Source organism: Marmota monax, unplaced genomic scaffold (assembly GCF_021218885.2).
Source record: "Marmota monax isolate L192 unplaced genomic scaffold, Marmota_monax_Labrador192_F-V1.1 WCK01_AAM20220418_F8-fsc00051, whole genome shotgun sequence".
Lineage (NCBI taxonomy): Eukaryota > Metazoa > Chordata > Mammalia > Rodentia > Sciuridae > Marmota > Marmota monax.
Window position 1 is genome coordinate 9,393,624 of NW_026695202.1, and position 67,263 is coordinate 9,460,886.

Sequence of the window (67,263 nt, forward strand, 5' to 3'; positions counted from 1 at the left end):
GGGTCTGAGAGGCACCTCCGTATGGGGCAGTTATCCCTTGTGTGAATTCCCTGTGTCCCCGACTCCAGGAGGAGAGGTGGCAGGGGACAGCAATCCAAAGAGCAGCCTCCGCTCCCTGGCTGTGGGTGTGGGCAGGTGCCTCGATTTCCTGTCTGTGCAGGAGGGCGATCTGTGGGGTGGCCAGGAAGACAGATGCTCTGCTACAGGCAGAAGGCTGGGTCAGAAACCGCACAGCAAGCTCCCGGTAAATCAAAGTCTGCATTAGCCTGTCGCCTACAAACACAGGCACATACGTGCACACCTTTCTCACGGGTGAGGAGTTAGGCTCCCAGGGCCGATGCCCTCGCCTGGCCAGGTGTGCACTCCCAGGTAGGGTTCCCGGGGACTCTGTGTGAAAGCTGCCATCCTTCTCTTCAAAGAATGCGAGGAGGGAGGCAGGCCCCACCAGGCTCCATAATCAGCCCAGCATGCCACAGACTGCAGAGTCGGGAGCCCCAGAATGAGGTGGGTGGGCCTTTGGGAGGCCCCAGGGGAGCTGGCACCAGGCCTCCTGGGGGGGCCTCCTGGAGTCCTCTTCTCAGCCTTCCTCCCCCACCAGCCTCCACTTCCAGCCCTTCCCTGTCTCTGAACCCTGAACGGCTGGAAATCCACCACAAGCCCATTGGAAAAGCAAGTCAGGTTGTGTGGCAGGCTCAGGGAACCTGGGGCTGTTTCCCGAGTGTGTGCAAGGGAGGGACTTTGGCTCTCAGAGACAGGTGCCTGCCCAAGCCTTGGGACCAAGGAACTTGTTACTAAAGGTGCTGCGATAACTGATTGGCTTCCAGAAAGAGGTTTGAATCCACATGTCACACTTTGTAGGACAGAATCCAAATAGAGCAGGAATCTAAATGTAAAAAAATGAACCCAACCAAGTACCAAAAGGAAACACGGGCGAGCCTCTCTGCGGGTGGAAGGCTTTATAACTGACTCCAAACCCAAATACAACAAAATAAACTATGCACCAACTGACACCACTGCAACACAAACAGTAAACAAAAACCCCTGTTATCCAAAGGAAAAAAAAAAGAACTAATGATACGGGAGAAAATACTTGCACCTGTATCACAGTCAAAGAAATAATGTCCCGACGAATCAAACACTCAAGAACTGAGGCAGTAGGGCTGCAGTTGGGGCTCAGTGGTGGAGCGCTCGCCTAGCACGTGTGAGGCACTGGATTTGATCTTCAGCACCACGTAAAAATAAATAAAAAACAAAGGTATTGTGTCCACCTACAACTAAAATGTCTTAAAAACTGAGATAATAAAAGATTTTAAAAATCTTATTGAATAATGGCTTCATTACCTGTGAACAAACATACACACACACACACACACACACACACAGATGCTTAAAGCAGCCAGCCCTTAAACAAACAAGAGGCTGTTCAGCACCAGAGAAAAGCATATTTAAATAGCATTCCTCACCTATCAGGATGGCGGAAATGAACACCTGGAAACACGCTCCGCGTTGCTGAGGTTTGGGGACACAGGCATGCTCCTATTTGCCGGTGAGCACACAGGTGGGTTCCATCTTTTGGAGGGAAATTTGGCCAGTATGGTGAAACCATGCATGTGCTCACCTTTTGAACCAGCAACGCCCTCTCCTAAGACTTTGCCTCCGTCAGTATGAGAATACTCATGCTTAATTGTTGGCAAGGATATGGGGGGAAAGGTTCAGTTTTACACTGCTGGTGGGACTGCAAATTGGTGCAACCACTCTGGAAAGCAGTCTGGAGATTCCTCAGAAAACTTGGGATGGATCCACCATTTGACCCAGCTATCTCACTCCTCAGTTTATACCCAAAGGACTTAAAAATCAGCATATTACAGTGACACAGCCACATCAATGTTCACAGCAGCTCAATTCCCAATAGACTATTGGAACCAACATAAGTGCCCTTCAACAGATGAATGGATAAAGAAAATGGGATATATAGACACAATGGAATAGCACTCAGCCATAAAGAAGAATGAAATTATGGCATTTGCCAGTAAATGGATGGAACTGGAGACTATTGTGCTAAGTGAAATAAGCCAGGCCCCCAAAAACCAAAGGCTGAATGTTCTCTCTGGTGTGTGGATGCTGACCCACAACAGCTGGGGCTGGGGGGCAGAGAAAGCATAGAAGTTCCTTAGATTAGACAAAGGGGAAGGAAGGGGGGAAGGGAATAGGAAAGACAGTGGAATGAATTGACGTCACTTTCCTGTGTTCATATGTGAATACATCACCAGCGTGACTCCATATCTACTGTCATGTGATCTAAAAGTTAAAAAAATTTTAAAAGAATCCATCAACACTGATGAAAGGGATGCAATCGAGTATAATATAAACAGAACCAAGTGAACTGACTTCTTGGGGTTGGATTGCAAACTCCTCTGAATAGAGGAGACGAATTCACCCTTAACCCCACCCCCACCATCTCCCCATCCAAGTCAGCCTTGAACGTGGAATTCTGATGTTTGGGGTGGTATCTTCAGGCCAAAGACAAAACAAACAAACAAACAAACCTCGGAAAATAAATCTGGAGCTCTGTGGAGAAGGTTTGCTGCAGCGATAGGGTCACCAATATATCAAGGCCACTGGGGCCAACGCTCCCTGGTGGAGACCATGCCTGCAAGGACTCGGTGCTGGGTGGGAGTCAGAGGGGTCAGGGAGCTCGGGATCTCTGGGGTAGATGGAGAAACAGGAGTGTGTGTGTGTGTGTGTGTCCCTTTCCTAACTCCACCCTGTTCCCCCGGAGTGCCCCGAAGCAACCACAACCCAGCCCAGTGCTGCCTGGAGCTCAGGTGTTCGTTTTAAGTCGTCATCCTCCAGGAGAAGCACAAGGTGAGCGTGGGGGTGTTCTGTTGGTGGTGCTTTTGATCTCTGTGTCTGTGTGTGTGTCTGTGTGTGTATCTGTGTATCTCTGTGTCTGTGTGTGTGTGTCTGTGTGTGTATCTGTGTATGTGTGTGTGTGTGTGTGTGGTGCCAGGGATGGAACCCAGGGCCCTGCAGGACCAGAACATGAGGAAGTGCCCGGGTGGGATGGGCCCCCCAGGGTTTCAGTCTGGGAGAGGACGTGGATGTCGCAGGTGACACTACTGAAACATTGGGAATGAACTTCAGGCTGCTAAAAGGACAGAGGTGGCAGTGCCATGTGGTGTGTATTTTATTTACCACAATTTTTTAAAAATATAAAGTATTTTATTTAATAATTTATTTTTAAAAAGGAAATCAGGGCTGGGGACATATCTCAGTGGTGGAGCACTTGCCCAGCAGGCACAAGCCCTGGGTTTGATTTCCCAGCAGGGCCATCAATCAACAGAAGCCACCTCGGAGCGCTTCCACTGACCAAATCTTAGGTGACTGAGTATCAAAATAAATAATAACAGATTGCAGCTCATAAAATTAATAAGAACCCAAGAGTCCATATTGATATAAATGAATGAGTGAATGAGAAAGGAAATGCCTTCCTTCCACAGCCTCCACCAGATAAATGCAGAAGGAATGGTGGAAACAGGAAATCACAGTTTGGCATTCTGCATAGTCATGGTTATTTCAGGCATGAATAGTCAACGAATACTGAAATTAACGAGGAGATAAATTAGTTTGATGAGAAACAGAATATTAACGTAGTCTCACTGCCCCTTTTCATAGGATACTGATTAATTCAAAGGGGAAAAGAATCATCGTACAGCTCAGAAGCCTGACAGACAGCACCTCACCTGGGCAATCCGCCTTCACCTCACAAATAATGGAACCAGCTGACATCAGGTTCTTCCCAATATGGTGCACTGAGAACACAGCACCACTTCTGTGGCATGTCAGGAATCTAGTTCTGAGGACATATCAGGCAATCCCATGTTGAGGGGATTGTCTACAAAACGAAACACGTGTACTCTTTGAAGATGAAAGAGAAAGAAAGAGAAGGTGTTCCAGATGAAGGACCGGACAGCTGAGTGCTTGGGTCCTGGTTGGATCCTCGCTGCTTCTAGTCTTTTCTTCTCTCGTTGCAAAGGACTTTAGCCAGACGAATGCGGATCTGAAGAAATCTATAGATGAGCTAAAGGAACTGTATTGACATTAATTTCTTGGCTTTTATCAATGCACTACAGAGTTATGGAAGAGAGTCCTTGTTTTTCAGAAACCAGGCTGAAGGGTTTGGGAACAAAAGGTCATTAATTCTGTGGTTTTACTAAAAACCAGTTCAGAAAAACAGGAAAGTTTCAGGGAGAGAGAATGAAAAAATAACATTTGGGGAATTTTTTGGATCATTTTTGCAACTTTTCTCTAAGCCTAAAATTACTTCCAAAATTAAAAAAAAGATTTTGTCATTGTTTTGAGGCAGATTTTTCTGGTTTCATTTCAGCCAGAAATGAAAATGCTCGCTGTGTCCACATTCTAAAATAAGGTGCTAGACCATCTAAAACAGTTCTTACAAATGAAGTAGTTAAGGAGTCCTCTCGGAACACTGAGGAAGCTTGTGCCTCCTGTTCTCGGCAGACACAAGAGAGGTGTCCCCAGAAGCAGCTGGGGGGCAGAGGGCTTTCCAGGGAGGCAGTTGTTGGAGGCTGCCCCCAGGGGAGACATGGTTGGAGAGCCTCCTCAACCCACAGGCTGATGACAGGGGCTTCAAGGAGCCATCTGCAGACAGGGACATGTGAGTCCTGGACTCTGGGGACTCAGAGGCTGGATGGGCCCCATGCCTGCAGGCCATCTGAGTGTGGTGGCACACACCTGTAATCCCAGGAGTTGGGGAGGCTGAGTTGGGAGGATCATAAGTTTAAGGCCAGCCTCAGCAATTTGGCAAGGCCCTAAGCAACTTAGCAAGACCCTATTTCAAAGTAGACAATAAAAAGGGCTGGGAATGTGGTTCAGTGGTTAAGCACCCCTGGGTTCCATCCCTGGTACAAAAAATTAAAAAGAGCCATCTTAAATCATCGGCAAAGTCACTCCAGAGAACCAAGGATGCCGGGCAGGGAAAAATTTTTCGGCCCTTCCCTTTTCTCCTACCCTCATCCCAAATCCTGCGAGGGGGGAGTTGAGGCTGTGGAAGGTGGAAGTGGAGAGCTAGGACACCCTGGGGAGTTAGGATTAAAGAAATCACCCTGGGAACTGCTTGGTGCAGCTCCGCCTGATGCAGAGCTAGTGAATGTCTGGCAGCAGGAGCTGGAATCCAGCTGGACAGACCTTAGATTCTGGGTGTCGTGCGATCAAGCTGTGGAATTGCGTTCACTGGAGCCAGAGAGACAGTGGGTGTCGGGAGAGGTTGATAAGAGGCCAGTTGTCACCGCCCCAGTCCTGAAAAGGGAATCAACAGGCGCAAGTAAGACCATCTGGGCTGGTGGATAGGCGGCTGCTGCCCCTCCAGCGTCTCCACTAGGCGAGGGACAGGCCGGTGCGCCCCCTGCTGGCCAAGCTCTGTGATTCCCACACTCGTGGCCCGGTGGAGACCGGTGGGGGAGCCCATTGAGCGCCCTCTGCTGGTTGAAGCGAGCAGCACCCGGGCTCCGGTGGTCCAGCCCGGCCCAGCAGACCCAGCACCACTGTGGCCTGGGCTGCTGTAGCTTACGCAGATGGGAAAAGGCACCATTTGGTGATGTGAACGCCACATCAGTGGAGTGTGCAGACGCTGTGGATCCTCTTTAAAAGAGCTCAAGAGGGCCTGGGTCTCATTCATATCCGAAACTCTAAAGCCCTGTACTCAAGACAGGCTTGGGAACGTCCCTTAACACTTGGAGGAAGTGCTAGGTAAGAGCATCGAAAGATCTTGTTACAAACACTCAAGTGAATAAACCAGAGTTTGTCCTCACTGCAAATGATGCTTCTAAGTCCAGAACCTGCACACAGTAGGTGCACAGTCCTAATAGGTTGCATTGACTACATGTAATGGCTCTAAGTATTGATGATCTAAGTACTGCAGATGCCGTACAGTGAGGTTCGACCAAGTTGAGTCCTAACTAACCCGGTGTTGCAGGAAGTTATGGAGCAGAGACTCAAACCCCGGCCCACGGAGCTCTGAAAGGCTGCTGTTAGGCAGCAATGTCTGAGGCAGGTCAAACGCATGCTCTTTGGATACACCGCTCTCCCCTCAGGTGACCCGAAGAGGTGCCTGTTCCAAACCAGCAACACCCACACCAGCCCCCAGGCAGGGACGAGGATGGATGTGACTTGAGGAGCAAAACAAGAAGTGGAGGGGAACCTGAATGTTCTGACATCCTGAACTCGGGCCAGAGAGCTGAGAGCAAAGCCAGCAGGGATGAGTGACATCTCAGCCAGGGAACTGCCAGCAGGTGTGACGCCAGCCACTTAGATGTGGCGATGCAGCCGAGAGGATCGGGAGGTTCAAACCAGGACGAGCAGCCGTGGGCTCGGGTGGCGTTCCCGATGCGCTGGATACATTCTGTGTTCTTTCGGCTCTATTTGGAAGCAGAGTGACTTGCAGATCATTTTAGGTCACGGGGGCTTAGCGTGAGGAAGTGGCAGTCATCCACCTTGGAGCCTGGGTCATTTGAGGGGACCTTTCTCCCTGCCCTCCCCTCCCATCCCAGGAAGGAGGAGGTGGTAGAGTTGGCTCACCCCTGGCCCGTGGGGCAGCCTCCAGCTCAGGCACTGGTCTTGACACCAGCAGTGTGGCAGGTCCCTGCCACATGCCCTCATATCTGAAACTCTAAAACCCTGTACTCGAGGCAGGCTTGGGTACGAACGGGTACTGTTATTGTTCCCAACTTACAGATGGGGAAACGGAGGTTCAGAGAGGGTAAGTGACTTTCCCAAGGCTACTCAGCTAGGAAGCCAGAAAGCTGGGCTGCTGGGTGGCATCCTAGTCTGGGAGCTGTACCCCTCACCCTAGAAAATGTGTGGTGGGGGGTGCATATGAAAAATGATGGAGCGTGACAGTGCATGGTCACAGACAGGGCTACCTGGAGACCATGTTCCACCCAGCCCTCTCAAACCATCTCCTGAACCAAACCCTCCTGGGGACAGTGACAGCCTCTGGCATCTCCAGCCCCAGGTTTCAGTGTCTGGCACCTATTTGGGGCTCAGCAAACACAGCAATGGCTGAAAGCAGAATCAGTAGGAGGGAAGGGAGGGGTCCTTTTCCACAGGGGGCTGCAGCCCCTCCCAACCTCCACACACACAACCTCCCCCAGGCAATGCCCCCACAGGAGCAGGGCTGTGGTGGCAGCTGCCAGCTCTGTTTAGGGCTCTGGTGTCTTGCACCTGGTTCTTGGCTATGAGGTCCTTTCAGAGGGGAGGCAGGTTTTCCTGTGCCTGCTGGGGCCAGGGAGAGGTGGGCCCCTGAGGGAAGGAGGGGAGTGGGAGGAGCCTTCAGTAGACAAGCCTGGCTTCCTATGGCCCTGGGACCCTGAACTTGACCTTCCCAACTTTCACGCCTCCAGTGGACTGTTTCACACTGACCCACCACTGGTCTCCTGGAGTGCTCTGGTTCCCCCTCCTCCAGACTTTGCTCTTTTTTCTTCCCCCACTGGACCCCCCTTCCCGACCCCTGAGCCCTTCCCTGGGCCCCTCTCTCTGGGACTTTTCACATGCTCTTTGGGGAAGGGGTCTCCTCCTCTCCCAAGGCTGCAGACAGTCCCCTGTTCTCAATAGCCCAAGCTGCTCTTCTGAGCATCAATCAGGAACAGTGGCCAGCACCTCCTCCTCCCCCTGCTGGCTCCCCAAACCTCTCTCTCCCCCTATCCTGCCTTCCTCCTTCCTGGAGTCACCTTGACCTGGCTCCAGACCAGAACGAGGGCACTCAGTTCAACTTCTCTTTATCCACCGCTGGGACCTCTCCCAAGGCAGCCTACAAAAGCCAGAATTCAAACTGGCTTTGATCTAGATAGAGCTCTACTCCTCCTCCCTGGGAATGTTTTCCAGAGATCACTGCCACTCACAGCAGACACACAGGAGAGGGGGTTCTCAGTGGTGGCCATGCACCTGGAACCCACCGGGCTGGGCTGGCCTGCCACTCACCAGCTGCGTGAGTCCACGGTCACTTCACCTCTGTGGCTCCATGTGTAAAATGAGCATAGTGATCAAGAGATTAATGAATGATACATATGTGCACCCAAAGCACCTGGCGAACAGAAGGCGCTCGACCAACCTCAAGTCCAACTACGCTGAGCTTGAAGAGCTTCTGCGGAGGGAAGAGCCCACCCTCCACTACTGGAATTGGGCTGGGGGGTGCGGCTCCGTTGAAGGGCCTTGCTTAGCACGTGGGGGACCCTGGGTCCCACCCCAGTATTCCCCCTACACACACATATTAGGAAATACGGTAAATGTCACAGGAATTCCAGGGAGAAGTTTCTTCTGTCAGCTCTTTGAGAGCCCGGACTGCACAAAGAAAAAGGCAATAAAAAGGGGAACAAATGGGAGGTTGTTTGCTTGGGGTGTCAATTTTTCCCCAGGGTCCAGGACCTGACATCCCTAAACAGAAATGTGGTCCAAGGACTTCCCGGGGCCTGAGGGCGGGGCGCGGCGGGCCTGTGGGCGGGGCGCGGCGGCCCCGCGGCGCGGACTACAACTCCCGGCAAGCTCTGCGCGGGGCCGCTGGCGCGGAGGCTGCAGACCGCGGCGAGCGATGAGGATGGAGGCCCGGGAGGCAGCGGCGGCGGGGGCGGGCGGTCGCGCCGCGGGCGGCTGGGGCAAGTGGGTGCGGCTCAACGTGGGGGGCACGGTGTTCCTGACCACCCGGCAGACGCTGTGCCGCGAGCAGAAGTCCTTCCTCAGCCGCCTGTGCCAGGGCGAAGAGCTGCAGTCGGACCGGGTGAGCCCGCGCGCGGGCGGGCTGGGTCCCCGCTCCCCGTCCCCGCTCCCCGCACCCGCACCCGCACCCGCTTTCCGACCTGACCCGGCCGCCAGCGTGGGGCCCGGATGGGCTGCTTTCCGCGGAGCTGGAGGCGGGAGGGACTGGCAGCCGTGGGGAGGAAGTGGAGCCGAGAGCGAGCGGTGTGCCCATTGCCGTGGCAACGGGACGACGCAGGCCGCGGCCATTTGGAGCCTGGAGCTCGGCCCTGGGTGGGGGCTGTCCCCTCGGGGGTGCGGGGAGGCGCCGGCAGGGAGGGCTGCTCTCCATGCAGGGCTCCCGCACTGGGCGCGGAGTTGCCCACACCTTCCTTCCCGGTGTGGGTGGCGCGGGGGGGGGGGGGTCCGGGAGCCCGGCACAGGAGTCCTGGGGTGCTTTCTCAGCTGGGAGGAGGCTGGCCCAGAGGGCACCATGCCTGGGCTCCCACTCAGCTCTGCTGCAAACCGCCAACGTGACCTTGGGCGAGACCCTTCCATGTTCTGGGCTCGGCCCCCTCCTCTGTAACCAGAGGTGCTGGTCTGGAGATGATCTCTCAGGTTCCCTGTCCCGGTTCTATGACACTCTGATGCTGTGACCTTGGGCCAGTCCCCTAACCTCTCTAGAGTTGTCCTGATGCCCGTCCTGCCTCCCTGCAGGCTGCAAGTGTCCAATGGGAGGGCCGCTCCTTTAGGAACTTGTAAACATCCCCTGAAAGACAAGGGACCTGGTGAACAGGGGGCCGGCCTCAGGGGGCCCTCTAAGAAAGACATTCACTGGGCCAGGTGCCACTCAGACCTCTCTCCCTGTGTGCTCATGGTGACCCATAGTTACGGGGTGGGGTAAAGAGGCTCAGAGAGGTCAAATTGTTGGTCCAAGGTCACACAGTCTGGAAAAGGCAGAGGCAGGATTTGAACCCAGGTCCGTCTGACCCTCAGGCTTTATTACACACCACGTCACTCTCTCTCCTGCTCCCCGCAGTCCTTTCCCTGGCCTTTAGTGAGAGCTGATGAGCAGGGGACAGCCCCACTCTTCTCACTGTGTGCCTTCTCCTCCACAGGATGAAACGGGGGCCTACCTCATTGACCGTGACCCCACCTACTTTGGGCCCATCCTGAACTTCCTCCGGCATGGCAAGCTGGTGCTGGACAAGGACATGGCTGAGGAGGGTGAGTTGGTCCAGGGGACTGGCCTGGGGCCCATGTCCTGGCCCTGCCCTCTGCAGCCTGCCTGCCATGGCCTCCGCAGAGGCCCAAAGCCCTGTTTTCCAGCTGCAGTGGGCACCTGCCTCCTGCTGTGTTTCCCAGGCAGGGCTGGTTCCCAGGGTCTCCCTCAGGCTGGTGGGCCCGGGCTTTCCCGGGTGACGCTTTCCTGGGTGACGCCAGGGAGTGATGGAGACACACTCAGGAGATAGAGGAGGCCCGTGAGGCCGGAGGCCTGTTTCCTGGCAGGGGTGCCCTTCCGCCCTGGCCTCCTGGGAAGCCAGGTGTGGGCAGAGTCTGGGGTGGGGGAAGGGTGGGGATGGCAATGGGAAGAGCTGCGCCTTCTTTGGCTGGGCATCGGGTGTCGCCATCGCCGGGTGGGCCTGGTGAGGACTGGAGCCGGCAGGTGGGTGGGGCAGGGACTGTTCCCCAAACCTGCAGCCTCTGCAGCACAGAGCCAGCTGTGGGCGGAGGCAGGGGTGGCTGCTGCTCCTTGGCAGGGCTTGGCCCCTCCCGGGCCTTGGCAGCAGGCCCCTATACAGGCCCACGTCGGGGCCTAACAGACAGTGGGGAAGCCGTGTCTGGAGAATGGTCACTTAGAAGGCGCTAGCCAGGAGCAGCAGCTGCGGTCGGTGCCAGGTCCACTTTCCTTGGGGCACAGGGTGTAGCTCTCGCCAGCTGGGCCCACTTCTCCATGGGTGTGTCTAAAATAAGGATGGTGACCTGTATTCTGGAGAGCGGTATTGGGCTTTGGTTGCCATGAGTCCTATACCTGTGGGCCCTGGGTCAGCCCGTCCCTCTCCACTTTGGGCCACCATCTCCCCTTGCTGACCCCTGTGGCATCCAGTGATCTGCAGGCTAATGGCTCCCACAGAGCAGGGCTTCAGCCTCAGAACTACTGCAGGGACCTGGCCCCAGCCCCAGCCCCGGGGAGCAGATACCCTGGGCGTGGCCTGTCCCCAGAGAGGGGAGGTGAGCGCTACAGCTGCGTCACAGCCAGCGCCTATTGACACGTTCCTGGGTTCTTTGAGCTGTGTGGTTCCAGCACCTTCAGACAGGGGCTGGGGACGGATCTGAGAGGACTGTCTAGCTTTGTGACCTTGGGAACCTCACTGAGCTCCCTGTGCCTCCGCGCCCCCACTGGTGAGAGGGGGCCACAGCCACATTGGCCTCTTTGGGCCGTGGTAGAGGGGGCGCAGCAGCTGGCCTTGAGGCTGCGCGATGCAGGGTCAGATGTCTGCCCCACCAGGACATGGCTGGGGGACTGTCACACAACAGTTACTGACCACGTCTCTGTTAGGACCTGGAGACAGCAGGGTGGGTTGGTCATTTGGAATTGTATGTTGAGTGCTGAGCCTGGGTGCTGAGGCCTGGTGCTCCTAAATCGCAGACACGCATTCCTCACAGTTCCAGAGGCTGGGATTTTTTAATCCGGGTGCCATCGTGTCGGGGTCTGTCGAGGGCCCTCTTCCAGGTTGCAGATAGCCGACTTCTTGTCTGTCCCCAGGGATCCCAGAGGCCAAAGAAAGGACCAGAGGTGACCTGCCCTGCAGGACCTTAGGGAGGTCCAGCCCCTGGGCGCTCCGTCAACTTCCCTGGGCCGGGTGGGGAGTGGCTTGCATAGTCCCTCCAAGTACCTTAACTGTAAAGTGGGGACAGTGGTGCCTGCTTTTCTCATGTCCCCAGCACTGCGAGGTGCACATGGGGGCTTTGCAGACTGTGAAGGATGGCAGTTGGGGGCACTTATAGAAGCACGCTCCCTTACAGTGTGGACAGAGCCCTCGGGGCTGAGCGCTGGAGGGACCGAGCTCACTGGCTGTGGCCTTGACAAGTCGCTCCTGTTTGGGAGCCTCAGTTTCCCCCGTGCTCAGTGGAGGCGATGAGTACTCACTTCTGGTCTGAGACTTCAGTGCCATGAAGGATGTCACCTGAGCACAGGGCCTGGCCCTAGCATGTGTGGCCCACCTAGCAGGGAGTGTGCCCAGAGCAGGAGGTGGGTTTGGGGCGGGGGGACGAGGGAGGACGGGGTGTGGGCAGCAGGAGTGACCGCTGCTCTTGCCAGGCGTGCTGGAGGAGGCGGAGTTCTACAACATCGGCCCACTCATCCGCATCATCAAGGACCGGATGGAGGAGAAGGACTACACCGTGACCCAGGTGGGAAGCAGGGCTGGGTGGAGGAGGGGCTGGGAGAGGCAGAGCAGCCTGGGTGGGGGACAGACACAGCCCCAGACCGGGTTCTCTCCCTGCCTTGCTTGGCTTTTTTTCTGTGTGACCTTAGGCCAGTCACATCCCTCTCTGGGCCTTAATTTCCTCCTGTGGAATTTAGCGCCAAGTGTTGTCCCCACAGGTAGAGGGGACTTGATGTGAAGGTCTGGGGCCTGCAGGGGGCCAGGCAGGTCAGCCCGTGCCACTTGGGTCAGGCGGTCCTCCGTGAACACATCCTGGCTGCTGGGGCTGGCATTTCTGAGCTTGGACCCCAGGCCCCAGTAACTGGTCTGCAGGAGTTGTGGCGAGGGGCCACCTCCCAGCCCCAGAGACTGAGGTGGGGAGGCTGTGTGTCCTAGGGGGTCTGGCTCATTTGATGACCCAGAATGTCCCCCATGCGCTGCCCGCCTTCCCTCTCGTGATCTCTGTGCTCAAGTGCTGGCTCTGCCACCCTCGAGTCGGGTGACCTGGGACGAGTAACTGAGCAGGGGGTGGCAGAAGAGTGGGCGAGATCACGCGTGTTGAGCCCCTGGCACACAGTAGGTGCTCAGGTGCGGCTCCCTCCACCTCTCCTCCCCCACCTGCCTTCAAGGGCACATGCCTGGGGGGCGTGGGGGTGCGTCTCCAGGTGCCGTCCATGGGGTCTCTGCCCACAGGTGCCGCCCAAGCACGTGTACCGCGTGCTGCAGTGCCAGGAGGAGGAGCTCACGCAGATGGTGTCCACCATGTCTGACGGCTGGCGCTTTGAGCAGGTGGGCAGGGTGCATGGGTGCCGGGTGGGGGCAGCAGGAGCCCCCGGCTGCCAGCGAGGGGCCCTCTCTTCCTACAGCCAGCCCTGTGTCCCCCGCCTCAGCCCCACCTGGGGATCTTCGAAGTCAACAAGACTAGGAAAAGCTGCCCAGGGCACAGAGTGGCCGAGGGGCCGGCGGGAGGCACTGCCTCAGCCCCCCTAGGTGTCCATATCAGTCCTGGGGCAGCAGGTGATGGCCGAGCCGCAGTGTGAGCAAGTCTGTGGCCCGAGCTGCAACTCCGGTGCAGGGAGCCTGGCCACACCTCCTGGGACAGATCCACAGGCACAGATTCCAGGGCCCTGTAGGGGACAGGCTGGGTCACAGGCGTCACTCCCTTCAGGGAAGCCCCACGGGGGGTCCCCAGGGATAGTCATGGTGCCTCTGATGCCTCCCATCCAGTGGGGAGATTTTGTCCCCAGCAGTGTGCTCTGGTAAGACGAGCGGCTGGCGTCTTCAGAGTCTCGGGTCTTCAGAGAACAGAGTCAGAAAGTGATTGCTCCAGGGGCTCCCTCCCTCCTGCTGCACTTCCATAACCCCATGGTCCGGCCCATGCCATCCATCCCATGCCCACACCCCCAGAGCAGCGCTGCCCGAGACCGAAGACCAGGAAGGCTGGACAGTGAGGAACGACCCCAGCCCAGGAGCCACGCTGGCTCCCCCTTGTCCTCCCACCACGACACTCTCTGACCCTGGCTACGCCTAGCTCCTCTCCTCAGTGTCCTCGGGGAGGTGGGCAAATGGCTCCTCCTTCTCAGAACTGTCGTGAAAATTAGGCCACCAGTAAGGTTCCTAGCCCTGGCCGGGACCTCCCATAGGCTCTGGTATCATGCCAGCTGCTAGAAGGATGCTACTTAGTTCTGTTGGGCCCCAAGACAGGATGCCAGGGGGCCCCAGGTCCTAACCCTGCCCCACCCCTTCCCAGCCGTGGGTGGGCTGATAAGTTTCTCTGCCTTCTGAATGGGGGTCCCCGAGAGCTGAAAGAGACCCGTCAGTGCAAGGACTTCGTCGGCCAGAAGGGGGTGTGTGGATTCTAGGGACCCTAAGCCAAGGCAGCCTCCAAGAGCCTGGCAGAGCCTGGCAGCTGCGCAGGTTCTCGGGACTTCCAAGAGGGAAGGGGCTGTTCTGTGGCGCTTGCTGTGCGGGTCCCACCCAGCCTCGTCCGGGGGCTGCTGCAGCCACTGTGGGATCAGGGGACAGCATGCTTCACAGGCCTCCACCTGCTTTTGGAACTGGATGCCTGGATGTGGGCTGGGCTGGGGGTGGGGTGACACCACCACCCTCCTCCAGGGTCAGGTTCAGCCAAGTCGGCAGGGGCACAGGTGGGAGAAGATCCCCAGCTTCCTGCCCAGGTGCCTCTGGAAAGCCAGGCTGGCAAGGAGGCTGAGGTGGGGCCTGGGGGTGCGACCCACACCGCTCTTCCCGGCAGCTGGTGAACATCGGCTCCTCCTACAACTACGGCAGTGAGGACCAGGCCGAGTTCCTGTGCGTGGTGTCCAAGGAGCTGCACAGCTCCCCGCATGGCCCGGGCTCCGAGGCCAGCCGTAAAGCGAAGGTGAGCCGCGGCCCTGCACCAAGGTGGCGCCTCCTGCCCCTGCCCTCCCGCCATCCCTGCTGCTCCCTCCCTCCTGCTGCACTTCCATAACCCCATGGTCCAGCCCATGCCATCCATCCCATGCCATGGACATGTCTGCTCACACCCGTTACCCAGGCCCAGGCTGGGAGTAGTGCAAAGGGACCGTCCAAGGGCACAGCCAGGGCGACACGATGCCACAGGTGTTGGGGCGTGAGGCAGAGTTGAACCAAGGCCCAGGGCATGGTATGCGTCCGTGCAACCTTGGAGAAGTGCCGCCCCCTCTCAGCACCTTTGCTGTGTTCTCTGTGAGGTGAGGGACAGGCCACTTGCTCTCGCTGCCTCATGCTTGGAACTCCTGGGAACCCAGATGGCCAGCTTATTGCCCAGGGCTGATGTCCAGCCAGCCTAGGCCAGGACAGGGGAGCCAAGTCCAACAGCCCTGCCCTCACCAAGGCCTCCTGCTGGGCGCTCTGCACCAGGGGCTCTGGGAGCCCCATGGGCACCAGCCCTGCTCCACCCTGGCAGGAGGTGGCCTTCCGCAGGCGCACCTGGCAGCCTGGTGCTGTGTGGGGAGGGCTGGAGTGGGGGTCCCGGGCCCGGAGCCAAGCTGGTGGGAAATCCCACGGGCCCTGGTGGGGCTGGCAGAGCCGACACAAGCCAGGCCAGGAAGGAGGAGGGAGCGTTCCTTCTGGGACCTGTCCTGTGCAGTGGAGACTGAGCTCTGGCTTCTTGTCTGTCTGTCTGCCGCCCTGTCCTGCTGTGACTCCTCTGCCCACCTCACCCACCCACAGGCTGGCGCCCCGGGCCTGGGGTGCCACCAGTAGTTGCTGGCCTCCCTGATCTGGTCGGTGCTGCCCAGGGGCCTCCCAGGCCTCCTACTCTGGTCCCCTCCTAAGCAAGGCTTTTCCGGGCACCCTGCAGACACCCCGCTCCCACCCACGGGTCCCCACTGCCCGCGTCCCAGCTGCACTCGGAGCCAGCAGCCAGGCCGACCCCACGCTTCCCGGGGGACTGGAGACGATGGCGCAGCCTCTGTGGCTGCAGCCCTCTCTCCTGAGATGCCCCTCGCTCTGCCCACCCTCCGCCCGAGGTAGGGGTCCACGGGGACAGCTGCAGCCCGCCTGGCCCCCTCGTTAGTGTCTACGCTCTTTCTTCCCTGGGTCACCGGCTGGTTCACAGAGCGCGGAGGAGCAGCTGGAGGAGCAGCGGCAGCAGGAGGAGGAGGTGGAGGAGGTGCAGGTGGCCCAGGTGCAGGTGGAGGCAGATACACAGGAGAAAGGTGCAGCCCGCCCCCAGGAGGATGGCCGCTAACCAGACCTGGGAGCCTCCGCCCTCCCTCCAGCCGCTGCCGGGCGGGCGGCCGGGCGCAGGGTTAGCTCAGCTGCTGGCCTGGCCGTGACGCCCTTCTCTCGCTCTCTCTGCAGCCCAGTCACCCCAGGATCCCGCTCACCTTCCCTCCCTCTCACCGCCGCCTCCTCCTCTGCTTCCCACTGGAGGTCCTGCCTCATCTCCATCCACCTCCTCCTCCTGGATCTCATCTGCTCCCTGCCTCCTCCCCCTCTGCCCCTGCGCGGGTCTCCTCTCCGCCTGCTCGCGCCTCCACCCTGGGGCCGACCTGGCCCCGGCCTCCCGTGCCCTCCCCCCGGGTCCCCTGGCCCTGCGTCCCAGAGCGTCCTGCCTGCCGTCCCCCTCGCCCCTCCTGGCACCTCCTGCCCCCCAGCCTGGGGAGGAGGGGCGCAGCGTGGCTGCCTCTGTGCCGGCCGGCCCCACTGGGCACCTCTGAGGCTGGCGCAGGCCTGGCCCTGCCCGGCCCTGCCCTGCCGCTTCCTCGCCCCTCACGTTTCCTCCTTGCAGGTTCCCGTCTGCGCCCCCTCAGACCCGAGGCTGAGCTGGCAGTGAGGGCTTCTCCTTGGCCCCTCGCCCGCCCCCAGAGCTGCCATCCCCTGGTTTGTAGCTTGGCGGAGCTGGAGGGAGGGGTGGAAGCAAGGAGGAGCCGAGCTTTCTGCTGACCTTCCCCACCCACCAGCTTCCCAGCCTGCCCCAGCCTTGGGTGAGGCTCTGAGAGCAGGAGGAGGTTAGGGTGTGGGGACCGCCCACCCTCCTGTGGGCAGCACCAGGCCAGGCTGCGGGGGGGAGGCCAGCTGAAGCCACAGGCCTGGGCCTCTCCCCCACATGGCCAGGAGCTCCCGTGTCACTGTGTAGCACAGTGTCCTGTTTCTGGGGTGGGGACAGAAGCCAGGCCGTATGCGGCACTTGGCCAATGAGGAGCCAGCAGAAGCAGCAGAGCCTGGCAGCCACACCCTGGTCAGGGGTCCGCGCCGTCCCCACGTAGTCTCATCTGTGTGCTTGTGACCTTGGGCAAGTTGCTGTCCCTCTCTGGGCTTATAAAATGGGGACAGGCAGCCGCTCCCTCCTACACTCCTTTCACCTGGGACAGCAGTGACCTGTGCCTCCCAGCCCCGCCCCGTCCCCGCCCTCAGCCTGGCCCCCCACAGCCACCACGCAGCCCCACCTGCTTCCTCCCGGGTTCTGACTCACTCTGGGCCTGGGCCTCCTCTCTTCCAGAAGCAGCCGCCACTCACTCGCCTCTCTCTCTCCCCCCTTCCCCACCCCGGCCTCCCTCTTGCCCTCTCCCTGTCTGCGCACCCCTCCTCGCACCCCCACCCCACCCTGGTTTTTGCCCCCACCTCCCATCCTCCTGCCCTCCCCGCTCTTATTTTCTAGCTATTACAAGCCAGAGACACCCGGATGTGAGGCCCCAGATCACCTGCAGGGACTTGGGGTTCCCATCTGAAATCCTTTATTTTTGTACCATGGGGTGGGCCCCGGGCCCGGGAAGGAAGACGCACTCTGTCCCCTGCCACTTCTGCCTGCACCTCCGGGGCTGTGACTTGCCTCTGCCTCCAGGGCCCAGGCAGGGACCCACTGGGACCTCCCAAGGCCTGAGGTGGGTCCTGGGACCCCTGGGTAGAGCCACCTGCCCGTGGCCTCGGTGTGGCCCTGCCCAGCTGTGTCTCCCAGCACCCTCTGTCCCCTCCTCCTCCAGGGGCCCCTGTGGCACAGTGACTGGGCTCCCTCCTGGCCCCATCACATCACCTCCTTGAGCCGCAGCCTCCTGGGGGTCCAGTGGGGAGCCTCCCACACAGGGTGGTTGTGGGGTGCAGAGAGGACAAGGTCCCCGGGGACCCTAAGAGCCAGGGCCGCTCTCCCTCACCCCCTTGGCTGGGAGGGCCTGGCCAGCCCCAAGCATGACATGCACCACGGAGATTCAGGTAGTGAGGGTGACAGGTGCGGGGTTGGCCCTGTCAGAAGGAAGGGGCAGGCAGTTTGGCCTTCTCCTGGGCCATGTCGCGCCCACCGTGTGCTGCTGCAGGGCCCTGTCCTGCATGGGGCCCAAGTGGCTACGCAGGGAGAAGGGAAGGGGGACGTTCCTCCCTCTGCCCAAGGCAGGGTCTGGGTGTAATGGGGCTGAGCGAGGGGCCCCTCTGCACTGTGACTGCCTGGGATGGGCACTGGCCTCAGCTGCGCCCGCCGCCGCCGTGGAATAAAACCTGAAGAAACAGCCCGGCCTGTGGCTCCCTTTCCCTCTGGGCCGCTTTTGGGGATGGGGCTGAACTCAGGAGCTGTGGACCAACTGAGAGGAAAAGGCTTTCCCGAAAGGCCAGGCCCACCCCTCTGTCACTCACTGTGTGGTGGAGGACCGGTGGGGGACGGCGAGGTCCTCTGCCCAGGGCCTTCAACACCTCCCATGCCCCACGAGCACACAGGTCCCCAGGCAGCCCCTCTGCCCCTGACTCCCCTGGCCTGCCACCTTTGGGCCCCCTCCTTGTTGCCACCAGCCCTGACCCCAAGGCCCTGGGAAACGTGGACACCGGGCCTGCTGCCCACCTCCTCGAGGCTCTGGCCCTCGGCTCTTCTCCTGCCCCACCAGCTTCTTCCACTCCCTCATCCTGCCAAGTCCCCGCCCCTTGTAGAGCAGTGACCCCTAGGCAGAGGCCATTCCAGGCCAGGGCTCCACAGGCTGGAGGATGTCAACATGTCCCCCAGGGACACACACTTCTGAAGGTGAGCTCCCTTTTTGTGTCCAGTTTTTGAGAGTCACATGGGGGCTTTTCAAAGAGCATCAGGCCCTCCTCGCACTGGGCTTTGGATTGAGACAGTGGCCAACCAGGAACTGGCCTTTTAGCAGAGCACCTGTGGAGAGTCCTGCTGTCCTGTTCACCCCAGAGCCGGAGAGGCTTGGCCCCTGCACACCCACCCAGCAGAGGCTCCGCACGACGACCCCCTCCCGTGGCCTCGCCCACCATGGACACCCCCCCCCCACTTCCCCTTCTAGTTCCAAGCTTCCGGAGAGTTCTCTGTGCTGACACAGCCCCAGCCGGCCTCTGGGCTCCTGACTACGGCCCCAGGGCACACCGGTGACCCGCACCCATCCCCACTGCCCTGCCCATCCCGGCCCCTGCTTTCCACCCTGGGTTCCTCTGGAGGTTCTGCCTTATGGTGTCTCCTGCCCTGGAGCCTCCGCGCCTCCCGCTGCTCTGCTGACCAGTTCTGAGGGGGCAGGTCAGGCTCCGGTCAGAGCTTCCTGGGCCAGCCCTTCGCTTCTGACCCCTTTGGGCTCCCCTCAGCCCGGCTGGCCCACAGCTTCCCTTCCCTGGCCACTCGGAGCCCCAGAGCCCCGCACCTCACCCCCTCAGGCCAGCTGCCTGGCCTCCAGAGTCCCAGCTTCCCCTGCCACACTACGTCCCCACTGTGAGGGGATCTGTGGTCTCAGAAGGAGCCTGACGCAGGAGGAGCACGTGACAGGCGTCCTCAGGGCCGCAGGGAGGGGCAGGCCGAGGACAGGCTCCAGGCTCCGCTCAGCCCTGTAGTGGGGACGTCCTCTCCCCCCTGGCCTTCTGGTTTTCCCCTCAGGTTCTAGAAGGAGCCCTTCTGTCCTTATCCGGCCTCCGATCGGCTTCCCTGGGGTTTCTCGCAGGGCTTGGGCAGGTGGCCTCCACTGTCCCCCCGGTGGCCCTCTGGACACCTGACAAGCAGGCTGCACAGGAAGCAGGACTCCGACAGTCGGGCGAGAGGCCAGCCAGTGCTTTATTTGCAGGGGGTTGGGTCTGGCTGGGAAGCCCCAGTGGCAGGCAGGTGGCTCGGGGCCCTGCAGCTGGGGCTGCCCCACCCTTTGGCTTACGGTGGCTGCTGTCCCACTTGGCAGTCTCCCAGTCTCTGAGGGTCCCCTCCAACCAGGCACTTTCTACCCTCACCCCCAAGGGACACCAGAAGCTTCTCAGCTGAATCTGTCCTGTGGAACCAGTGTCGCCCAGGTGGCCTCTGCCTGGGGTGGGGTGGGGTCTCATACTCCTACCAGGGACCCAGGAGCCAGATCTTGGCTGCTGAGCCCCTCCCCACCAAGTCCACAGTGAGGAGAGGACACGGATCAAAGTGAAGGGCCTGGGCCCTCCACAAGGGGGCAGGAGGCCATCTCTTCACCCCCAGAATACTCGTCACCTTGTCCAGGGGGCGCCCTGGGTTCTGTCCTGGGCAGGAGATGGCCCCCACTGGGCACACAGCAGCCCCTCAGGCCAGTGCCTGCTGGATCCAGCCAATCACTCCTGTGATCCGAGTGTAGACGCCGAAGTAGTTGGGCCGGCCACAGCCCAGGCCCCAGCTGACCAGTCCTGCCAGGAACCAGCGGCCACTGAGCTCCTTGCAAACCAGGGGACCACCAGAGTCACCCTGAGGGGGAGAGAGGAGGCAGGCTGCATCAGGGTAAGGATTTGCTAGGTGATAGGAAGTCACATTCCTTTGGAAACTGTTGGGGACAGTCCGGCCCTGCCTGGCCTCCGTGGGGTCCTGCCTGTCGTGGGAATATGGCTGAGTCCTCATCCCTCACCCCACCCTCCCAGCCTCCTAGTGTCCACTGTACCACCCGGGCCCCAGCCTTTTGGCGGGCAGGGGCAGCCTCCTGGGCCTCGGTCTCCTCATCTATGAGGTGGGGACAGCCATCTTTGCTGGGAGGCTCTGAGGCCCCAGCAGGCTGATGTGCGTGAAGGGCCATGACCTGGGTGGCAGGTGGCAAATGACGGGTGACATGAGCATCACCCTCCTGCCTCTTGCCCACGGGCCGGGAGTCACCTGGCAGGCGTCCTTCTGGCCTTTGCGGTAGCCGGCGCACAGCATGCGGGGTGTCACCTGGTAGTGGTAGGCCTCGCCGCACAGGTCCTGCGGGACCAGCTGCACGTCCACCTTCTGCAGGACGTTGCTGGTGGGGCCTGCCAAGGGGCCAAGGGTGGGGGAGAGACGTGAGTGCCCAGAAGCCCCATTCACCTTCGACCATCTCCTTGCACCCAGCTGCTCTGCCGTCCCCTCGTTCTAGCTCCTCTGCGGGGCTAAGCCCCCAAGCCTGTCTGGACTAGTGTCTTCCCCAGCTTCCCGTCCCCCCCACCCCCATCAAGTGCCTCCTGGCCCTGCTCTGTTGCACCCCCTGGTGGGGCTTCTAAGCACCCACCCAGGCGAGCCCTTCCCAGCCCAGAACCTCTCCAGGAGGGCTGTCCTGATCTCCTGGGATCCCTGACAAGCACTGGAGTCCTCAGCGACTTGGTCTCATTCGTCTAGGGCAGGGCCCAAGTGCTGGGGTTTTGACGCCCCCAGGTGGTTGTGAAATGCATTTGAGGAGCCAGTGGCCCAAGATTCCCACAGTGGCCTGCAAACCCCGGCTGTCCCCCCACGGCCCTTGCCCGGTCACACTGCCTGCCCCCCACCCCATCCCCCTGGCTGGTTACTGGTCTGTCCCACAGTCTTCCAGCCTGACACCTGCGCCTTCACTGAGAACACCTCCAGTTCCCCTGGACGCTGCTGACCACTCCTCCAGGCCCCAGCCCTCCCACCCTGCACCTCCACGTCCATGTCAGCCACACCACCCCTCCTCCAAGAACGTGCTTTCAGTTTCGACCCCTGTGCCCAGCTTGATGCCTGGTGTGTAGTAAGTAGGTGCTCATCTATGTCGTTGCTTGAACAAATCAGTGAACCAAGCCTAACTTTGCCACTGTTCTGTGAGCAGCTTGGACACGTGACTTTTCACCTGAGCCTCAGTTTCCTCATCTTTAAAATATTTCTAGGGACCCGGGGATGTGGCTTCGTGGTAGAACTCTTGCCTGGAATGTGTGAGGCCCTGGGTTCCATCCCTAGCACCGCGGGGGCGGGGGCGGGGGCGGGGGCACCCTCCCTCCCTCCTGCCTCCATGCCGTCAATCATTGTAGACATTTTGCAGCCAGCACCACCAAATGAGGGCAAGGCTGTGGCTATGCCCGCTGAGCCTCTGTGCACAAAACCGAGGGGCTCCAGAGAGGGCCAGCTCCCCTCACTGAGGTCGGGAGGGGAGAAGCCCACTTCCGAGAGCGGCAGGAAGAACCAGGGCCCTGGAGGCGGGCAGTCCTGGGTTCTAGTCTGCAATCCCCTCTGGCCAGGTGTTTTCGAGGAACTGCTAAGTGACTCTGGGCCTCAGTTTCCTCATTCCTAAAATGGAGCCATTGCACCCTCCCCTGAATGGGGTGGACTGTATGAAATCACACGCCCCCCAAATTCAGTCTACAAGTGGGAAATGCTTAACATTAAGAACCTCCCCGACATGCCCTGCCCCCCCAGGATTTGCGCAGGAGGGGTGCGCAGGAGGCGTGGCGTCCCGGCCTACTCCTTCGCCCACACAGACGCCCGTGACCTAGCTTTTCCTTAAAAGCCTTTCCAAAGGGAAGGGCAAGGCCCCGTCATATTAAATGATGAAAATCCAGCCTGGCTGAACCCCAGACCTGGAGGCCTGGGGGCGGGGCCCTGGGGCACCTGCTCCGCCCTCCTTCAGGCCCCAATGGGGCGGGAGACCTACCCTCACCCCGTGCCCCGCCCACCGCGGGTCCCTGCTCACCGCCCTCGCGCAGGGCGCCCCAGCCGGTGATCCAGCAGCGCAGGCCGGGCTCGAAGAAGTGGGAGCGCGCGGGCAGGCAGACGGGGCGCACGGTGGCGGAGCGCACCACCGGGTGGTCGAGCTGCAGCAGGGCCACGTCGTAGTCGTGGCTGTCCTCCTCGTGGTACGGATGCAGGACCAGGCGACTCACCTTGAAGGACACCTCGCCCGGCCAGCGCGAGTTCTGCCGCACCTTGCCCAGGAACACGGTCCACAGCGCCGGGGAGGCCATGCTTCAGGGCGGGTGGGGAAGGTGTGGCTCAGCGCTGCCTCGCATCAGAGAGCCCTGAGACAGCAGCTTCCCACCTGGGACGCCTGGCCCACGCCCGCCCTCCCTGCCCTCCCAGCCTGGTCGGTGGTGGTCGGAGCTGAGCGCTGGCCTGCGCTGCCCTGGCCTGGGCTCCAGCCCCAGCCTCTTCCCTCCCTGGACAAGTGCGCGCCTGTCCAGGCGTCACGCCCTCATCTGTGAGATGGGAATGGCTTTTTCCACTCTCATGTCCCCAGGAGAATGCAGGTAAAGTATTAGCTAAGCACTGGACAATATTTCCTTTTTTGCATGTGCCCACTTTGCAGAGGGGCCGCTGGGAACTCGGCCTGCTTGTGGGGAGGGGTGGATCTGTGCGAGGAATCAGCAAGGCAGTGCCAGGCCTCCTGAAGGGTAGGTCCACAGCCTTCCTTCACCCTGAGGGCAGTGAGGCGCCTGGGAGGGGCTCAAGGGAGCCTGGTGGTCAGAGTGCACCCAGAGAGGGTACCTCCATGCCCAGCAGAGGACAAGAGAGCAGGCCTCTGCAGCTCGAGGGGCCTGCGGGGCCTAGAGCCCGGACCTGGGGTGGAGGGTTCCACCTGCCACACAGACGGGAAAGAGGGCAGAGGGGCTGGGGAAAGTGATGCCGGGCTTCCTGCCCTGCCTACCACCCCCTTCCCAGCTCAGATTGTGGCCAGGGTGTCAAGGCTGATGCCCAGCTCAGGCCGCCCCATCCTCTGCTCAATCCCCAGCCTCCAGCTCAGTCCCTGGCACGTAGTAGGAGCACAGCAAACGTTGCTAAGTGAGTGAATGACTCACAGACCCAACTTAAAGACACCAAAGGGGAGCACGGGACTTGAGCCAGGTACCCAGCAACCAGGGGTTCCTGGTGGAGCCGGAGCCAGGTCGCAAGGGTCACAACAGCCTCTGTATCCAGCTCCCACTCGGCCTTCCCGCCCCACAGCTCTTGTGGTCTAGCCCGTGTGGCCTCCTCACCTGTCTTCCTGGAAGCAGTGCGCAGCTGTGACCACCCAGCGGTCAGCGATGAGGGCCCCCCCGCAGATGTGTCGACCCCGAACCTGGAGGCTGGCCTGCCACGGCCACTCACCCTCGGAGGACACGGCCCCACCCACAATGCGGCTGGAGGGGCCCTGGAGGCCACAGTCTGGAGGGGGTGGGGAGCCGGTGAGACGGGTTGGAGGAAGAGACACAAGGGCGGGAGTCCCTCCCAGCCTCCCCACGGGGCCTCCAGCCTCCCTGAGGCCCCGTCCCTGCGCAGGTGCTGGTGGGCAGCTCACCGCAGTGGCGCTCATCCGAGCCGTCCCTGCAGTCGGGCCGCCCGTCACACTGAGGGTTGGGCTTCTTCACGCAGCTCCCGTCCTCACACCGGAAGGTGAATGTCCCACATGGCACTCCTGGCGGGGGACAGGGGAGGCCAAGGAGGGTATGTCTTGGAGCCCCAAGGGACCTCCCAGAGTGGGTCCAGGAGGACGGTGTGGGGAGAGCCAGGAGGAGCTTGGGAGGTGGGTATGTGGACTGAGGGTCCCCTGCCTCTCCCTGAGGACTCCTCCAGAAGGCTGCACCCCCCAGCAGCCCCCCACCAACTCTGACTGGTCTGCCCAGAACAGGGCTGTGTCTCCCCTAGGAACGGAGCCCCTGGCCACAGCGTGGCGCCCCTCCTCCTGTGTGGACCCTGAAGGTGGAACTGGGCTCCACTTTTAGACTAGGGTCCCCAGAGCAGGGCCAGCCTTGGCCAACCCGTGAAGGCTCCCAGTCCCTGCCCTGTCCCTGCCCGGCGCCCACCTGCTCCTGGTTGCACTTCACCTCCGAGCCCGCGGCTCCCACTGCCTTCCCCGCCCCCCGCCGCCTCTCCCCGTTTAAACTCCAGCCCTCCCCAAGGCCCGGAGCCTGCCTGCCCTAGGGACCTGCCACGCCCCAGGCTTCCCACATCACTGGACGGACACCGTGTCCAGGTTCTGGTCAAAGGAGTCACCAGTCATGTCCTCCTACTAACAGGTGCCCCTGGAGGGCGGGGGCCATGTCCCCAGTGATTTTTATTCCCACTCCCCTAAGCGCCACCTTGTCTGTCACTGGGCAGGCTGTAAGGTTGATTGGCTGGTCAGTTACAAGGATGGGTGGATAAATGGGTGGGTGGACGGATTGGCAGATGGATAGGTGGGTAGGTGGGTGAGTGGATGGATGGGTGGATGATGGATGGATGGATGGATGGGTAAGTTGTGGATAGATGATGAATGGAAGGATGGATGGATGGGTGGGTGGGTAGGTGGAGGATGAATGGGTGGATGATGGATGGGTTTGTGGATGGATGGGGGATGATGGATGGGTAAGTTGGTGGATGGATGGATGGATGGGTGAATGGGTAGGTGGGTGGGTGGAGGATGAATGGGTGGATGATGGATGCGTGGGTGAGTGGGTGGGTGGGTGGATGGATGGATGGGTGGATGATGGATGGGTATGTTGGTGGATGGATGGGTGGGTGGGTGGGTGGGTGGATGGATGGGTGAGTGGATGGATGGATGGATGGGGTGGAGGATGAATGGGTGGATGGATGGGTGGGTGGATGGGTGGATGGATGGATGGGTAAGTTGGTGGATGGATGGGTGGGTGGGTGGATGATGGATGGATGAATGGGTGGATGATGGATGGGTGGGTAGGTGGGTGGGTAGATGGATGGATTCAACAGTGGACTCCCAGAACAGTCATTGGGAAAACCAATAAATGCGTAGTTCAGTGGATAGGGGGAGAGATGGTTGGATGACTCAGTGGATAAATGAATGATTTTATCAATCAATGGATAAACATGGTGATGTGGGAGACCAGAAAATGGATGGATGGATGGATGGGCGGACGGACGGACGGACGGATGGACAGTTGGACAGGATGGGCGGGTGAGTGCACAGACACACTGATGGATGAACTAGCACAGGTACAGAAAGTTGATTGATTGTTTGGTCCTGAGAACAGAAGCCCTTGCTGGGGACGTGTGCTGAGGGCTGGGAGCCTGGCTGCCCCTTGGTCTCCCTCCAGATCCCCGTGGGCCCCGCCTACCTTCTTGGCACTGCTCTTCATCACTGCCGTTGAGACAATCGGGCTGCCGATCACAGACCCTGGACAGTGAGACACATGTGCTGTCCTCTTGGCACTGGAATGTGGCTCTGCACACTGAGGGGACAGAGAAGGGCCAGTGGGAGGACACCCGAGGACCAGGCTGGGACTTGGCCATGGTGCCCAGGGAGCGTGTGTGTCCTGGGAGAGGTCACAGCTCTTTCCCAGCTTCTGTGCGCTTGAGTGTCACCATAACCCCGTGAGACACCCCATTTCGTTGGTACAAACAGAATGAAGTGACTTGCCCAGCGTCCCCTGGCTGAGCTAGAACTGGAACCTGGATGGTCAGTGTTCAGGGAGGAAGCCCCTCCCCAGCATCGCGGCCGGGTCAGCCTACAGGGGAGCTTCTCCGCCTCCTCCTGCTCCTCTCCCCCTCCGACTGGAAACTCTGATGGCAGTGGAGGGGGACATGGGCCTGGCTGCCTGGACCGCGGCTCTCGGGCCCAGCAGCAGGATTCAGGGCTCAGGTGTTTTTCCAAGAGAGCCCTGGCCTGGGGGACCACCAGGAGTCCTCCCCGGGCTGGGCACAGGAGTTGGCAGCCTGGGCCCTGGAGAAGAGGGACGAGGACTCCATCTGAGAGTGGTGAAGACTTGTCCCCAGGCTGCCCTGACAGTGCCTGCCCTTCCTGATGCCCCCCGCCCTCTCTGATCCTTCCTGGACATCTGGCCAGACCGACAGCTGGGTGTTGGCCTGGTGGTCAGAAGCCCTGAGTTGAGAATTGGGAGACCCGAGTCCCAAGTTGTCCCTGCCACGGCCCCACAGGGTGGCCCTGGTGAGGCTCCTGCCATCTCAGCTCAGTGAGAGCCCCGACTCAGATGCCAACAGGGGAACGGCAGGTGCCAGGTGTCGGGGCCTCAGCTGGCGCCACGCAGGGCGGGCAGGCGACCGAGGGCGGACGGAGGCTCACCACAGTTCCTCTCGTCCAGGCCGGTGGGGCAGTCCTTGATCCCGTCACAGGCCGGGACACAGAGGCCATTCACAGAGCAGAGGAACTCTCCAGGGCAGGCTGGGCCACAGGAGGCCACGGAAGCAAGGAGGGCACCGTTAGGACAAGGATGCGCCCACACGCGTGTGCATACACGTGCATGAACAGGTACAGGCCGGTGTCCGTACCCAGACACGCGCAGGCGCACACGTGTGGGTAGGCGTGAGCATGCATGTGCCTGAGGACGTGTAGCAGCCAAGCACGGGCACGCAAGCTACATGCACACGCACGCACAGTCGGCCAGCCTCGTAAGCAGCAGGGAGATGCACGGGGTCCCGGGTCCCCTGCTGCATGCTGCTGGCCGTACTCACGGTCTGACTGGTTGTACAGGCCGTAGTGTACCCGCACCCCGGGGCCCGTGAGCGAGATCTGGGAGGTGAAGTTGATGGTGATGCCAGCCGTGGTCACCACGGGGATCCTCTCGGCATAGGGCTGCAGGGTGCGCAAGCCACACAACCTGGGGGGACCAGACACAACTCAGGGACACACGGCTGGTTTCCCAGTTCAAGGGAAGGCACAGCCTGGGCCCCTGTGCACAGACAGGGCAAGGAGCTGCACCAGCCCCAGATCCTGTCTTGATTCCTTCTGGGGGTGTCTGTTCACCCTCAAGTCACCTCTAGAAAGCAGCCAGCTATGTTCCTCCCCTGCTCCAGAACGTTCAGTGGCTCCCTATTGCCTACGGAATAAAAGTCAAAGTCTAGATTCTCCCAGGCACCCAGGAGCTCTGAGACTCTGGCCAGTCAGGGTCCTTCCTGGAATCTCGCTTTCCTTCCTTATTATAAATGATTCCTGCTGACCTTGGATCTGACAAAAGGCTCCTGTGTGCCAGCAGGGGCAACGGTCTTGGCTGACCAGTCTCTGACAGGGGAGGTCACTCCCCTGGTGCCTGGAATGGCGTGGGAGGCAGCGTTCCCCATTCCACCTTGTCCGCCTGCTGGGGCTACTGGCAGGCTCCCCCGGGCCCTCTGGGCTTGATGGAAGGACGATCCTTCCACTAGGACTCCTAGTCTGGAGCTGATGGACATTTCTCCAGGCACAGCCACACTCAGGTGGGAACACACCTGCCCAGGTGCTCCCTCACGTCCTCCCGGAGGCCCTCCCCATCAGGAAGATGCTCGGTTGGAAGGCCAGGTGGGACAGCCACCATGGGAGGTGGAGCCGGCCCCAGAGAACAGGCCTCACACCTCCCCTCACAGAGCAGGTGCAAGCGCCCCTGGGAGACGGGGCCCTCCCCAGAGCAGTGGGGATCCCTCCATCCCCGGTGGGATACCCTCACAATACAAATGGGGACAGCTTGTCCGCTCACGGGATTCCCCAACAGGCACAGAGAGAAGAAATCTGTTTGCAGTGGGGGTCCCTCAAGGAACCCAGGCCAGAGACCTCCAGAGAAGGATGAAATGCTCCAGCCGGGAGAATAGTGGAGACCAGAGGCCAGGGACAGCCCCAAAGTATGGGGGGACACCCCACAACACACACGCCCCCGCCAGCTGGCCACCTCATGCCCAGGGCCAGAACTTCTGGAACACCGGACACTCAACAGCAATCAGTTAATCAACCACCAACGAGCCTCCAGGGCAGCAGGCCCCGGCCTCCCCGCACCCACCTGGCCGGGAGGACTGCTCTCAGCCCACTTTCCCACAGGGCGCTGTTGAGGTGGAGCAGAGCCCTGCTGCTCAGGACCCGGCGGACGCCCTGGCCTGCTGGGCATGGAGCCCCCTGGCTCATCCCCCACCATGAGCTCTAGGGACCGAGCCCCTCGAATGCCCCTCCAGGGGCCTGGCCTAGACTCAGGCCTCCTGAGAGTCGGTCTCCAGACCCACGGCCTTGTTCTTGACCTTGCACCCACGAGCAGTCCTCAGGGTGCCATACGGGGACCCCTGAGAATCCAAAGCCATTTTCATAGTGAGACCCTGTTGTTGGCTTCTGTCACAGTGATACGCCACGTGAGACATCATATCATTATCTAGTGGGTGCAGAAGCAGATGCCAGGGTCAGTGTGGGCTCTTAGGCCACTTATTAAAGAAAGTTGCAAAATGTGTAAATGACTCTTCTCCTGTCGCCAAAGGTCCCTTCCAGGACCCCACGGGTACCTAAAATCATAGATAGTACCAAGCCCTCGGTGCCCTTCCTCCCTGTTCCTACTTAGATGAAGTCAAATCTATAAATTAGGCACAGTGAAAGATTAACAATAACTAATAATAAACTAGAAAAGTCGCTTCAATATGCTAAAATTAAGTTACTTAAAGCTCAGGAATTATTTCTGGAATTTTCCACTTGATATTTTCAGACCTTGTGACAGTGGGTGGCTGAACCTACGAGCAAGAGGAAACAAATGTAATAACTATCTTAAATGATCTCGGGTGAATTTCTAGCATTGTAGATATAGCTGTATGACCTTCACATGCAAGACCTCTGCAGGGTGCTCCGTAATTTTAACTGGAGTAAAGGGGTCCCAAGATAGAAAACGCTGACCACCAAGGTCTTGCACCTAGATGCCCCCAGCCCCAGCTGCCCCTGAGGGCACCAGGCACCACCAGGGGGCGCCCAGGAGCAAGCCCAGCCCTTTTCATGCTAAGACACCAACGGGTCCGTGGTTTCTAGTGGGACCAGCGGGCTACCACGGGTTGTTACCCCTGAGGCTGCCCAGGAAGTGGACAGAGACACTAGGGGCTGGAATCAGGGCAGGGGAACAAGGAGTCAAATGGATCCCTAAGAAACAACGTACGCTGGGGGATGTCAGGTCATCGATCCCATGGAGAAGCTGTGCGACACAGGGAGAAAACAGAGCCCGATTGAAGGGAACGGAGCATTTCAACCTAGAGAAGCTGCGAGGTTGCCTGGGCCGTGGGCAGGGCCTGAAGCACCAGTGCCACAAGCAGGGTGTCCCCTCTGCTGGCCATGGGCCATGGCCGCGCTCCCTTCCCCCGGGGTCCTGCACCCCACAGGAACCTGTCCATCACGGCAGCCTTTGGTGCTGGCGGTGGAGCAGGGGCTGGGGTGGGGTCGTGGGGAAAGCCTCTCCTTACCGGGGGCCAGACAAGCATCCAAGAAGCCCTGTCCACGGCTCTGAGTGGTGCACCCTGGACACAGCCTAGCCCGCCTGTGCAGGGCTACAGTTAGTTTAAGTTAGCAGCTACTTCACATGATAACGGTAAGAGACCCTGAAACACTGGCTGGTGTGACCCCGTGAGCCTGGGCCCTCTTCTCCCCAAGCAGCCTGCCTCCCGGAGCCTGGTCCCCGCCTGGCCAGTTGCTCATCTGGCTCCTGCCGCGGAGGCTCCTGGGGGACGCCTGGCCTCTGGCTCGCCCCTTCCTCCCACCCACCAAGGCCGCCCAGGAGCACCCAGAGAGAGCTGCGGCTGCGCACCCTGTGCCCCCGGGGCTGGGCGCTGGGTGAGGGAGGTGCTGCTGTCCTGCCTCTCTGGCTTGGGGGATTCTGTCCTTGCCTCACCAGATGGTGAGCAGGGACCCTGTCAACCTTGCCTGCCGGCAACCGCAGGAATGGGAGACTCCTGGGTGGGTGGAGAGGAGGGGAGCACTGGTCCCGTCCTTCCTAAGGACAGGCTAAAGGGAAAGAGGGACAGGAAGACAGGCACTAACGCGGGGACGGCCGTGTCCCGCATGGTGGCCAGAGCCCTGGATCTGGCCTTGCAGAACTGAGTTCGAGGTTTGGCACCTGAATGGCCTGTGTGGCCTTGGGGACAGGATCCTGCCTCAGACAGCTTTAGGTCTCGTCAGTAAACCGGGCGACAGAACCCCACGTGCCATGGTTTAGGAGCACCTGGGAAATGACTCTGTGACAGCACAGGGCTGACAGGCAGGCTGTGGCCATCTGGGAACATGGGACCCAGCCTCCACCACCGCCAGCACCAGCACAGGGTGGCCACAGGCACACTGGCGGCCCAGGGCCTGGGTGGGGAGCCGAGAGGCGCCCAGAGCCAGGCTGGCCACAGGGGCCCCATAAGCTCAGCCGCCTGACCCCGGCCTGGCCTCCAGGGCTGGGAGCGAGTGGAAACGGCTTTGCAGGTCATAGGAGAAGTGACATCACAGGAGAGGAAGCCAGTGAGGGACAGGTTCCCGGAAAGGGGGAAGCCTGCACTGCGGTGGCACCCAGTGAGGTGGCTTCTGCGAAACCAAGCAGGCTGCGGCTGCACCTCAGGAGGAGGGGTCCCTCCACTGCCCCCAGGCCACCAACAGGATGGGGGCTCAGTGGATCACAGCACCAGAGACACTGGGTCTAGAGAGGTCACAGGTGACAGGACAGGCTCAGGGCAGCCGGTGATGGGCACCAGCGTGCCCAGCCTCTGGACATTTCCTGTCCACTTGCCCTGAGGGCTCAGGCACCCTCTCCCCTGACCACCCCTTGCCTCCTCATCAATAAGCCAAAGGCCTGGGCCTCCCCACCTACTCCCCCGCGCCCCAAGCCCGCCCGCCTCTCCACCCACGCCACGCCAGGTTTCCCAACAAACGCTCACGCAGAGAGTTTCCCAGCATCAGCCGAGAGCGAGCGAGAGCGATCGTTATCAGCACAGGGGCACAGCACTCCCCAGCACGCGGGGCCCATCCATCCCAGAGCCTCAGAACAAAACCAAGACCCAGGGAATACCAGGGCAGCTGCCAGTCTCCTGGGAAGCAGCGACCCCCTCTGCCCTCCCTTGCCCATGGGCATGCAGGAGCCGGGCGAGGGGACGAGGCTCCACTGGGAGACCCTGGCCCTGAGTAACGGTCTGGAAGACAGGGCTGTGGCACCCCAGGGTTGCTCTCAGAGGAAAGGACAAGAGGGACTCTGGCACTGCCACGGCTCCCACCAGCACAGAGCATGGGGGACAGCTCAGCCGAGGGGGAGGCAGGTGGCACGGGGCTACGCAGATACGCAGACCTGTGCCCACACGCTCTGCAGCAGGCTGCCTGGGCTCAACTCTGGCTTTACAAGCTGGGTGTTTTTGCACTAATGACTTTGCCTCTCTGTGGTTTGGGGTGTGTTCCTGGAATTCATGTGTTAATGGTATTTGGAGGTGGGACCTTCAGGAGGTGATTGGGTAAAGCGGGTTCCATTCTCATGAATGGATTCACAGATTAATTAATTAACGGTTTAATGGGTCACCTTGAGAGCAGTTGTCTCCATGTGACACCCTCCACCATGTTATGATGTCACACGAGGCCCTCACCAGGTGCTGGTGCCATGCTCTGGGACTTCCAGCATCCAGAACTGTGAGCCAAATAAACCATTTTTTCTTTAGGAATTATCCTGTCTCAGGTATTTTGTTACAGTCAGAGAAAACAGACTAGGACACTGGTATAAGCACCTACTTTTTCATTGGGTTGTTGGGACCGAAGAAGACAGTACCATGACCCTTATAAGCCTCAGTGCCCAACTCGTACAGTGAGAGCCAGGTATTAACGAATGGTTGGTGTCACACGATGATTCATTACCGAGACCTGTGTGTGCCAACATTCTCTATGCATTATCTCATTTAATCTTCAGCACAGGGGGATCTGTTTCACATCCCCACCCTTTTATAGGCAGTGCTGGGGATAGAATGTGAGCCTCATGCAAACCGGGCAAATGCTCTGCCACCCAGCCACACCCCCAGCTTGGGGCACATTTTTGAGCTGAGTTCTGAGTGCTGAGAGGAAAGACCTCACCCAAGCAGAAAGCAGAGGGCCCCTGCCGGCCGGCCTCCCGCTCCAGCCCCTTCCACCTCACGGCCCCGGCCGGAAGGAGGTTCCTTGGGGGCTCGAGCTCAGCTTGTGCAGGAGACGGCTTTCTGCTGGGCAAACACTTGTGCTTCCCAGGTGAGGACGGGAGATCCAGAGTTCCAGCACCTTCCACCCACAGGAGGCCCGGGAGCTGGGAGTGAGGGTGTGGGGACCTGCCAAGCTTCACCCTCCTAGCAGCCCCCACTTGGCCACACCCCAAAGTCCCTCCCAACACGGAGCAGCAGAGGACAGGCCGAGTCCTGAGCCTCCTGACCTCAGTGTCTCCACTGCACAGAGGGGAGGGTTGACTCAACCACCCGTCCAGCCCACACGTCCCCAGTTCAGTGGGTCTCCAGAACTCCGCAGGGCCCCTCCCATCCCACTGCGTCTGTCCTGCTGCCCACAGCTGGGCCATTAGAGCATCGTCCATTTCAAACCGACTTCCCCATCTCTGTTCCCACTCCACACCCCCGTTACCACGGAAGCTCGTGAGTTCTGGGCCCCCCAGCAGCCAGCCCTCTGCCTGCCTGCTCGGGCGCAGGAAGCAGGCCCCCACAGGGGCAGGGGTGCACCTCCATCCTGCATCCCACTGTTCGTGGCCTGGGCTGGGTGGGGAGAGGCCTGACTGGACCCCTCTGGGTGCCACCTAATCCTGCTGAGACTCCCCTGGCTCTGGGAGACAGAGCAGTGCCATCCCCCGGGTGTGGGGCCAAAGGACTCGCCCTGTGCTGAGCACCGAGCACCTGTGCTGGTCCTGGTGCCTGGCGGGTGGAGCTGCCCTGGGGTGGGGCTAGGGAGTGGAGCCGGGGAGTTGACCCAAGTCCATCCGCCCTCCTTCCCAGGCCTCCTGAGATACCAGAGTCAGCTCTAGTGGCAGGAAAACACGTCACCTTCATTCACAGAACTGTGAATCATAGGCCAATCTTACGGTTACTCTGGGGACACTGGTGGTGACCTCCCCCTTATCAGCTTGAGTGAGGAAGGAGGGCCCCTGAGGGAGCTCCGTGAAGGAGCCGGGCAGCCATGCCTAGGAACACCCCCGGTCCCCCTGCTAGGAGGTGCCTCTGCTCCCCAGACAGCCCTGGCCCTGCTCACACCACGGGCATTTCTTGCCCTGTCTTTTAGTCATGGTCCCTGATAAACTGCAAAAAGCCTGGACAGGAACGTCATGTCCCTTGAGCACTGTCAATCCCGTCACTTTTGTCAGGACGGTCCTGTCTGATGGGATCAACCAACAAGCAGAGTTGGCCATGGGGACACCAACTGCAGAACCCAAGAATCCTAGCATTCTAGAAACTTCCAAGTGGAATAGTGGAATATCAGGTGCTCAAATTCTGTAAAGCCCAGAAATCAAGAATTCTAGAATTGGGGCTGTGGCTCAGTGGCAGAGCACTTGCCTTGTGCATGTGAGGCACTGGGTTCGATCCTCAGTACCACATAAAAATAAATATAATATAAAATAAACGTATTATGTCCATTTACAACTAAAAATTTAAAAAAAAAAGAATTCTAGAATTGCATCCTAAAAAAATCCCAACCTGTTAGATCCCCAGAGTCCCAGAGTGGGATGGGAAGGCAGAGGCCCCCTGCTATTAGATGTAGAGTCTTCTCGTCAATGTCCCTGACACAGTGACCCTTCTCACAGGGAGGGGAAGCATCCAGGGCTCTGCAAAGGCTGCTTCAAGGTCCCTCCTTCCTCCCGGACCTTTTCTCTCCAACAGAGGAGCCGGGGAGGGCCTCCTTCCCTCCAGTGGGCTCCCTCCCCTCCTGGCCCTTCCCCCAGCCTGGACCTTGCTTCCCTCCCTGGACAGGATGTTCCCCATGGCCATGTTTAGACGCTGAGTCCCCACCCTCTGGATTGTCCCTTTGGAGTTCCTGTTCCCTCCTCTCCCAGATGAAGGGGAACGTTCTTGGGCTCCCTGCCTCCCATCGCCTGCCCCACCCACCCTCAGGACCAGCAGGGGCCCTGGGTGGCTACCCCAGGGAGCACTGACCTGTCATTCTGCTAAACCCCAGCCACTCTGACGCTGGTGTCACCCCTCTCTTAGCCAGATCCCTCTGTCAACTGTCACCTCCCCAGGGGGGCTGGCTGCTTCCTTACTAAAAGAGGGGCCGAGGGTGGAAGCAAAGAACAGGTGTCTTGCAGGGGACCCACGAGTTGAGGGCGTCCCTGAGTGACCCGGGTCTCTCTGGGAGCAGTCATACCAGAGATAGTGTCTGTCTTTGGCTGTGCATGAGGTGCCTCGCAGGCACTTGTGTGGGTCTAGGGGCCCCTGAGTGCCTGGGGTCCTGTCTCCCGCCTCATCCCAGCGATGAACTCAAGGTGCCTGACACAGGACTACAGCACCCGCGGAAATGCACCCTGCGGCTTCTGAGGACAAGTATGTGACTCAGACCCTGCAGCAGGAGAGGTGGGGGCCGGGGCGGGGCTGGGGCGGGGCGTGTCTGGGGCGGGGCCTGGTAGGGCCAGGGCGGGGCCGGGGCGGGGCCAGGGAGGGGCGGGGCGGGACAAGGTCCAGAAGCAGCTCTGGCCTGCACCAGCTGCAGCCTCCACTGGCTTCCCTCAACTGCCCCTTGAGGCTCGAACTTGGACTCCCAGAGGGGTACCTGGGGGGAGGGGGAGAGTCCTGGGAGGCGGTACCTCCGGTTCTGGATCGTCCACTGGCCCTGGGTACACGGCAGGTCGTACTTCTGCCTCCGAAGCGCGTAGGCATCAAACCAGAGGGCCAGGCCGTAGTCCAGAGAGGGCACCTGGGAGGAAGGAGTGGGTCATCACGCGACCCGTGGGAGGGACCACGCCGGAACCACTAGCTCCCCAGACAGCACTGGGAGAGGGCGGGCCACTGGCAGTCCCAGCCACAGACAGTCACTCAACAGATAGACATCCCGGTGACCATCAGGGAGACCCTGGCTATGCCACACCCCACCCTGGTAGGATTGGTACCCAGACTTCAACCTGTGGGCCTTCAGCAGGACCAGACACTGCCCCTTCCTGTCCTGTGTCCCAGAGGCCTGTGGAGTGCTCTGGACAGAGGGCGGGCGGCAGTGGGGGCAGGGCTCACCGTGATGTGCCAGGAGCAGTGGGTGCTGGGAGAGTAGTAGCTGGGGAAGTAGGGTGTGCTCAGCACGCCCTGCGTGTCCAGACGGCCCTCCAGCGTGACGTTGACCTGGCAGGCTGGGCAGGAAAACAGCTATTAGGCGGAATCCCTGGCCAGGAACCCCTGCACTTCCCATTGGGAGGGGGCAGCTTGCAACCCACACCTAGCCCCCACCCTTGTGCTTACATGAGCCTGAGCCTCAGACTCCTCGTCTGTAAAGCGAGGGCAATCATAGTTCATAGCTCATAGGGCAACTGGGCAGATCACATAGACAGGAAATGCCCAAACAGCCTGGCACGTAGTAAGTGCTCAGTAAACGTTAGTTACTGACATCGGTACCCAGCACTCAACAGTTCACAGAATGTGTTCACGACTGCGCCAGCCTCTCGGTTAGGATGTGAGGGGCACTTTCCCCTCTTCAGAAGTGAGGTCCAGAGGGGCTGGGTGTAGCTCAGTGAGAGATCCTTGCCTAGCAGGCAGGAAGCCCTGCGTTTCATTCCCAGCTTCTCAAAATATGAAGGAAGAGGTTCACAGGAGAGCAGCTACCTGTTGGAGCCCCTCTGTGAGAGGCTGAGGGCCAGGGCTCAGGAGCAGGGCCGAGGGCTCAGCTGCCCTGGCCATCTCTCCTGGGGGCCAGTTTCTAACCCCCCAGTTCCCCCCCACACTGTGCCAGAGGCTCCCAAGAAAACCCAGGCAGCTCTCACACCCCCACAGGGCCAGCTGGGGACCCGGGTCAGTGTCAGAGACCCCGAAGTTGACCAGGAGAGGGGGGGACACTGAGTGGGAAGGAGCACGGCGGGGACAGGTAGGGAGAAGCAGTCATGGGCAAGTGGCCCCCTCTCTGCCGGCCTCCCATCCCCAGCCATGGGAATGGGGCAGTGGGCTCTGCCCGCCAGGGGACAGCCATGGGGTTGGGTGGGGAGGGAGAGCCAGGGCGGGGGGGAGGTGCTGGGGAGGGTCCGTGGGCACCTGGGGCGGCCTGAGCAGTCGCCCTGCTGTGGGCCGGGATGGCCAGGCTCGGCCTTGCTGGAAACAGACCTGGTCCACAGTGAGCAGAGGGCGGAGGGAGCCAGAGAGCAGAGGGCGCTGGGCTGGGGAGGGACGGGCCGTAAAAGAGGGGAAATGAAGGGGGAGAGGAGGTGGGGAGCAGAGGGGCTTCCAGAACCTTCCTCCCCCGACCCAGCCCCACTAAGGTGAAGAGGCCACAGGGAGGGCCCTGGGCTTCTGTCCTGGCCTCTCACCCTGGAAGGCCACTGGCTGCACCGAGAGCAGGAAGGGGTCGTAGTAGCTGTGCAGGCCCTTCTTCCAGACCACCGCCATGATGGCGCCTGACGCCAGGACCTCCAGCACGGGCTCCTGGCGGCTGCAGCCATAGGCCCTGCAGAGAGAAGGGTGGCCATGGCGGGCCAGGGTCGAGGGCACGGGGGCCAGGGGGCCTGCAGGCGGCTGCTGGAGGCTAGAGGAGGGTGCACAGGGGTCTGGGCAGTGGTTCCAGGCCCAGGTTGTGATCGCTGCTGTGTGCACATGGTCAGGTGCCTGTCCCTCTCTGGGCTCGGGGGGCTGACCAGAGGCCCTGCAAGTCAGGCCAGTGTCTGGGGTAAGAGAGGCAGGGGTTCCCCAGACGATGCTTACGGCTCCTCCCTGAGAGCACCCCAGGTCCAGCAGCCCGGGCCACCGCCTCGGAATCCCCGTGATACCCGGGTGAGACTGACAGCGGCCAGCGGGCACCTGAGACCCCCCCACACCCTGCCTCCTGGCCTTGCTCTGGGCCGGGCAGGAGGTGAGTGTGTGTTCCGGGGATTCTGGGGCACCTCAGGCGTCCCCCAGAGCCTGCTGCCTGAAGACTCGGGCAGATCACGGCGTCTTAGAGTCACAGCTTCAGAAGCCTAGAATGTCAGCCCTGACGGTGCTTTGGGGGCTGCCGGGGCCACTGCCTGCTTCCAGAGGGGAACTGAGGCCCCACTGCGATGGCAGGGACAGGCAGGCCCTCGGCATAGCTGTGACAGCGGGCCCTTCCCAGGAAGTTCCTGCCCCCATCACGCCCTTCTCAGACAGGGGTGTCCCCAGCTCACCAGCCTCTAGAGTCCTCGCTACCCCATGGACCAAGTCCCGGGAAGCTGATCACTTGCCTCCCGATGTCCCCCCAGGCACTGGCTCATGCCTACTGTGTGCAAGGTACTGACTGCATGCCTACTGTGTGCAGCCACATGGCCTCGTGGAGATGGGGCGTGGTCCGGGCGTGGCAGCTCCTGGGAAGGGAGTCTGCCAAGTGGCCAGCACGGGCAGCTCCAGCCTGCAGCTGGCCGGGGGCAGGAGGAATGAGCCCAGGCCGTCCGCCCAGTGAGCCCAGGGCCCAGGGGGTGGGTTCCCCTGGCCCTGCCGCGGCTCTTGCAGGGGACGGGCAGCTCCTCCCTGCCCCCTTCCTGGGTGGTGGCCTTTTGTGCCTCCCTGTCCCCGCCCACCCACCTTTCATGGCCAGGGTTACTTGACTAACTTTCAGCCTCTTATAAATAAACCATGAAAGTCAGAAACAAGCCTGTGGTCAAACTGGAGGAGTCCCACCCGCCATCTGTCACCACCAAGGTCCCCCCGCCCCGACCCCCAGCTCAGCCCTGGGGTGGAAGATTGAGGACCCGGGTCACTTAGATCTTCCTCCAGGATCCAAGATGGGGACAGGGCTGAGCGGCAGCCAGGCCTCCTCCCCAGCAGCCGCCTGGGGGAGGGGGACACCCAGAGAACACAAGGGGAAGCCCATGATCCCCACCCTGGACCTGGAAGTCAGATGGTGTCTGGCTCCTCTGCGCTCCCCAGAGCCATGCAGGAACCAGCCCACGCACACCCAGATTGAGGTCACCACTGCAGGCGCAGGAGGGTGCAGCTGGAGACTCAGCGGCCCTGGGGAGGGGCGGGGCCCGGCTCACCTAAGGCCTGCCCTAGAGCTGAGCACCAGGTCCCTCATCCGCCGAGAAGCTGGCGCTGCCCGGGAGACACAGAAACGGCCCCAGCCTGGGTCTGGCACAACTCAGTGGCCCAGCTGCCCAGCCAGTGACCCACCTCCTGCAGAGCCTCGTACACCCACACACCCCTGTTCTCCTGGCGGTGGTCGCCAGACCCCTGGAGGCCAAGGCCACTTCCAGTCCTCCTCCCTGCACTAGCCCTGCCCTCTGCTGTGCCCATGTCCTAAGACCTCTGCTCAAGAACTTGCAGTAGCTCCTACTTATCAAATATTAAAGTCCAGACTGGTCTGGGACTCAGTGACCTTAACAGGTGGGTCCCCCCAGACTGCCAGACTGTATAGAACGTAATCTCTAATAATATAATATCACTACTGGAATAGACCATGCAGAACGTGATGATGGCGTGCATTTGGGGGGCACTGGCTGTGTGAGGATCAGATTGTCTGATTTAAATTCTCATAAACACTCTGAAAGATAAGCATGTTTGTACTCTCTTTTTACAGGTGAGACAACTGAGTCTCAGAGAGGCAACTTAACTTGCCTTAGGGCACACAGCAAGGAAACAGCAGAGTGGGGGTGTTGGAAGTCCAGGCTGCTGCCAGACTGAAATCTTCTAACAAGCCATGTGGCCTTTCAGAGCGGACCTTAGGGGTCACCTAGAACAACTGTTTTGTTACATATGGGGAAACTGAGGCTCTGGGAGGGGGAGGGGACTGCCCACTGCCTCTCCTTCCTCCCCACCCCTGCGTCTAGTCTTGCTTTCCCAAGGTCACAGCAGCCCCTGACTCAGCTGAGCCTGACCCTTGACCTTTACACACACACACACACACACCCACACACACCACCCCCACCCCCACCCCGGGACTCACGAGGTGATGAGCCTCTTCTCCAGGGGCCCAGGCGCGTCGTACATGGCCAGCCTGTCGCGGCACTCAGGCAGGGTCCACTCGAGCCGCAGTTTGAGCATGAGGTCCTCGGGGCCCTGCAGGTGCCACAGGCAGCTGGAGGCCAGGTGGTCGGGCCCCTTCAGCCGCAGGGCCTGGCCCCGGCCCACGTAGCTGTAGCGGTAACAACCTGGAGGGGGAGAGGGGAGAGCCCTGGCCCCTGTCAGCCAGGAGGCCCCCAGCGGCCTGGGGTGGGGAGGAGCTGGGTGGGCTGGCCTGGCCGGCCAGTCCCTGTGCCTGGCTCCTGCCGCTCCCCTCTGCAGTCCCCCCACTGCCTCCCCGTCACCGTCCTTCACGCGGCCTGCTGGGCTGCCGGCCAGGGGAGGGCAGCTCCTGCCACATCAGCTCACGGAGCCCTAGGTCTGGGGTCCTCTGCTCACTGCCCAAGTCCCTGGGCCTCCGTGTCGCCATCGGGAGACAGAGGACAATGCCGCCTGCAGGGACTTCCCGGGCTCAAGAGGATGTTGGGCGCCATGCACACAGTAGGTGCCCAATAAAGGCAGATGGGTGTGGGGGAGGGGAGGAGGTGGTGGTGAGGAGAAGTCCTATGACCTGTCGCCCTCAGGTGCCCCCACTTGACGCCTCCGCCCCCGTCACCCTGTCTTCCTGCGCCCACTCGCCCACCCCAGGGCCTCTTGGCTGACATTTCTTCCACGAGCTCAGCCTGGGGAGCAACAGTCCTCGGCCCTCTGCCTCCCCAGCTGGCGCAAGGCCCCTGGCGGCTCCTAGACTCTGTGCCCTTTAAGTCCTGCTCCCACCGGATGCTTTGCTCTTGCTATTTTAATAATTCCTTTTATTTTAAGGCTAATAATTCAGTGTGCCCTGAACCGAGCACGGAGTACAGTGCCAGGGTGAGCGCGCCAGGCAGTGTGTGCTGGCACGCGGGCACCTGGGCACGTGGGCACCTGGACACGCAGGACGCAGGGCCCAGAGCAGAGACTCGAGGCCGGGCCAGGCCGGGACGGTGGGCCTTGTCGTTCATATCGTTCTTCTCTCCAGTCCCTCCACCCGCTTTCCCCAACCGACGCCCACAGACAGCTACCCTGGGGGTCACCCCAAGTGCACGGAGCAACAGAGGGGCTTGCTGTCTGTGACCTTAAAAAGAGGTCACTTTAAACAGACAACTGACGGAAACCTCAGGTTTCCCCTTGCGAAAGCCGGGCCCTGAGAAGGCCAAGGTTTCTCTGAAGCCCTTTAGAGAGGAGGTTTCTTCTAGACCACAGGCTGCGAGCCCGAGCCCTGGGGACGGGCAGCCTCGGGCCGTCCACCTGCTTCTAGGTTTGCACAGTCTCCAGTGTATCTCGGGGTGCAGGGCCCCCCACGAGCATCGGCACCCCGGGGCTGCTCATTGTGACACACCTTCCTGAGCTGCGGACAAGACCTGTGGGCGCCACCCAGGAGGGCCCGCAGGGGTTCCAGAGAGCCCAGAGTTTGAGAACCACTGGCGTGGAGTTGTAAAAGCATCCTTTTCCTGACCAGAAATTAAGTCACCAAACACAGAAATAAAGCAAAAGGACTATTGGACTGAGAGTCACCTGAGAGCACGCTAGAGCAGAGCTTCTGAAGTGGAGCCCTGGGTCCCTCTGGGGTCAAGGTCAAAGCCCTTTTTGGAATAACTCTAGGGGAAGGGGTTGCTGGTGTCCTCTGCAGTGGAGGCTGCCAGGGTCGCGGGGTCCTGAACATCACAGTGGAGCATCCCAGGCGAACACCGGGCAGCCTTCCCCTAGTGGACACCCACCGGGAGGCCACAAGAGTCCCCTGGGTCACTCTCCCAGTTACATTCACTTGGGGGAAAATAGTTATCTTTTATAAAAAATATTCAGTTGATATCAATGGCTTTTGTATATAATACATTTAAGATGAAGTGACAAACTGTTTAATAATTTGTCACCCACAACCCATGTAAATGTAAGCCCTTTGCAGTCCCCAATAATTTCTAAAAGCATCAAGGAGTCCTGAGAGCAAAGGCTTGGCCGGCGCGGCCCTGGGTGGGGGACCGTGGAGGCCAGAGAGTGAGCCCAGAGGCTGCTCCGCAGGTACTTCCAGGACAAGAAAAGAAGCAAGTTCCTGCAGGAAACAAATCCTTCCCCACCCTCGGGCCACACTCCAGGTGGCAGCAGGCCATGGCGGGGAGCAGGTGGGGCCCGCCCACCCGGTCCAATGGCATGTGCCGGGAGGGGCGGCCCGACCTCCCAGGACTGTGAGGACCCAGTCCCAGCCCCCGTGAGGTTGCAGGACGACCCTGGAAGGCTGATAGGCTACAAATGATTTGGGTTCCGCCAAAGCACTCAACCCAGAGGTGACCGTTCTACTGCCTGGTGGATGGCAACCGGCTTGGTCTAACCTGGTGACCCCAGGCCAGAATTCCAGCTTTTCACAGATGATGGTAGGCAGGTAGGTGGAGAGAGAGGTGGGTAAACAGAGAGGGAGACAGAGATGTGATGGGTGGATGGAGAGAGAGAGGGACGACAGATCACTTTCACTTTCTTGATCCCTTATTAATGAGCCTTATTAATGAGATGCATGCTCACTATGTCTCTGTGTGAGAATCATAATTTAAACTTTCTGAAAATCGTGCTTGGCCTCCAGCCCACCCACTAAGCAGCTGAGCAGCAGGACAAGGGAGGGTCAGGGAAGGTGTGACTGGGATTTCAGGGGCTGAGGCGTGCACCTCGACGTCCGAGCTGGTGGAAACTCTGGACAGTGGAGGAGGAATCTGAGAATTCAGGGTACGGTGACCCAGGTAGTGCATTGCACGACCCCAGGAGCAACCAGTCCACGGACAACAGTGGGGACAGTGCCCCAGCCCTGTGCCACAGGGTGGCCCAGCTGGCACGGGGCTTCTCAGGACTGGGCAGGAAGACTGGGGGAGAGAGACAGGCGACTGTGACATCGCAGCACCAGGCAGGACGGGAGGGGAGGGTGACCCAGCAGAACCGTTGCCTCCAGAAGACCAAGTTTAGCCCCACGCCCCTGCCCTGGCACAGCCGCCTCCTGGGAACACGGCCGGTGGGTCCAACTCCGGGACAGAGAAGCAGAGTCACGCACTCTGGCCCCCCTGCAGGCAGCTGTGGCACTGCCCACACGCCCGGAGCCCCCTCCCCACAGGCCACGCGGGGACCCTCCCTCCCCCCACGGCACCCTGGGTGGCCAGGCCAGGGCTCCCTGCACCCACGAGAGAAGCCATGTGCCCAGCACTGGACCAAGAAAAACCGAGTCCCCAGGAGAGCAGGAGGGACCGACGGGCAGAGGCCGTACCGAGCGTGGCGTTCAGGGCGACCACGTCTTTCACGCTGGCTTCTGTTAAAGGAAATGGACAGTCAGCAGGGGGGGAGTGAAGCACAGCGCGGCGGGTTCAGGACCAGCCTGGGGACGACAGCTGGTGCCTCTGCTGAGTGTCCTCAGTGCCCCACCCGCCCGCTGTCCTGGCTCCCAGGTCCCCCGGGGGCCCGGCCAACAGCAGCCCAGCCCCAGCGGGGCCCCGCCTGGACCCCCGTCTCCCCTGCCCTACTGACCCAGGATGACCAGGCCCTCGGGGTCCACCTCGTACTCCGCCCTGTAGGGGGCCAGCGCCGAGCCATTGGAGAGCAGCTCCTCCACCAGCAGTGCCCGCACCACCTCGGGGCTCAGGGACGGCCGGCGGCGCTCGGGGACTTGGAGGATGAACCAGAAGAAGCAGGTGAGGGGTCCCTCCCTAGGAGAGGCGGGCGTGAGAGGCGGGTCTGGCCCCAGCCCCCTGCGCCAGCGGTGGCCCAGGGACCCCGAGCGCCCGCTACCTCCCGATCTTGCCTGGGAGCCACCTACCTGCCAGTGAGGGAGGTCCTGGGCCACCACCCCCCGGCAGGCGAGGACACGGGCGGGGGCTGAGCTGCATGGCACAGACCAGGGGCAGGCAGCAGCCCCGGACGGAGCCAGGTGGGCAGGGCTGGGGTCATGCGCTGGGGGAAGGGGGGTCGCGAGCAGGGGGCCGGGTTCCCGCTCGGGGCCTTGGTGTCCCCATTAAAGGCATGAGAAACCCGGGGTGCTCCTGCCCATTCTTTGGGTCTGAGGTCCCGGCAGGGGCTGCGGGGCGGAGGCCACTCACCCAAAGGAGTAGACGGAGCTGGCGTTGTAGTAGGCGCCCAGCTGGGTGCTGGTGATGAGCTCCGTGAGCTGTGGGGAGACACAGCCTGGGCACCCCTTCTCCTCCCAGCCCTGCTTCCTGGGGGCCTCCGGGAGGGACTTTGCTGTGATCACACAGCGGCCAGGGCCCTGCCCGGGCACCACCTCACCACGCTCCACCTGCTGCCCTCCCCACGCCCGGCTGTCACCCCACCTGCACGGAGGGACCCTCTGCCCCTCTGCAAGCCACCCCTCCACACTGAAAAGCCCCCTCGGCTCCTGGGCCCTCCCACCAGGGATGATGGGACGTGGTGTGAGCAGCCTGGGGACTGTCTCCACCAGGCCAAGGACGCTGGGACTCCCTCGTCCCGTCCAGCTGTCCTGGCTGAGGCAGGCACACTCCGTGAGAGCCACCGACCCTGGGAAGAGGCCCAGTCGGGGTCCAGTCCTCGGGCATTTGACCCGGGAGCCACTAACTCGCCCGTCTGCAGCGGGTCCCTCACAGGCCGGGGCTGTGCCCTGAGTGGTCCGCCAGCCGGCCAGGCCCCGCCGCCCGCGCCCACAGCCCCCGCGGCCCTCCCTACCATCCTCTGGGCTCTGGCGGTCTCACTGCGGAAGACGCTGGACTCCCTGCGGGCGAGGTCCTGGGAGAAGTGGCGATTGAGCACGCGGAAGCTGCCCGAGTACACCTGGCTGACCGTCACCTCCGCCCGGTACCCTGCCCGGGGAAGCCAGCAGCGTGACCTCGGAGGCCTGTCCTCCCACCCCTGCCTTCCGACCCTCCGCCCAGCCCCGGGGTCCTGGGCTCGGTCTGAGATGTCGTCAGCATCATCAGTGTGGCCTTTATCACTGTCATCCCGGTCCTCCAGAGCTTATCTGATGACAAACTAGCTCCCAGGTGCCAGGGAGGACAAGGCCCACAGACGGATGCTGTCCCAAAGGCTCCCCATGACAGGATGACCCAGGGACTGACCCTGGACAGCGAGAAGGCCAGGAAACCCTCCTGGGCAAGAGGTCAAGGTCATGTTTAGCGCCCCTGGGCATCCTCCGTGCACCAGCTGTCCTGGATTCCGCAGGTCTGTGCTAAGCCCCCACCTCCTGGGCCCTCGGGGAACCCAGACGGGCGCACCTCCCCTGACTGACAGCTCTGGGAAAGACAGACACGGCCCCAGGACCGCCCAGCAGGCAGGAGCCGCCCAAAACGGTGTCCCACCAATAGGCACAAGGTGCGGCCTGGGCAACGTGACACAGGGCCACAGTGACCCTCTGGCTGAGCTGTGAGGACTGGGTAACGTGAACTGGGAAGAAGTACAGCGTGGCGGGGGCGGGGTCACAGCATGTGCAAAGGCCCTAAGGCAGAGGGTCCCGGTAAGGGCCAGGCTCAGAGCCCTTTTGGCTGAGCAGTTGCGGGGAGATCAGCAGGAGGCTGCGCCGTCAGCGGGCAGGCTGGAGTCAGCCCACAAACAGAGGAAACCATGAAAGCCTTCAATCAAGGTGACGACAGCAAGTTTCCATTTTGCACAGACTGTTTTGACTGGTGTCGGGTGCGGTTCACAGCCCTGGTCTGTACTCCTGTTCATTGGCTCAACAAATATTTACTGAGAACCTACTAGAAACTGGCCTAAAGCACTTGTGAATATGTCACTATAACAATTAACAAAACAATGAAGGACACATCCTGCCCCTAAGAAGGAGTCACCTGGCAATGAGGACAATGAGCCACCTAGAACACTCGGGGGCTGGTGTTGCAATGCAGAGACCAGGGGAGACGCTGGCAGGGTGGGCCAGGATGCACCTATGTGCCCAGAGCAGCCCAGAGAGGGGCCAGCAGGTGCAAAGGCCCCGAGGCAGGAGCTTCCCAGGGACTGAGGGCGGGGCAGGAGGTGAGCTGGGGAGAGGAGAGGCACCGAGGGCTTGCAAGCCCGGGAGGATTGGGTTTGACTCTGAGTACGGCGGGGGCCGTGGCGGGTGAAGTGGAGAAGTGAGGTGATTTGATTTGCCATCTGCAATGGTCCCTCTGCTTTGCTGTTGGGAGGGGCTCTGTGGAGTGGCCGGCCAAGCAGGGAGACCCCAGGAGGCCGCTCAGAGGGCCCAGGAGGGAGTCCTCCAGGTGAGGGCATCTGGACCCCTCTGTGGTGGTGGAGAGTGGGATATGGGCTGGCTGGGGGCTTGTTTTGGGGCTTGTCCGGTTTCTGGGACATTGGTGCTGGGGGGGGCAAGGGGAGAGTCAGAACCTGGCAGGTGGACGCGGACCAGGTTGGGGGAATGTGTGCATTCTGCAGTGAGGGGCTGCGAGGCCCCTGGACCTCCAGGAGGAGGTGAGGACCCCCGTAAGAGTCAAGCCCAAAGGAGACCTGCACAGGCAAATGGGGGTCACTGTTAAGAAGGACATTTACGTTCAGGACAGGGGGCGAGAGTGGGAAAAGTGGGTGAGGGTGGGAGGAGAGGCCCCAGAGCAGAGGACCCAGAGAGGAGGGGGCTGAGGGGAAGGAACCGGGTCCAGAGGAGGGCATGAGCCTTGGGCACAGCAACGCACACCGAGGACCGAGACCTGGACCCTGGATTTAGCAACTCTTTAGACCCATTTCTGCACATAATAGGTGCTCAGTAAACGTTCCCGGAGTCCCTGCATAGGGGTATAAACCAGGGCACCGAGGCCACACTCTGTCAGGGACAGTGGTTGGAGCTGGGGAGGGTGGAGCCAGATAGAGGGGAGTGGAGCCCGGGGCCCCGCAGCAGCCCCTCCCAGGACTTTGCCGTAATGAGGTTGGAGGGAGTGGAGAAATGGGGTGGGGGCTCTGGTGGACCTCCTCTGGGGCCACTGTGTGGGCTCAGGGGCCCCTAGGAGAGCTGTCCTTGGACAGGGCAGGGAGGGTTGGCCTCTGGGTGCAGGGCCAGGAGGAGGCAGAGCACCTGCAGCCAGAGGGCCACCGTCACCTGAGGGCTTCCTTTCTGGGGGTTTGTGCTCCCACCAAAGCGGCGGCCGGTGGGCAGTTGGGGCCGGTGTCTGGGGAGAGGGCGTGGGCTGCCCTGAGAGGGAGAGGCTGGGGAATGGGCTGGTGCTCTGAGAGCCAGGCGACCCGGGGGGCAGCGGGGAGCCCGGGAGCCAGCTCTGCCTCCCCTGGCTCAGAGCTGGTCCTGCTCTGTGTCCCTGGCCACTGGCCACTTCCAGATGTCAGGGCACCACCGTGACCCACCTCCCTGGCTGGTGCCCTGTCTGTGGGGCCGCCGGTCCAGGGGGAGGAGCACCCCAACGGCTCCTGCACCCTAATCCCCGAGGGGGCGGCCCTCCCACTCCACCTCTCAGCCCTGGGTCCTCCCGGCCAGCACCAGGGGCTGGAGGAGTGGGCTCCTCTGCACAGAGGACGACTGGCAGGTGAGCTCCTGTCCCCAGCCCGGGGCTCCGGTTTACCCCAAGGACTAATTACCCGCCGCCCAAGAGGCCTCCCAGCCCTGGGCTCTGTGGGGCGCTGGCTTCCTGCCCCCCCTGAGGCTCCCTCCTGCTGCTCAGCTCTGAGCAGAATCTATGAGTCAGACCCAGGGACGCAGGGCCCCCGGGAGCTGGTTCCAGACCACCGTCACCCAGGCCTCGCTGAGCGGGGCCCAGGTATACCCATCTCCCCGACGGCTGCTCCAAAGTGGGCCCAGTTCCTCTCAATGGGCCTGAAATTCCACCCTGGGATGGAGCCACACCATGCGACCTCTGCGGACTGTGTCATGGTCACTCAGGCAGGCCAGGCTGACCCCTCTAGGGCTTCTGGGCCCCCCAGCTTCCGCTACCCTGGCACACGCTGCCTGCACTGTCCTATCGGCTCCACAGCATGATCACCAGAGCTGTCCCCAGAAGCTGGCCCCTAGTCCCCACGAGGGAGGCGCCCTCCCTGAGTGGGTAGATGGGGGGACGCGTCTCCTGCGCGTCCCGGGGTTGCCCAGCGGCTCGACTGCAGCGAACCGGCTTCTTCCTGCCATCAAGAGCTGGAAGCTGATTCGATCCCCACCAGTTTCAGGGAAAGACCCGGAGGATGCTCAGGGGCACCGTGTGGTGGTGGAGGGTGGAGAGCTGCACCCAGAGCAGGGCCCCAGGCTCCTGGGGGGACGACTGAGGGCCACGCTGTCAGGCAGGGATGAGGATGGCGTCCCCAACCTGGCCTCTCTGCTGCCCCCTCACTGCACCCACACGCTGGGGCCTGGAGACCCAGAGGTCACAGAACCATGGTCCCCTCCCTGAAGGACACCATGGCCGGGCTCAAGTGAGCAGAGGCACTAATTGGTGGCAGCCACCACAAGCCCCTCTGGGCCTCCTGCACTGGGAGTCCGGCCGGCTGCCAGGCTCAGGGCCACCCAGGAGGCCAGGGCAAGGGAAGGCGTGTTTACAGCCAGGTCTGCGGGTTCCCAAGGACCGGGAGCTGGGGAGCCCCCTTCCCCGGCTGGTAGGAGGGGGCTGCAGACCCAGCCCCAGGACCAGCCAAGGGCCGGCCGGCAGGACCCCCGTGCAGGACTCAGGGGACCCAGAGAGAAATGCCTGCCCAAGGTCACACAGGGAGTGGCACTGCTGAGCCTGGAGCCCTGGTCTGTCCTGCGGTCTCCCCGGCCACCCCGCGTCCTCCCGGGTGTGCCGCCCACGGGGCCCACGCCGTTACCTAGGAAATACCAGAGCATCACCCCCACGGAGGCCAGTGCCACCAGGGCCAGCCACAGGGGCGCCAGGCGGAGGGAGTCCCGGACCTTCCTCTTGGAGTCCTCAGGGCCCTGGAATGTCCCCTCTGGCTCCGCGTCCTCACCGTCACCTCCATCGCCCTGGCCGCCCGCTGCCTGGGGGGCCTCGGCCACCGGCATCCTGAGGGGACAGAGCAGAGCTGGACACAGACTGGCATTCTCCAGGGAGCCCCAGCAGGGCGGTGCCCCTGCCTCCTGAGCGGAAGGGAAATGACCCCAGGTTTCCCTGTGACCGTCACCCAAGGTGGGTGCTGAGCAGCTCGGGGGAGGAAGGCGAGCCTCAGAGGACCAGTGGCACAGCTGGACTGGGCCTGGCCTAGCCACCCTTGCAACCCACCGCGTCCCGATGGTCGGAGGTGGAAGTGTCAGTGCCCCAGAGGGGAACCCACGCGCTCCCTGCCTCCTGGTCCTGCGGCAGAGCTCCCCGAAACCCCCGTGCAGTGGGGTCCCCGGAGCCCGAGCCAGCGCTGTGCTGGACGGGGACCCACCTCCTCCAGGGAGCACCATCTCTGTCCCCTCACTCCCAGCCTCGGGGCCGAGGAAGGGAACAAAAGCTAGAACCCATCGAGTGTCCACAGGAGACATTGCCCGTCACCTCACTTAATCCTGGGGTCACCTTGGATATGGGACCGTGGTCCCGGTGTGCTCTCCCCCCACCAGGCCCACTCTGCATGGGCCTCTCACATAGGTTTCTCATTTAAACCTCCAAATGACACTCAATATTCTGCACCCATTGTACAGATGAGGAAACTGACACCCAGTGTCACCCGTCAACAATTCAGTCCAGGGTTTTCTCATTGTGATTTGAATATCTGACATTTGGAAAAAAAAGCCCAGAGAGGCTGAGCCCATGGCCCAAAGTCACACAGCAGGCAAGCAGGGGTTGAGCCTAGGTGTCCACTGCTCCGCTCCTTTCCCTACTCTGTAAATGAGCTGTTAATCAACGAATCATGATCAACAATGGTGTGTCGCCCCTCGGTGCCCCAGGCTGCGGCTCTATCTAGCTTCAGATGCTCCAAAGCAAAGTGCTGACTGTTTGGCTTCTCAGGCAGGTTTTCCTGTGGTCCAGCGAAGACCCTTGGCCGTCTATCAGTGCCAGACCCTGGAGCGTGGGTCTCCTCTTAGGGCCCCATAAATGCCACTGTGACTTTCAAATGCGCCCTCAGAATCAGCGTTGGCAGAGGCTGCGTGGACTCACCCACGTTCCCGTCACCTCCCGCCGGTCAGCAGCGGCCTCCTGGAGAGGCCCAGAGGTCTCCCTGCCGCTCAGCCTGTCCTCCAGCGCATCCTGCACCTTGTCACCAGACAAGGTGACAATCACTCGCCTGCTCAGACCCTTGCATGGCCCCCAACCTCCTACAATCCACCCCCTCGCTGGGACGTCCAGGGCCCGCTGGGCCTGGTTCCTGCCCTCCTCTCTCACGGCCCAAACGCCCACCTTATGCGTCACCTCTCAGGCCGTGGAGTCTGGCTTAGTGCCACCACTCCCCGTGCTGGACCTTGGGGAGCCCTTCCTGGGTCACCCACTGGCCATGTCCCAGGGCTCCGGGGCCCTGGCTCCCTCAGGCATCCCCTCCCTGGGCAGCCCTGGATCAGACCAACAGCCTGCGAGGCTTGGGCCGGCCCCGTCCCTGGGAAGGAAAGCAGGGACAGGTGGGGGTAGCTCCTCAGAGAGAAAGGCAGGGCCTAGGTCACGGTCACCGCGGGGGAACCCACACAGGGCCTGCCTCCGAGTGGAGGATGGACAGAAGGAAGAATGGACGGAGCAGCCCAGCGCCGGGCGCACCCCTGCACCTCACTGCGCCAGGAACAGGCAGGGGCAGCTCCGAGCCAGGCCTGGGGACAGGCTGGTCTGCGCAGCCCTCGATTCAGTCCTGGTCACTTGGGTTTTACTGAGCACCTGCTTGGAGCCAGACTGTGCTGGGCACCAGGGGCTCATGGTGAACAGGGAGACCCCATCCCCATGCTCCAGGGGTGACGGCCATTTGGGAGGGTGACCACACAGTCCCCCACTGTCACACAGCAGCACCCCGCAGTTCCCAGGGGCCACGCACCAGCAGAGTCCATGGCTCACCTTTCCAAATGCCCCCAGAACCCTCTGACACCTCATGGACCATCCAAACCACTAGGCTTGGACCATGTCACCCCGGTCACCTCATCTGTCACTATGACTCCTACAGCAGCCAGTTACCTGACCACAAATTCACACAAACCGCCAAAGTGTCTTCCCCACACACCCAAGCTCACGAGCCTCACGTCCCCCACCCGCCCAGAGCACGTTCTGCGGGGGCCCTGCCTGTCCTCCCTCCTCTTCCCACAGCAGCGGCCGCAGCCACCCCGGCCCCAGGCCTGGCCCCCGCCATCTCCTCTCCCCTCAGCCTGCCCGGGGCCGCGACTCTCCCTCCTCAGGTCTTTGCTCAAGGCCACCTCTCCAGGGCCACCGTCCCTGCCCACTCCCTTCTCTCACTGACTCTTACAGCACTTGAGACCTGAATCGCGGGTGGGCTCTGTGTCCCGTGTCCCATCCCGGCTGCAGGCTTCGTAAGAGCAGGGCTTTGGTCCAGCTGCACGGCCCGTCCCATGCAGGACTGGGCAGGGAGCGGACACTCAATGTGGGTGTTTGGTTTTGCTCTGCAGCCCTGGGGACAGCACCCAGGGCCTCGTGCATGCTAGGCAGACGCCCCATCACTAAGCCATGCCCCAAACCCTTTTTTGTTTTAGTCTTGCTAAGTTGCTGAGGCTGGCCTCAAACTTGCAATCCTCCTACCTCAGCCTCCCACGTCATGCGCCAACACACCCAGCCTCAGTTGTTTTCGAAGGAGTGAAGGTGGGATCCCAGTTCCCTCCCACACAGCCCCCAGGTGCCGTGTGGCCAGCCCACTCCTCCCTCCTCCTTGTTCCCTGCCACCTTCCCATCCCCATGACATCAGCCTTATCTTGTTTATGAATTGTATTAATGGACGAGGAGGGGCGAGCCCTGGGCAGGACCAGGGGTGGCTCTGCAGCCCCCGAACTTCTCTGCTGCTGAGCTGCCCTCTCCCTCCACCTTCCGCCTGCGCCCCCACCTGCTGACCCGGCCGCCTCTCCTCCTGGCCGCTCCCCCAGGTATCACAAGAGGGGAACCACCTCTTCCCTGCACAGTCACCCGATGGGCACCTCTTTCCCCTGACACTGGAAGGAGGGACCGGATCCTGGTTGCCATGGCAACCTTCTCCCTGCAGGAGCACCTGGACCCGGGCTCCGCTCCTCCCTCTCTCCTCCCTCCTGACCAGGAGAAGGCCCACTGTCTGCCCACTGGACACCGTGCCCACTGGGGGGGGGGCAGCGCCTCCCCCAGCAGGCGGGGCTGACCTGGATCGACCCCCACCTGCGAGCCAACTGCACACCAGCAGTGTGTCACCCGGCACACTCTATTCCAGCTCTGTGGTCTGCTGTCGCTACTTGATGGCTGGGGACACCAAGGCACAGGAGTGGACTCACCAGCCAGGGCAGCACAGAGAAGGGCCCAGCGGGCGCTCTGCCCTGCATCCAGGAGGCGTGGTCGGGGCCACGGGGCCTGGAGGAAACCCCTGCGGGAGCTCCTGTGCTGCGTGCAGGGCACAGACTGCCACGCTGCCACGCGTCAGCCGCCCACACCCACACGGGCACAGTGGAGGCACGCGGGCCACACCTGTCCACGGCACGCAGACTGAGACACACAGCCTGGCCTCTCGCACGCAGTGGATGAGGTCAGCTTGGAGCCGTGCAGGGCCTGGACTGTGCTCAGCCACAGGGGCAGCAGGGCTCTGGATATGGGTGACACTCAGGAAAGCCCCAGGGCAGCCGGACGTGGAGTGGGCAGCGTGTGCAGACGGCAGGGTGGGGAGAGTGGGCACCCGAGAAGTCAGGCCTCTCCCTGCCCCTGCCCACCTGGTCCGGGCCAGCCAGCCCTGGGGCCTGCACGGCCCTGAGGCTTCCGCCCGCCGGGCTCACTTCCCGGGCTGCCCAGCTCCGAGCACCCCTGGCCTCTGCTCGCAGGTCGCCGCAGCCCGGAGGCCCTGCAGGCCCAGCCTCGGAGCAGAGCCCTGGCTCCAGCCCCGGGAAGCTGGTTGTGGCTCTCGGGGGGCCCCTGCTCCCCAGGCCATTCATGAATCCTGGCTCCCAGCCCGAGGCCCCTTACCTTCAGGCGGGGCAGGTGGGTGCTGGGCCCGCACTCAGGCCGCAGGCTCCTCTGTTTGTCCAGGCCAAGGTCTCTCCTCCCCCTCCTGGCCAGCCTGGGGTGGATCAATGGCCCCGAGCCATGGCTGGGGTGCCTGGCCCTTGTCCCCTGTGGCCTGTGGCCCCAGGCTCCATAGGGCTCCTGCTGGTGTAGGACAGCGCCGTGACTGCGCACAGGTGATCAGGCAGCAGGCTGGAGACACACCGCCCACCCCGCCGCCCAGGCCCGCCCCCAGGCGCCTGGAGGCTGGCAGGCAGGTGCAGGAGACCGAGCTCTCCCCGGGGACCGTTGCCTGGTGACACTCCTCCCTGACTGCAGCCCTGTCCCCAAGAGCAAGAATGGGGGTGGGGGCTGAGGACTGGGGGCTGTGCAGAGACCCAGGCAGGGAGGCACAGGAGTTCATACCAGTCCACTCACCTGGACAGTGAGACCAGAGAAGCCACCAGCCAAACAGAAAAGGAGGCCGGTCCCGCGGCCCCGGGCACAGAGAGGAGGAAGGGAGGGGTGGGCTGGATGCCCTCTCCGCCAAGCTGGGCTTTCTGCGAATCAATACATTATTTTAGGGAGCCCTGCTGTCCATGATGGTGGCCACATGTGGCTCTGGAGTGCCTGGGATGTGGCCAGTGTGAACTGAGACGGGCTCACAGAGAAGACGGGCACCAGATTTGCAAGACGCAGAACAAAGAAGGCGACACCCCACCCTCGAGTCTCTGTCCACCACATCTTGAAATCACATCCTCACTCTCGGGAGAAATCAAATTTATTATTGAATCAGTGTCACCTGCCTTCCTGCATTGTGTCCTTCTGTTCCGATCGGAGGAGGCCCGAGGCGGAGGAGGCACAGGGCACCTCAGACGGCAGAAGGCACAGCGCCTCCTCCTGGCTGCACGCGACCTGAGTCACACCGGTGCCGAGTCACAGGCGCACGCGGGGTCACGGCGTCCCATCCGTTCTGCTGTCCTTCCTACCCCTGTGCCCCCTGCCCTCCCTCCACTCCCCTCTGTCTGATCCAAAGGACCTGTGCTTTTAAATGTGACTTCAGGGGACACTTAAATGCCAGGTGCCGCTCACTCGCGATTCCAGGGAACGGGGCACCGCAGAGCTGAGCGTCCCTTGAGTGGACACCAGGGCTCCGGCTGTGCACAAGGACTTTCGGGTGTGTCGAAGCATGTGGCGTCCCCACCTGGGACCCACATGCTGTGGACACATGGGCTCAGGGTGCGTGTGCAGCGTGGGGTGTGCGAGTGGGTGGTGTGTAGGCTGTGGGGTGCACAATGAGTGTGCAAGGCACATGGATTAAGGTGGATCTGGGGTGCGGAGTGAGGGGCGAGGGCAAGGGGCACGTGTGTGAGTGTGGAGCTCGCGACGCTGTGGGGAGCGTGAGGCGGGAGTGTGAGGTGGGCGTGGCCGGCGGACACAGGATGGGGCGGGCACCGCCCTCGACTCCTGCCCAGGCCCTGCCTCGCCTTACCTCACTGCCCCGGGGGTTTCTCCCTCCTCCCTGCAAACCCCCTCCCCAGGCCCAGCCCCCACCTCAGACTTCCCAGGGGACTGGAGCTTGGGACAGGAGCAGGGACATGTGTGGTCGCAGGCAAAGACACCCCGAGCCCCGCCTGTGTGTCCACCCTGTCCTCTAGAAGGTCAAGTGGCCCAGGCCCCTGGCCCCGCAGGCTGGCAGCTGGGCGGTCTGGAAAGCAGCTCTTGCACAATCGATGTCCTCTGCGCCTGGTGGCCGCCCAGCCATCGACCCGCCCGGCCTGGGAAGGGGTGGCGCCAGGCCCCGGGGAGGGCAGCAAATGCTGAGGAGGCTCGGGGAGCACGGGGGTCCCAGCCCAGGGGTCCCAGTGAGCCGTGGGCTCGGGCAGCCTGCCCAACAAGGGCTGCCACGGGTCTAGACAGACAGCTGTCCCCACAGCAGAGGGACGCGCTCACACACAGCGGGGTGAAGGCCTCACGGCTCCCTGGGCACCTGTGTTTCACACCGATGCTGACCCTCAGCCTCTGCGGCCCTCTTGTCCCAAGGACCAGAGAAGCTTCTTAGAGGCCTGGTCAGTGTGGGTTGGTGGCCAGCAGGGGGACACAGCAGGCCTGGCCTAATGGGACAGGGACAGGCCTCCACCTGATGTAGTGCCACACTCAGGTGACAGATCTGAGGGTTGGGGAGCCAGAGGACCTGGCTGACATCCCAGTCCCTCCACGGGCTGTGACCCAGCAAGAAATGTCACCTCCCCAGGCTGCCATCTCATGGCCTCAGGAAGGGGGTGACAGCCGGATGGTTGGAGGCAGAGGGTGTAACGTGGACCTTCAGTCCACTGGGACTTGTGTTCTTATAAAATGGGGACTTGGACCTGGGACCCTGCACGCAAGGATGCCGTGTCAAGATGGTGGCAGCCCGCGCAGCAGCTCCGGAGCCAAGGAGCTTGCTCACAGCCACCGCAGGAGCCCCCGGCCCGTAAGCTGCCAGCCTCCAGGACTGGAGGCCAGGCTGTGCTGGCCAGGCCACCCTGCGGGCGCTCCTCTCTGCAGCCTGAGTGAGCGCTCGCGTGGCCGCATGAGCGGGTGCTGGGCAATGCCACACCCCAGCTTCTCCCTGGAGCCCTGCACACAGCAGGTGCATACTTGTCATCCACCAAAGAGGGCGCACAGCCGAGAAGTCTGCACCCTCTCCATCAGGGCCTTCCAGCGTAAGGACGTAAGCCAGGGATGGACTCGTGGCCTCTCGGGCACCCTGGAGGCAGGGGGACAGCGCCTGGCACCCGGGAGGGGCCAGCAGTGGGCGAGTGAAGGAAGGACTTTGCTGTCAACTCCTTCGAGGACACGCAGGAAGCTCCTAGGGCCGCCCTGCACAGCTCACAGCCAGGCCGCCAGGCTCGGGAGGGGAACGGCGTCTCCACTCAGCCGAAGAGGAGCCTGAGGTTCTGGGAGAAGCTGACCTGGGGGTCCTCCACCCACGGGTGGGAGCAGAGCTGTCTCCTAGGGCTGCTGCGGCCTGCGAACGGCCACCAGCTGCGTGTCCACAAGAGCCACAGTTTATTCCGCAAAGTTCCGGAGGCCAGAAGCTGAAGTCAAATTGGCAGCGTCCGTTGTTCTTCTGAAGCCCCCCCTTGTCTCTTCCCAGTTCCTGGTGGCTCCGGTCACATGGCCTTCTCCCTGGGAGGCAGCGTCTCCTGTCCAACTTCTCCCCCGTGCAGGTGCCCCGGGGTCGCCCGTCATCCAGGGTGACCCCATCTTAACCTGCTCACATTTGCAAAGACACCGTTTCCAAATGAGGCCACACTCATGGCTGAGGGTTAGGACTTGTGTGTACTTTGGGGGACGGTTCAGCCCAGTAACAGGCAGGGTGGGGACAGGAGCCGGCGGCTGCTGGGTGCTCCGGGGGGTCCCCTGGGACCCTGGGTCCTCGTCACTTCAGAAGCCTGCTCTCTCTGCCACCCCACAGCCCTCCCACAGAAATGCAGGTGTGACCAGCGCTGGGACATGGGAGGGAGCCACTCTGCTGCGACCGGGAAGGGAAATGAGCCATTTCCTGGATGTGCCTTTCCCCCAAGTCCCCAGAGGCCACCTCTGTCACCTCTGTCCAGCGCCTGGTGCACCCATTGAGACCCACTTACTCATCCATGCCACAGGTGTTGAGTCTCTAGGCGGTGCCACCCACCGGGCAGCTCCCAGGCCACTGAGGGGCCAGGCACACTCCCACCCCGAGGAGCACAGAGCCCGGGGACAGATGCAGGTGGCCCTGCCTCCACACTGGACACGGAGGGCAGGGGACCCAGCAAAACCTGGGGACGTTCTGTGGTTGCTCTGAGGGACAGATCAGGAAGAAGACCTGGAGGGAGGCCACCTTCTGCATCTGCACCTTCTCCATCTCCATGGTCCCTGAGGGCCCTGAGGCCCCATTAACCAGCCCGTTGCTCTCCCGTCTCTGTGTCCCTTCCCCATCCCACGCCACCACTTGGGGGTCTTGGCTCGGGCCTCTGTCTGACCAGGCTGCTGATCGGGGGATAGAGGTTGGAGAGGTGCTGACGCAATCCTCCAGGGGACCCAGAATGAAACTCTGCCTGTGTCCCTCAGCCTGACCTCAGAGAGGGGTGGGGCCTGCCCAAGGTCACACAGCAAGGCCGAGGCAGGGTTAGGACTGGAACCCAAGCGACCTGATTCCCAGTGACCTGATTCCCAGTGTGCTGTCCAAAAATAAATTCTCAAAGCAGATTTTTAAAAAGGTCCAAAGGACACAGAATTTGCTAAGAAAGCTTCATCCTGACGGGACCCCATTGGTTTGCTGTCACACAGCGGAGGGGGTTTGTGACTGTCCACTTGCTCACTAGCCAGCGCCCTCAGTCACTTCCTCCCCTCATGAGGCTGAGACTGTGGACAGGGCAGCGCCAGGGCCCAGCCAGCCAGGTGCACAGAGGAGTGCAGGATGCGGGGTCCTGGCCGCCTGTTCCTCGCTGCATCCTGGTTTCCTGGAATCAAGCCCAGGTTCCTCCCCGCACCCTGCACCTCGGCTCAGGGCTTCCTGCCTCCTGCCCCCGCCCGGGACAGGAGCAGCAGGTGCGTCACCACCCCGAGGGTGGAAAATATCTCTGAGCCAGTCAGCCAAGGGGACGTCCCGGGGCTGTCATGGGGCCAGGTGGTGGTGAGCTCCAGTTGAATCAACTCCCCCCGCAGCCAAACTCAATGGGTAGCCTGAGACATGACGCCATGCTCTAGGGGCCTCCTGTTCCTCACTGTGAAACAGGACTCAGAATCTGCATCTCTCCGTCTCATGCTGCCGTGAGATCAGCTGAGATATTAGACCTGCACATGCTTTAAAATCTGGAAAGACCTGGGCCCCTCTGAGTGCTACAGATTATGGGTTTGAATCCTTGCTCCGACATGTTCTGGGCTGTGTGACCTCAGGCAAGTCACTGGAAAACTCTGAGCCTTAGAAGAGGACCTCCCTCAGGCAATGTTGTAAGGATCAAGCCAGTTAGCCTGATGCTTAGAACAGCGTCTACAGCACGTAGGTGAGAATATTCCACTGTGACCCTCACAGATCCTTGTCCCCACACCTAGCCCCTCTTCCAGTGCCTGTTGATAAATCCCCATGGCCAAATGGTGGCTGAGAAACTGCATGATCAATCCCTGCCTCTTCCAAGCACCACAGCCAACCACCCATTTCTGAAACTGCAGGAGCCCAGGGGAGCGCCTCCTGCCCAGGCCCTGCCCGCACCCTGCTCTCCTTCCCTGGGCAGAAGTCTGCAGCGTCTCCTTGTGCCTGGTATTTCTGCATGCAGGCTGCACCGTGGGGCCGACTCTGCCCCATAGCTGCCATGCTCCTGAATCTGCCCAGGGTCTGGGCATAGGTAGCATCCTGGGTGGTTCTGACAGAGGTAGCTCAGGGGGCCATGATCAGCCGACTTGGGGCATATGGGAGAGCCTCTTGAAAGTGGGCATGTCCACACGGGGTCCTGAGGTGTGGGTAGGAGTCCGGGGTGGATTGTTTGGGTGCAGATGACCTCAGACCCGGGGATCAGCAGGCACCAAGCCTGAGTCAGTTGTGGCCCCCACTCTCACCCCCCACACCTGGCTTCCAACCTGGAAGGGAAACCCAGAGTCCCAAGCTCACGCCACAATCTGTGCGGCACATGGACTCGAGGCTACCAGGTCTAGGATGACAATTAAAGATCATCCAGGCTGCCTGCCCAGTCACCGGCGGGGCCATGGAGTCACTAGAGCAGAGGGGGCACCTGTGTCTCCCAGGTCGGGCACCACAGCCTTAAGGAGCCAGGACAACAGGGAGTCACTGCAGGCTAAGCAGGGTGTGACATGGCCAAGTGTGGCTCTTAGCAAGACCACCCTGGAAGGACCCAGAGTGGCAAGAGTGGAGGGGCAGGTAGTGGGGACAGGAGGGCCCGGGAAGAGGCTAAATAGGGACCCTGTGGGAGGGGATGGCGCCTGGCCACGTGCATCCCACAGATGCGCTGAGCTCAGACGGGCCTTCCTCTTTCCCAGTCACAGCTTTGGACCGGGGCATTGTTTGCTTTTTCTAAGTTGGCTGCCAGAACACAGATGGAATTCTGCTATTTTCTGCCGTGGGCAGGATCTCTGAGGCAGCGTTGTGTTTGCCGTAAGCCCAAAGCTCTGTAGCCCGAAGCAGCTCAGTGAATCTGGGCTCTGTCGACCACAGTTCCCTTCTTCACCTCCCGGAGCCTCGGTTTCCTCATCCTTAGAATGAGAAGCAAAAACCTGCCCCTCGGGGTCGGGTGATGAGAGGCGCCTGGGGAGTGCCTGGAACAAGTGCCCTTAGCCCTTTACAGTGGGCCTCTTGGTCAGCTGGGGTTTGGTTTTGGGTTCTTTTGCTGGTCGGCTGGGACTCAGCAGGGAGAAAGGCAGAGGGGATTATTCACCCCAGACTTAGACCTATAATTTTGGGGGGGAAATTGACGGTAATCCGCTTGGGAATCGTGGGCACTCAGAGTTGCTTAGACGGGATCTGGAAGGTGGAGGAGGAGCAATCCAGCTCCACAGGAAGGAAGCATGAGCGGCTAGAAGCCCTCCCGCCTCTTTTCTCCCATCCCCCAGATCTGCCTGAGGGCCTCCTGCTTCCCCAGCTGGTGCCGGCCTTTCTCCTGCAATCCAACCCAGGGGACCTCTCTCTGCCTCACTGCTCCCACAGTTGCCAGCTGCCTCCTCCTGTCCCTTCTCCCCAAGGTCCATGCTCTAATCCCCACTAGATGTGACACAAGGTGACTGTGGCCCATCACTCCATCACCACCTGGTGTAGGGTGACACCTTTCTGGACTCCCCACCAGCTCAGGTCTCTCACCAGACCCGACGGGACAGCTGGGCTCCCTGGGCTTGCCTGCTCAGAGACACCTGTCAGCCTTCCAGTCCCCTCTCCCTCAGCCCACAGCGCTCCCTGCCTGGGAAATAGGAATCGGGAAAAATAAGAACAAAGGAACCTAAGAGGTTATGTGGCCCACAGGTGTCACCGGGTGCCAGCTCTGATCAACAGGAGGTTGCCTCTGGCACGGCACTGGAGGATCGAAAGCTGCATCCAGGAAGATCTGTGATCCATTAGCAATGTCTGCCACGAGTGGAGTTTTATGAATGTCAGGGATGGCCACCCACAGCCTGGTCTTCATTTTTATTTTTATTTTTTCTGGGCACTGAAATAGATATGTGTGTGTGTGTGTGTGTGTGCACGTGCATGCAAGCCCTGCATGCAAGCCCCTGCATGCACATACAGATAGATATAAAGCCATCAATTAAATGAACCCTTCCCTAAGCACAGACCTGTGCAGGATGGGGCTGAGGGTGCTGGACACAGAGTAGGAAACCTGCTCCTGAGACATTCCCTTTATAACCCTTTTGCTTCGGCTCAGGCAGGAAATTTCCATTTGGTCTTCCCCCTCTAGACTGAACTGAGACAACAGATTTCCATCAGGCAATGGATTTAAATACTATTTTGTTTTATTGTTTTTTACTTTTTACAGTTAGCTTTTATTTACAATGAAACCCATTTTCCCCATTTACAGAAGCAGTTTTCCTTAAATAAATGAATTTGAACAAAAATAGTGAAATGATTTAAAGAGAAAAAAAATATGATGATGGCCGATCGAGCTCATGAAGAGAAAGAGATATTCACGAAAGGCCAGGACTTGAGAAACAGAACCTTCCCAAGGACTCTTCAAAGCCGTGGGGGGCCAACGCTATTAACATTGTGGGGATAAGGAACTGAACGCAGAGAGGTTTGTATTTTGCCCTGGAACACACAGCAGAGTGCCAACGTGGAGCTCAGGAGTGACCAGACCAGGACCTGCAGCCCAGGTCACACAGCAATTTAAGGCAGAAGGTGAGAAATGACACCGGTGTGATTCAGCCCTTTCCACAGTGAAGATCCAAGACTCTCACAACCTCAGGGAAGGGGAGTTTATTTTGGCCTAAAGAAACAAAAATGGTCAAGAGCGCCCTGGGCAGTTAGAGTTTCTGTGTCAGGATCCCGATGCCCTCAGCTCACGTGGTTCCACTTCTGGGAGCCTCATCCATAAGCACCTGCTCCCAGAGGCCGCCCTCCCTCCCGGAATTCAGACTGAGAGGTTATCTGATTGGCTAGATAAGGCTACGTCTCCCTGATTGGACAGAGCTTCAGCCTATGGGTGGGCTTGTGGTCAGGCACCCAATCAGCTGCCAGCGGGACCCATAAGAAGCGCAAGCACCGGGTACCCAAGTCAGCCGGCTGCGGCCTGGCCTCTGCCCTTTGGAGGAGCGAGGCTGTGGTCACCCCGGTGTGACCAGTGCCCAGGGCAGAGGGCAGAGAAGCAGAGGAGTGGCAGGAGCACTGGGAAGGACAGGGCCACTTGAATGGGCAGGAAGGGCTGCGTCTTGCTGGGGCAGGCTTGGCCTCTGTGCGGGATCCTGCCCTCCATCAGCTCATCCAGGGAGCCCAGTGGGGTGCGGGGTGCGGTATCGAGTGCAGTGAAAAGACACTGAGGGCCCGCTTTCTGGAGGACAGCTCAGCGCGGAGCAGGCGGGCCCCGGCGCAGCGCCCCTTGGCCGCGCCAGGGTTTACTTTCCAGCAAGCCTCCCTGGTGAGCCGTGAGGCCATCGTGGAAAGATCGGCAGCGGGCATTCTGCAGGGGCGCTTTGTCCATACTTGGGCCACATTTAGGATGCAGCCTGCAAGCATTCTGGGCTCAGGAGAAAGCCCCCAAAATAAGTAACAGGGCCTCTTTCTCCAGCCACCTCGTGCTCCTAAAAGTGGGTCCTTCCCGGTGGAATCTGGAGATTTGGGCACATTCAGGAAGGCAGTGTTTCTCCCCAGGTGGAAGCAGAACTGGCCCTGGCATTTGAAGGATGCAGCGGAGGCCATACCAGGTGCAGGAAATACCACACGCAAAGTTTTGGGATACAAAGCAGCTCCAAGTGGCTCAGTAGGACCCTGGTGAGGGTCCAGATGGGAGAGTCCTGATATGATGCTGGAGGGGCAAGTGCCAGGCCAAGAAATGGAGCTGGGCAATGGGGAGCCATGGCAGGTCTGGAGCAGGGGAGGGACCTGGCTACATCTGTATTGTGGATGCGCACTTGTCCTGTGGAGGATGGGCGGGAGGGGGCGGGGCTGGGGCAAGAAGCCCATTACAGAGGTTGGGTTGAAGACCCCTGGGAGCCCTGAGGACAGATGTCAGCAAATGTCTGTGGGATGGAGGAGAAGCGGTGCTTCAGAGGCTCCACTCATGGGACTCCATGAGTAAAGAGGAGGAGGGGAGGCCGACCCAGATCCTGGCTTCGACAGGGGGACCAGGGAGCAGCAATTGAGTATGTGGGGCTGGGTGGGGCCATCTGGATGGAGATGTCTGGGGGCAGCTGGACACCAAGCATCCTCAGCAGTGGACTGTCCTCAAGGACAGAACGCGCCCCTCTGCAGGCCTGGCTGGCCTTCCCCCACTGGCCGTCAGTCTACACCAGGTGAGCTGGGTCCTGACCCTGGAGTTCTTGGAGGGACAGGTAGGCATCCGTGTTCAGGGCCAGGCCGGAGGTAGGGGCTCTGACCCAGCCTTGCCCAGGAGGGCTGGCCAGGCAGGAGTCGGCTCCTTCCCTGGGGCCGGGGGCAGGGTCCTCCCTCCCAGCCTCTCCCAGGACTAGCTCCAGGGAGGACTGGGAATCCACCAGGTTGGGGGCTGCCCGGACAAGAGGCCCCAGGGCCTGGGGGCCCCAGTCTTGGGGGGCTCCCTCCTGCAGGGAGGAGGGCGGCCTCTCTGCGCTGGCCCCACGGCCCCCGGGGGCAGTGTTGGGGGAGCCTCCGAGGAGACCGGGCGAGAAGAGCAGCAGGTCATCCCCTGGGGGGAAGGTGCAGTAGGCATCCTCGTCCCCGTTCGCGGGCGGCAGGGGCGGCAGGGGCGACCCCGTGGGCACCCCAGGCCCGCCCTCTTCGGGCTCCTCCTCCGCGCAGGGGTCAAAGGTGAAGTACACCTGACAGGGCTCGATCTCCAGGGCGTCGGGAAGGTGGAAGAAGAAGTAGCCCTGGTTGGTGAAGCAGCTGGTCTGCGAGTGACCGCTGGGCGAGGGCGAGGGCGCCTTGTCCTGCTGCAGCAGGAGCAGCTGTGTGGCCTTGGCGTCCTTGTCCAGCACTTCCAGCGGCGAGATCTCGGCCGCGGGGCCGCCCGGGCTGAAGGAGGTGGAGGGCAGGGGCGAGCAGAGCCACTTCTGCAGGGAGAAGGCCCCGCCAGGGTGAGGCCGCGGTTGTCCCCGCGGGCCCCCAGGAGGCCCACCCCACCCCTGGGCTCTGCACAACTCTGGCTCACCAGGGCCCAGGGGACTTCGGGGTTCGGTGTGGGCACCTGCTTGTGTCCAGCTGCCACAGCAGGGGACAGAATCCCCAGAGTGCCGTGAGAGTCTGCGTGGACCAGGCCCCCAACTTAATGGCACCAGGGCCCAAGGGCACATCCTGGGGGAGAAGCCGGTCCTGCCCCGTCTACCCCAAGCCCCAGCCCCAGGGTTACCAGGCCAGATGGCCCAGGGTCCAGGCTGCCTGTCACAGGCAACCTGGGGCAGAGCCGGGACCCAGGAAACATCTCTGTGTTAATGGGGGGGACAGCGGGCCCTCATTTTCTTCTCCCTCCCAGTGCCCCACAGCCCCTCGCCCTCCCTGTTGAAAGCAAGTGCCCACCCACAGGTCCCAGCTGCTCAGAAGCCCACACAGTCCTGGTGTGGAGTGGGGAGACCCAGGTTCCAGCCCCGATCCTGGCACTTCCCCGCTGTGTGACCCCAGGCAGGCCACTACACCTCTCTGAGCCTGTTTCCACAGAGGTCAGCCACCTCCTTCTGACGCCCTCACTGCCGTCTCTTGGGTCAGTGAGGAGACAGATGTCAGGTAAGAAAATAGGGGGGGGAGGCTGCGGAGCACAGCGTAGAGTGTGGGCTGCAGAGGTCAGGGGACAGTTGGCTCCTCAGGAAGAGGCCCAGTGTGACCCGCCGCAGGGTGGGTGAGTCAGAGAATCCAGCAGCCCTGGGTCCTGGGAACCGTCAGCAGCAGGGACCGGGGGCTGCCCTGCCCCTGACAGGCCCGAGGGCCTAGACCTCCTACTCCGGGGACTGACAGAGCAGCAGAGAGCCTGGCTCTCCTGGGCCTTCGCTGTGCCTGCAGGCCTGCGGGACACCTAGGAGAAGCCCAGCCCCTGCACACACCCACGTGCACACGCTGACCCGTGGGCCCGGCCAGTAGTGGCCCCGTGGCCTGGTAACCCTGGGGCTGGGGCCTGGGGTAGGCGGGGCAGGACCGGCTTCTCCCCCAGGTGCTGAGGGGAAGCCTCGCTAGCCCTGGGCCTCCTAGGGATGTCCCCTCCCCACGCCAGGCCTGGGCCAAGGACCTAGCCCCAGGGATGACCGCATGGCCTCCCTCTCCAGGAAGGAGCTGACTCCAGCCTCGGGGCACCCTGGGCCCTCGGAATTGGGGCTTTGGCTGGAAGAGGCATGGGGTGCCGGGGACAGCGGCCGCCAGCCCAGTCGCAGCCCCCAGCCCAGTCGCAGCCCCCAGCCCAGTCGCAGCCCTAGCCCAGTCGCAGCCCCAGCCCAGTCGCAGCCCCTGCTGTGGTCCGACACAGCCCGCGAGCCTGGCCTTTGTTGATGGGATCCCGCTACCTTGACACCGGGGGAAGGGCTCTAAGGGTGACCCCATGCCCCCCTCAGGGGTGGGGTAGCCGGAGTTTTGCAGGTTCCAGGAGGGACCCCTGCTCGGTCCTGAGAACACACAGCGGCTCCTGACAGCGGGCCCCACATGGCCCTCATGTCCCCCACTGCCCTCTGACCTCCTGACCTAGGGGCCCTACATGGGATAGGGGGGAGCAGAAACCCCTCCCAATCCCTGGGCTCCTGAAGCAGCTGGGGCTGGGGAGGGTGGGGCTGGGGCTGCAGGTAAAGCTCAGGTGTCCCCTGACCCCACTCTGGGCTGCCTCTTCAAAGAAACCCGATCTAGGACCCCAGGTGGCTGAGGACCTGTTGATGTCTGTGATAAGTGGCGGGCTGCCCAGGGGCCAGGCAGCAGACAGTCTTCCCCCTGTCCCTGGAGCACTTCCCCGGGCCAGGCATTGTTCACAGGGCAGTTCACACAATCCTGTTTGCTCCCCACTTTACAGGTGAGGAAGCTGTGGCACAGAGAGGTTCTATGGTTGCCCAAGGTCACACAGCCATGTGGGTGGCAGGTACCACAGCCTGAGGGTGTCTGTGCCAGAGTCAGGGACAGGAGCCTGCACCTGACTGGGGACAGCACACTTTGTCATTCTGTCTCCTCTCACTCAGGGCAAAAGCCGCCACGGCTGTGCCACCGCCCCACCCCACTGTCCCCACTGCGTGCCTCCGGTCCTACCTGCAGGTCTCCTCCGTGCTCGGAGCTCAGCTGGGAGAAGAACTCTGAGGGGTCTGGGATGCGACACTTCATAACCTTCTTCAGCCTGAACAAGGGAGAGGAAGGAGGGTGAGGACAGGAAGTGGCCGCAGTGTCCCCTGCCAGAGCCCACAGCTCTGCGGGCAGGTCACAGGCCAGTCCACATTCACCCAGTCAGGCCCCACTGCAGGAGGATGCTGGGTGGGTTCTGGGGACACAGGAATGGCCACCAGAGAAGGTCCCTGACTTCAGGGTGCTGACATTCTGAGGAGGAGACAGACATATACCAGGCATGCCACAGTACCACCATCCTGTGGAGCAGAGTGTACTCAAGAGGACGCAGAGGTGGGCAGAGACCACACAAGCCAGAGTGGTCAGGGTTGGAGGTGGCTGGCACAGAGTGAGGCATGAGAAGGGAAGTAGGAGAGAGTCCTCCTAGTCAGGGATGCCATGGGTAATGGTTCAGGTTGTGCACTGTCCAAGGGCATCTGGCTTTGGTGGGTGGACAGTGAGTGGGGGGCTGAATTCCAGCCCTGTTGTTTGCCAAGCTGAGTGTCAGAGATCTGTGTGCATCTGCCTGAGGAAAAGGGCACTGTTTTCTTATTTGCATTAAAGTTCCAAATGGCTGGTGGAGGCCCTGGACCGTCAGGGTGTATTCCAGGGACAGTGGGAAGTCTCTGAAGAGTGTTAGATAGAGCATGACACAGGAGTGGACTGAGGGGGGCTGAGAATGTCAGAACCACCACACTGGGCCCAGATCGGGAGAGTGGGGCTTCCACCCCAGCCTCACTGCTAACTGGCTGTGTGGCCTCAGGCAGCTCTCCTTTCAGCAGCACCAGGGCTGACCTCAGGTGGCAGTGTCCCTGGATAGAGGGGTGGCCTCCTCACTACCCTTCCACACAGGAGCGAGAACCACAGCCAACAGCCCTGGTCCCAGGCCACCAGGCGCACAGCACCAGGTCCTCACTATGGCCTTTTTTAAGACCCCAGAAAGCAAACACTGCCCACAAGTCCAGGTTCAAGGTCAGCCTCCCTCTGGGCTCCGGCCACATCGGCCTCCCGGAGTTGTGTTCCTGAGGTCCCTCCCTCTTCCTACCCAGGGCCTTTGCACCTGCCGTTCCTCTGCCTGCAGGGCTCCCCGTCCCCTCCGCCCCACCTGGGAAGCTCCTCCTTCAGATTCCAAGGGCATCATCCCCTCCTGGGGGACACGACCCCTGCACCCCCCAGCCGAGGTCCCTCTCCCTGTCACCTGCTCCTGACTCCTGGTACCTGCTGTCCCTGTCTGCGTCATTGCCTATTGGTTAGGAAGCACCCGCCTCCTCACGGGCTGCCCTGGGTGCTGGGAACAGGCCCGTGTCTTGCCCTCCTGTTCCCAGCACAGAGAGGGCTGGAGGAGTGGACACACAGCCTGGGCAGACCCGGCAGGACCCAGGCTCGCAGAGAGGGCACTGCCCAGGGCAGGGCTCAGGGGCTCTCCCTGGAGGCCGTGGCCTCCCCGACTCCCCCCCTTGGGCTGACACTTCCTGTCCTCACCCTCCTTCCTCTCCCTTGTTCAGGGCAAGGCCAGGTGTTGGTGGGGCCGGCCCTTGGGAGCAGGTGCAGGTGGGGCAGGGGCAGGGGCTCAGGGCAGAGCCAGCTGGGGGGAGTGCCCGCTGGGTAAGAGCGCGAGGAGCAGAGGGCCCTTCTTACCACGGCCCGATGTACCCGAAGTTGGCCAGGAAGTAGACGGAGACCATGAGGCCCACAGCAACCCCGAGGCCCAGGATGGTGTGGCTGAACCAGGGCAGAGGCAGGGTCTCCTTCCCAGGGGCTGCCCAGGGGGGAGGGAAGCAGGAGACGGGTCAGAGAAGAGGCCCGCGTCCTGCCCGGCGCCTGTGCTGGGGGCTGGGGTCCAGCTTAAGGCCACCCCTCCAGGAAGCCAGGCGTGACGCTTAAAGGAAATGACACTCCAGAGCCCCTGGGCTCGGCCAATCCCACGGGCCCACCTGGGGGCACACAGGGGCCGGGCCTGGCCTGGCTTGAGCCTGAACGTCACAGGGTGCCAACCCGCCCTGCACCCGCCACAGGCCATGGAAGTCCCTCCCCTGGGTGAGCCCTGTCCCCGCAGGCTGCATCAGGAGCCAGCAGGGGCCTGGGGGCAAGCTCTGCGCCCCACCCGCTGCCCCAGAGCCACCCCCAGGTGCCCGCAGCCCCGGTACCTGCAGGCCTCGTCCTGAAGGCCAGCGGCTGGCTCCAGGGGCTCCACACAGTGTGGTCGCCTCGCTGGGGCCTGACCCGCACCTGCAGCTCATACGGGGTGCGCGGGGT

General features: G+C 61.4%; 3 protein-coding genes across 16 annotated transcripts in view; 1 reads left to right on the forward strand and 2 right to left on the reverse strand.

Annotated features, from left to right (window-relative positions):
* Nucleotides 1-8,585: 8,585 nt before the first annotated feature.
* On the forward strand, nucleotides 8,586-18,139 carry Kctd17 (potassium channel tetramerization domain containing 17). 9 transcript variants are annotated; one of them, XM_046429319.2, is made up of 9 exons: nucleotides 8,586-8,791; nucleotides 9,867-9,975; nucleotides 12,071-12,162; nucleotides 12,870-12,965; nucleotides 14,431-14,556; nucleotides 15,757-15,856; nucleotides 16,002-16,073; nucleotides 16,432-16,523; nucleotides 17,302-17,468. In XM_046429319.2, exons 1-9 carry the CDS (start codon nucleotides 8,606-8,608, stop codon nucleotides 17,329-17,331), a joined length of 903 nt encoding a protein of 300 aa, XP_046285275.1. In that variant the 5' UTR covers nucleotides 8,586-8,605; the 3' UTR covers nucleotides 17,332-17,468. The 9 variants fall into 9 exon arrangements, with proteins under 9 accessions (XP_046285275.1, XP_046285274.1, XP_046285277.1 ...); XM_046429318.2 differs by having other exon boundaries at nucleotides 16,432-16,627; nucleotides 17,302-17,438; XM_046429321.2 differs by lacking the exon at nucleotides 16,002-16,073.
* Nucleotides 18,140-19,647: 1,508 nt separating this feature from the next.
* Nucleotides 19,648-52,779, reverse strand: Tmprss6 (transmembrane serine protease 6). Of its 3 annotated transcripts, XM_058574154.1 has the most exons (19): nucleotides 52,557-52,779; nucleotides 49,596-49,691; nucleotides 48,322-48,518; nucleotides 44,266-44,399; nucleotides 43,665-43,732; nucleotides 43,096-43,274; nucleotides 42,839-42,880; nucleotides 39,506-39,710; nucleotides 36,921-37,057; nucleotides 35,644-35,756; nucleotides 35,223-35,332; nucleotides 27,193-27,338; nucleotides 26,804-26,902; nucleotides 25,839-25,952; nucleotides 24,068-24,184; nucleotides 23,766-23,934; nucleotides 22,487-22,758; nucleotides 20,704-20,840; nucleotides 19,648-20,304 (listed from the first exon to the last, which is right to left on the reverse strand). In XM_058574154.1, exons 3-19 carry the CDS (start codon nucleotides 48,515-48,517, stop codon nucleotides 20,146-20,148), a joined length of 2,397 nt encoding a protein of 798 aa, XP_058430137.1. In that variant the 5' UTR covers nucleotide 48,518; nucleotides 49,596-49,691; nucleotides 52,557-52,779; the 3' UTR covers nucleotides 19,648-20,145. The 3 variants fall into 3 exon arrangements, with proteins under 3 accessions (XP_058430137.1, XP_046285243.1, XP_058430138.1); XM_046429287.2 differs by lacking the exon at nucleotides 49,596-49,691; XM_058574155.1 differs by lacking the exons at nucleotides 48,322-48,518; nucleotides 49,596-49,691 and having other exon boundaries at nucleotides 52,557-52,778.
* Nucleotides 52,780-60,032: 7,253 nt separating this feature from the next.
* Nucleotides 60,033-67,263, reverse strand: part of Il2rb (interleukin 2 receptor subunit beta) — a 17,311-nt gene continuing 10,080 nt past the window's right edge. For all 4 annotated transcript variants that reach the window (XM_046429290.2, XM_046429289.2, XM_046429291.2 and 1 more), the window contains 4 exons: nucleotides 67,155-67,263; nucleotides 66,646-66,766; nucleotides 64,939-65,023; nucleotides 60,033-62,780 (listed from right to left, as the gene is read on the reverse strand). The exon at nucleotides 67,155-67,263 is cut by the window's right edge and continues 57 nt beyond it. In XM_046429290.2, coding sequence (XP_046285246.1) covers nucleotides 62,034-62,780; nucleotides 64,939-65,023; nucleotides 66,646-66,766; nucleotides 67,155-67,263 — 1,062 coding nt within the window. In that variant the 3' untranslated portion in view covers nucleotides 60,033-62,033. The remainder of the gene's footprint in view (nucleotides 62,781-64,938; nucleotides 65,024-66,645; nucleotides 66,767-67,154) is intronic.

Excerpts from the sequence above, each read along its gene's own strand:
- Tmprss6 (XM_046429287.2), bottom strand. The coding sequence starts at position 48,517 with ATGCCGGTGGCCGAGGCCCCCCAGGCAGCGGGCGGCCAGGGCGATGGA. Across the intron at positions 44,400-48,321 it reads GATGCTCTGGTATTTCCTAG|GGTACCGGGCGGAGGTGACG; the intron begins GTAACGGCGTGG and ends TTCCCCGGGCAG. Across the intron at positions 24,185-25,838 it reads TGAAGAGCAGTGCCAAGAAG|GAGTGCCATGTGGGACATTC; the intron begins GTAGGCGGGGCC and ends GTCCCCCGCCAG.
- Kctd17 (XM_046429315.2), top strand. The coding sequence starts at position 8,606 with ATGAGGATGGAGGCCCGGGAGGCAGCGGCGGCGGGGGCGGGCGGTCGC. Across the intron at positions 12,163-12,869 it reads AGGACTACACCGTGACCCAG|GTGCCGCCCAAGCACGTGTA; the intron begins GTGGGAAGCAGG and ends CTCTGCCCACAG. Across the intron at positions 14,557-15,756 it reads AGGCCAGCCGTAAAGCGAAG|AGCGCGGAGGAGCAGCTGGA; the intron begins GTGAGCCGCGGC and ends GCTGGTTCACAG.